At 34.9% G+C, this 72,089-nt stretch overlaps 1 protein-coding gene across 4 annotated transcripts; it reads right to left on the bottom strand.

Moving 5' to 3' along the window:
- Positions 1-11,581: 11,581 nt before the first annotated feature.
- CLXN (calaxin) lies at positions 11,582-70,147 on the bottom strand. 4 transcript variants are annotated; one of them, XM_066266109.1, is made up of 7 exons: positions 69,997-70,147; positions 65,418-65,576; positions 60,738-60,842; positions 59,908-60,059; positions 59,532-59,636; positions 56,401-56,486; positions 11,582-11,638 (listed from the first exon to the last, which is right to left on the bottom strand). In XM_066266109.1, the coding sequence occupies exons 1-6, from the start codon at positions 70,052-70,054 to the stop codon at positions 56,427-56,429; spliced, it is 639 nt and encodes a 212-aa protein (XP_066122206.1). In that variant the 5' UTR covers positions 70,055-70,147; the 3' UTR covers positions 11,582-11,638; positions 56,401-56,426. The 4 variants fall into 4 exon arrangements, with proteins under 4 accessions (XP_066122206.1, XP_066122207.1, XP_066122208.1 ...); XM_066266110.1 differs by lacking the exon at positions 11,582-11,638 and adding an exon at positions 51,933-51,985; XM_066266111.1 differs by lacking the exon at positions 11,582-11,638 and adding an exon at positions 52,484-54,939.
- Between the last annotated feature and the right edge of the window lie 1,942 nt (positions 70,148-72,089).

Genomic DNA, 72,089 nt, shown 5'->3' with positions numbered 1-72,089 from the left:
CTTCAAAATTTACTAAAGCTACAATAATCAAACCAGTGAGGTATCAGTGAAATAATATGCAAATAAAACACTAGAATGAAGTAGAGAACACAAAAATAAACCCACATAAATAATCTGATTTTTGACAAAAAAGCAATGATAATACAATAGAATAAAGACTGTCTTTTCAACAAATGGTCCTAGAAAAACTAGATATTCACATGCAAAAAACATTATCTATACAGAGATTGTACATGATTCAAAAAAATTAACTCTTAATGAATCTCAGACCTATATGTAAAAATACAAACTATAAAATTCAAAAGACAAAATTAGAGAAAAATTAGAAGAACTTAGTTATGCAATGGATTTTTTTTCTTTTCTCTTTCTTTTTTTCTTTTTTCTTTTTTTAAGCTTGAAATATCTGCCTGCTGAAAGGACTAAAGGTGGGAAGGGTTGAGAAAAAGGGTGGAAGATAATATACACTTCCTGTTGACTCCAGAGAGAAGAGAGGCCCAAACTGTCTGTGTTTTCATCTGCTGGAGATCCAGAGAAGGGGGAAACCCAGAGTGACCAAGTCTCCTTCTGACGAGAGGAGCAGGGAGGTTGAGGTGCAGAGGGAGAGATACTGAATCAAAGCAGCGGTAGTACATGCGGTCATGACCAATGTGCCTGCAGTCTGCCTGCAGCCATACTTGGTGCAGAGACAGAGAAAGCCAAATTGCACCAGCCAGTCTCCTAGATCCCTCCTCCCTCACTTCATGAAGTATAGAGAGTGGCAGAAACAGAAATTACAGCTAACTATCTAGAGCAGTGAACCCCAACCCCCGAACCGATGCCGGTCTGTGGGCCATTTGGTACCAGTCCGCAGAGAAAGAATAAATAACTTACATTATTTCTGTTTTATTTATATTTAAGTCTGAATGATGATTTATTTTTTAAAAATGACCAGATTCCCTCTGTTACATCCGCCTAAGACTCACTCTTAATGCTTGTCTCAGTCACGTGATACATTTATCCATCTCACCTAAAGGCGGGTCCGTGAAAACATTTTCTGACATTAAACCAGTCCGTGGCCCAAAAAAGGTTGGGGACTACTGATCTAGAGTTCTTTCTCCCCTGAAAAACAGAAGTGCTTCATGTCTGGTTCCCAGGTCTGTTGAGAAGTAGGGAAGAGTACCTGGAGGACTGAGTTCACCGTTAAAAAAGACATAAAACCCTCACAACATGCCACACCAACCAAAGCAACAGTCTCGCTTCATTCATTGCAACAGCAACATCCTAAAGAGGTCAGCCCAGAAATAATACAGTGCCAAATCTGGAAGAAAACAGAAAAAACTCTCAAAACAAAAATCTTTCATTTTTCTTTTACTTCTCTTTTTAGCTTCTTTTAAATTTTATTTTAATTAACTTTTATATTTCTTATTATTTTTTGTGAGAGTTTTCTTTGTTTTTTGCTCTTTGTTTTGGGGATTTTTCTTTTTTATTTGTCATTATTTCTAAAATTTTTATATTTTTAATTGTATTTTTAATTTCTATATTTCATTTTTTAAAATGTTTTTATTAGAGTTTTTAACAATACCACTTTCAAATGCCATCAAGGAAGATAAAATTGAATACCATTGCTACAAAAGAAAGACATAGTTCAGAAAGAAAATAAAAAATCTCCATAAGTCAACTTAATCACATGGAAACCTTGGAGTTAATTGATAGAGAATTCATAACTGAAGTTATGAAAATACTCAAAGACATGCAAGAAAAAATAATGATAGATATTTTAATGAGCTCATAAAACAACATGATCCTGTATATAGAGAACCCCAAAGATTCCACAAAAAACTATTAGAATCAATAAACCAATACTGTAGACTCACAGAATGCAAAAATTAATATACAAAAGTCTATTGCTTTCCTATATGCCAACAAGAAAACTTCATAAAATGAACTAAAAAAAATCCCTTTTACAATTGCAACAACAAAAACAATGTAAAAATAAACAAAAAAAGATATATAAGACCTATATACTAAAAACTACAAAGCATTATTGAAAGAAATTGAAAAAGACAAAATGAAATGAAAAAATATTTTATGAATTGGAAGAATCAACATAGTGAAAATGACCATATTACCTAAGGCAATATACAGATTTAATGTAATCCCATCAAAATCCAATGTCATTTTTAAAAGAAATAGAACAAAAAATCGCCAGGTTTGTATGGCACCATAAAATATCCCCAAAAGCCAAAGGAATGCTGAGGAAAAAGAATGAAGCCAGAGATATCACTCTATCTGACTTCAAATTATACTATAGAGACACAATAATGAAAACAGCACAGTATTGACTAAAATACAGATATATAAACCAATGGAACAGAATCGAGAGGCCAGAAATAAACCAAACATATATGGACAAAAAATCTTCAACAAAGGAACAAAAAAGTAAAGAATAGAGAAAAGAAAGCCTCTTTGATAAATGGTGCTGGGAAAATTGAAAAGCCACATGCAAAAGAATGAAACTTAACTACAGTTTGTCTCCCTGTACAAAACTAATTTGAACTGGATCAAAGACCTAAGTATAAGATCTGAAATAATAAATTACATAGAAAAAACATAGTACTCAACTCATGGACCGTGGATGTAGAAAACAATTTATAAATTTCACCCCAAAGGCAAGGGAAGTAAAGACAAAATAAATGAATGGGACTATATCAAACTAAAAAGTTTCTGCACAGCAAAAGAAATCAACAACAGAACAAATGGCTAACTAAATGGGATATGATATTTGCAAACAACATCTCCAATAAGGGACAATATCCAAAATGTATAAAGAACTCACAAAACTCAGCAACAAATAAGCAAACAATTGAATTTAAAAAATGGGGAGAGGACTGAACAGACACTACTCCCAAAGAGGACATACAAATGGCCATCAGATACATGAAAAGATGCTCATCTTCACTATCTATGGAAATAATTTTAATCAAAACTACATTGTGATACCACATCTCACCTGTTAGATTGCTTATTATCAACAAGAATAGTAATAACAAGTGTTGGAGAGGCTGTGGAGAAAAAGGAACCCTTATTCACTGCTGGTGGAAATGCAAATTAGTACTGTACAACCATTATGAAAGAAAGTATGATGGTTCCTCAAAAAATTAAGAATAGAAAGAAGTACCATATGACCCAGCAATCCCTCTACTAAGTATCATCTACCCAAAAAGACTCGAAAAAATTGATATGTAAAGATAAATGCACACCCATGTTTACTGCAGCATTTTTCACAGTGGCCAAGACATGGAAACAACCAAAGTGTTCCTCGATAGAGGATGAGATAAAGAAGATGTGGTACATATGTACAGTGGAATACTATTCAGCCATAAGAAATGATGATATATTTCCAGTTACAACACCATGGATAAACCTTGAGAACATTACAGGTAAAATAAGTAAATCAGAAAAAGCTAAGAACTTTATGATTTCACACATAAGTGGGATATAAAACCGAGACTCATAGACCTAGATAAAAGTGAAGTGGTTACCAGGGAGAAGGGAATGTGGGTGATGGGGAGGGAAAAAGGGAGTAAAGCGTGACAAATATACTGTGACTAGAAAATGATTTTGCTTTGGGTGATGGGTATACCACATAATCAACAGTTCAAATGCTATAATAACGGTTACCTGAAACTTATAGACTCTTATTGATCAAAGTCATCTGTTAAATTTAATTTTCTAAATAAAATTTAAAAAGAAAAAAAAAAAAAGATGGCCTAAGATAGACACAGTCTGCCAGGAGCTCTCAGGGAGACTATTTAACAACAAGGTCAACAATCCTCCCTACTAGGTCCCTGGGTTCATGTCCAGCACTCCCCTTTAAGTCTGAATGGTTGCTGCTATTTCTGAGGTCCCTTGACTCTAGATCCTGCTATTCACATAGGTCCAAATCTTCCTTCAAAAACTGACCTCTTTCCGCTGGGCCCGGAGTATCCCTCAGACCCCTACAAGAGTGGCACCTGAAGTTACAATCTTTAGAATCTTAGTTCTGTCCCATTCTGTGTGACAAGTCTGAGTTTTTACATTCATTCATTCATTCATTCATTCATTCATTCATTCATTTACTTATTAAGAGGCAGGGAGGCAGAGAGACAGACTCCCACATGTGCCCTGACCAGAATCCACCAGGCAAGCCCCCTACCAAGTAATGCTATGCCTATGTGGGGTCATTGCTCTGTTGCTTGGCAACCAAGCTATTTTTGTGCCTGAGGAGAGACCATGAGTCATCCTAAGTGGCTGGAGCCAACTTGCTCAAACCAATTGAGCCACGGCTGTGGTGGAGGAAGAGAGAGAGAAAGAGAAAAAGAGAGAAGGGGGAAGAAGAGGGATGTAGAAGCAGATGGTCATTTCTCCTGTGTGCCCTGGACAGAAATTGAACCTGGGACTTCTACACACAGGGCCGAGACTCTACCACTGAGCCAATAGGCCAGGGCTTTGAGTTTTCACATCTGTAAAACTGGAATAAATTGTATGTAGAAGAAGAAAACATGGATTGATGGCAAATATTTATATCTCCCTTCACTAAATCCCACCCCAACCTCATTTTTCCCTGCTCACCTCTTTCAGTTTGCTCATGGTCCTTTCTATCATTTCTCTCTGACAGTGTATAAGTCCATGATGCTGAAACAAAGCCAGGAGGGGCTGGGAAAACTCCCGGGATCCACTGCTCTAAAGTAGACAGGAAACTGGAAGCAGAAGAAAGAGCACCAGACCTGGAATTGGAGACTGATATGAAGCACATCCTTCACACTCCTGACATTGACATCAGGCATTTGTCATCCCTAAACTGAAATTCTGCATCTATAAAGTGCCTCTTATAATACCAGACCTTTCTCTGTCCCTAAGTTAGTATAAAGATGGAATAAGAACATGAATGAGGAAGCACACTACAAATTATGAGCATGATAACTGTGCTGGAATTAGTTTTTAAACCCACTCTTCTTCATAGTAACACATGAATTTGATTTTGGAAACAAAAATTGAGTGAAGTAGGGAGCACAGGCCAAGGCTGTGTGGCTCCAAAGTCTGTTCCTCAACTTTAACTGAACCAGTGCTTACTGAAGACAGAGTCTCATTTGTTTCAGGAGGTGATTTACTTTTTCAGACTGATGACCCCTTTGGACCCTACAATCATGGGAATCAGTATTGTCCCAGGTACAGATTTTGGAACTTGACTTGGGGGACAGGTGAATCACCTACTCCAGCAGTATGTCACTGCAGAGCTTGATTACTGGAAGGTCTTCTGGCTCCCACCCAGTTCTTTCCACCTGACCTAATAGTGTTTATCTCTCTACCACCACCATTTAATTAAATGCTAAATGAAACATTTCTTTCTATTCGTTTTATCATCTACAACACTGTTTTACTATAATTCTTTAGAATGATCTGGTCCTCTTCAGTTCCCTTTGGCGCTTCAAAAATTACACAAAGAGAAAGAAGTTCTACTCTGTTCATTTAAAAATGAATATTGTTCCAGTCATCCCAAGCCGTTTCCTTTAAAAACAGATCAATAACCTGAATTAACAAGTTGTACTTTGGCTCCTCTGATTTTTACATACTAGGAACAGCACCTGCAGTCAGAGGGGATCAAAAGATTCCAGTCTGCCTATCCCACAGGCCCAGCCTCTTGCTGGTGCCCTGCGCACCTGCCCATGCCCATATTTCTCCTTCATCTGTTGTGCCACCTGCTGTGAGTATGTGACCCTTTCCTGTCAGCCAGCCCACCTGTTGGTTCCTGACTGTTCCTTCTGTTCTCTCCAGTCTCACTAGGTCATGACCAGGATTGTTTTCGGGACTGATTCATCTGCTTTTTTTTTTCTGGCAGTCATTGCCCTGGCTGGGCTCCACTGACACTTTCATCCACGGACTCTATACTGGCTGCACTCCAGTTCCTCACCCCTGCCACTGCTCTCACTGTGCACCCTGACCCGGGGATTTGGTGCTGTTTGGAGGATCCTGCCACCTGCTTTAGTCTTGAACTTCCCAGTCAGCTGTTTGCTCCATCTGCTTAGAAATCATGAGTCTGTCTCGAACAAAATTTTCTGCCCATTATCACAGTGTGTAATCTCTTATGTCAAGGCTGTGGCTCACACTTAAATCCAAAGCCAGGTGATGTTTAGTATTCTGTGAAAATAAGATAAAGTGTAGAACACTTAGAGTTTTATGACATAATTTCCCTTTGCACACCTCAATCCTCAGAGCTTCCAAAGCAGAGTCTGGGCTGTCTTCTGTTCACTTAGAAGGTGCCTGTAAAAAATCCCAGTCTCTTGGTTGATGGAAGGAGAGCCTAGTTTGGTGTCCTGTAGAGAAAGGAAAGGGAAAGGCTATAAGAAAGAAGCTATGATGTATGGTGATGTACAAAGCAATAGTGAGAAGGAAGAGATATGGCTAAATAAAAGGGATTACATAGGGGGATAAGGTTATTTTAAAGTAAAATTAATACATTTCAAAAGATTTCCCATTTCCAATGTGATTTAAATCATAAAATGTGAGAAAACTTTGAATAAGCTGATATACGCTAAATGATATGTCTATATTGTAGTTAAAAAATATAATTAGTAAGTCTTTGTTTTGTTTTGTTTTTGAGAGAGGCAGGGAGAGAGAGAGAGAGACAGGAATATCGAGCTGCTCCCCTATGTGACCTGACCAGGGAATCAAACCAGCAACCTCCATGCCCCAAGATGACACTCCAGCTAACCAAGCTATCTGGCCAGGGATTAGTCTTTGGTATCTTTTAATATAGAGTAAACATGTGATTTTATGTTAACTCTGTGCACATGTGGATGAGTAAAGGTCTTGCAGTGTTTGCCCTTATGGATGTTTAGACACTCCTGGTTGCTCCATTCTTTGTTACTGTGGCCCAGGACAGAAGCATCTTAACAGAGACACAACTTTGAGAAAAACCACAAAGTTGTTCTTTATACACTAAATGAGCAGAATGTTTCTAAGGGGTGAGAGTGTCTGCCAATACTTGTTCACATTAGCACTGAACTCAGAGTCACCATACTGCCTAGCTTTTTCAAGGCTCACAAAAGCAGAATTTAATCAATCACAAGAACGAAGAGAATGTAATTGGTTTTTCTCAGTCCCATGCAGTGAGTCTTGACACTCACTCAGCATGTGCATGCATCACCCTGCCTAAGCTACACACAGAATCAACCAACTACTGGCTTTATCATCACTGTTGTGTGTGAATAGCAGGCTTTTAGCTGGATGAAAGAATGCTCCAGAATGTATACAAGAGAACAGCAGCTGCAGAAGTCATTGAAATATAATATGAATCCCAAAATAGTCATAATTTATTTTTGAGACTTATAAATGGTTAAAGAAATAAAATCCACCTTTGAAAAATAATGATTCTTTATGTCTCATCATATCTCATTTTTCCCCAAAGATGAAAATAAATGGCACTGTGATGGTAAATCATATTTTTCAGTTCTGAGCAGCCTGGAGCTCTCCTTTCAAAGCTCTTGAGGTAGACTAGCTGCCCTCATCTTGTGACAGGGCTTTTACTCCTTTTCTAAAAGGAACCTGGAGGGAAGTAGGGGGCCTAGTCAGGAAGCAGTGACAGCACAGAACTAAGACATGGCTATCTCATAAATGGAAGATCTGCATTGATGAGCCTCTTGTGCTCGGTACCTATCCTGTTCTTGCCTGTTGGCCAGAGTCCCACTGTCTGGACACGCCCAGGCTGCGGGCCTCTTGGTGAGGTCAGCTGTCCATTGTTGGTGGCAGACTAAGAATTCCACAGTTTTAATAAATCATCGGTACTTCCTGCCCTTAGATCTGTCTAAGAGTCCTCTGCTTTTAAGAAATATATAACTGAGTTTATTAAAAATAAATTAATCCACTCTTTTTTGTGTATTCATTTAACAAGCATTTATTGAATTTCTGTCACTTGCCATGCACTTTGCCAGGTTCTGGAATAAGCACATGAACTTAGTCTCTTGCAATCAAGCAGGTGGAAAACATAGCTTCTTCATAACCCAAATAATCATTTTCTTACAATTTTGATGAATAGTTTAGAGAAAATAAAGGCTGTTGTGAGAGCATAAACCAGAGGGTTCACACTTGGCATTGATAGGTCTGTGAAAGGCTTCCCTGGTTGGTGACATTGAAACTAAGAGTCAGAATGAGGAATCAGCCAGCCAGGCAATTTGAGGTGCTAGAATCAGGTGGGAAAGAAGAAAACTTTCCAAAAATACAGAGAGACACTATAAAGACACAGAGATGGAAAGGAAACAAGCACAGAACAAAAGCCAGCAGGAATGACAAGTGTCACCAGACACCATCAGTCAGGGGCTTTGTACTACCTGCGTTGTCTACATTGGGAATGGCACCCTGAGCAGCAGATTAGAGTGCAGTTAGAAAGGAGTGAAAAAGAACGCAAGAGCCAGGTTATGCAAGATCTCTGAAAGAAAAATATCATAAGATCTTACATATATGTGGAATCTAATGAACAAAGTGAACTGAAGAACAGAATAAAGTCACAGACAGGGTCACAGGGACCAGAAGGACAGCAGTCAGAGGGAAGGTGGATGAAGAGATGGGATCAGAGAGGGTCAAGAGATCAATGAAACTATATATTTATATATATATATATATAACACAGAGATATAGATAACAGGACAGCAAATCCTAGAGGGAAGGGGGGAGGGAGTTAGGAGGAGGGGGACATAGGAAATATAAAAAGCAGCCCAGGAGTGGGGGTGAGGGAGTTATATTCAGTGGGACACTTGAATCCATGTAAACACAATAAATTAAAAATTAATAAAAATTAAAAAAATATCATGGAGGGGGGGAAGATCTCTGTGTCCCTTAAAAATGGTTTAGTTGCTCCTGACCTGTGGTGTGCAGTGGATCAAGCATTGACCTGGAACACTGAGGTCGCTGGTTCAAAATCCTGGGCTCGCCTGATCAAGGCACATACGGGAGTTGATGCTTCCTGCTTCTCCTTCCTTCTCTCTCTATATCTCTCTCTTCGTCTCTCTTCTCTAAAATGAATAAATAAATAAAAATAATTTTTTAAAAATGGTTTAGTTGCAAGGAAGAGAATATCAAGAAAAGGTGACCTATACAAATATGAATTTGTTTGTCACATAAAAATGGTTGGGGTTAAGCTATTCTGGACTGGCTCAACAATGCCATCACTCCCTGCTTTCTCCATTCTACTGTCAGAGGCAGACTGAACTTTTCTCTGTGGTATCAAGTTGGCTTCTGTACCTTCAGGCATCACTCCTTTGTTTCAGACAAGTAAAAAGTGTAACACAGGAGATAGAATTGTGGCCACCCAGCCCATTCTGCACTTTTTTTCTTCAGGAGTCACGTGTTTACCTTAAACCTTTACTCAGGGAAGACATATAAGGAGAAGGGTATTTTCATACCTTCGCCAATCAGCAATGTTTGGCGAAGCTGACTTCGCCAATCAGCAATGTTTACCATAGCCTCATTTGTCTAGGCTAAGGATTTAAGGTTTTAAAATGTGAAGATCTCAAACCATTGATCAGTAATTATACTCTCAAACTAATCACATTAGTATCATATTTCTAATAAATGGATGTTTCTTGGAAAGGATTATTGTGGCACTGGTCCCTAGATTCTAATTTTATTTCAATTATGTTTCTTGAGGAAATATAGGAAGAAAACAAATCTCCTGCATTTTTTCAATCCAGTATTTAACATTATACCCAGTGTTTACACCCAATAAATATATATGAATCCACAGAATAAATATATGTTTTCTACCAATGTGTGTCACATATGATTCTAGAAATATGAATTTCATTTACATAGATTCATTTAGGAGCTGTTTCAGACAAGCACGCACTGTCCATAATAGTTCTGCTTACTCAACCCTTTCAAACTGGCAGCTGGCTAGTTAAAATTTTTTCTTGCACATTTCTATAGAGATGGTACTAGAGAAGGAAGAAAATTCTTATTATAATCTTGAATGATTGTGAATAAAGAACACACTACATTCTTTATTTTTTCTTTAGAATATAGTTAAAGGGGAAAATAAACCATACTCCAGGTAAAGCCGGGAATCTCAGTTTTGTCTGGAAAACACAAAAACATTATGCGCTTGCCGTGATTATTTTTCCTCTTTTTCACAAATAGCAAAATTTAAATTCATCCCAGGATGGATTGTTATACTTCATGTGAAATTATATTTTGTTATAAGAATAGAGGATTTCAGACCCTCATCTTTCCCACTTGCTTATCACCCCTTTGATAGGCCTGATAAATTTTCCATGAATAGCAACAAATCTCAATTTACACATGTGAAACTTCACAGAGAAATGACAGACAGCTCTATGTGGCCATAAACCATAAGTTTGCACAAATGAATACCTGAAATTTTCTGAGTTGGAAGCACATTTTTTAACAGTCTATAAAATGAAAGTATTATGTGTCTTAAGAAAATATGAAATTATATGAACAAAGTAGAAATTCAGTCTCTTCACTGTTTGACTTTTCATTCCCTAGCTAATTTTTTTTGTTTCCAATAAGATAGAAATTAAATGCAAGGCTAAGCTTAAAAGGTCAAGAATATGCAATCAGTACACAAAATAAAAATGACAAATCTACGGAACTATGGAATATAATCAGATATAACTGACCATGAATTAGGTAAAAATGCTGAAACACCAAGATCAGTAACATCACTGGGAAAATAAAACATAAAGTGAGATTTTTTTGCTTTGGTACAGAGGTAAGAGACAAACCAGTTTTTGCACATCTCAAAGTGATAATAGCAGTAACGACAGCCATGGTTGCTACATATCTTTTAGTCCTTGTCACAATCCTATCGCACTTTCTAGTTGCTATTATTTGAAACTTCTAGAGTCAGGTAACTTACCCAAGGTAATCCAGTTAATAAAAGGGAAAAGAAATTCTTGAACATAGTTCTTTCAATTCCAACATTAGTGTTACACTACAATTTAATATCATCTTCTCAAAATATAAAAGAAGAAATATTCTTTCCACTTTTATTTCTCCTTTATTGACTTTTTAATATTTTAATTTTTAAATTACTTTATTCAAAGTTTATATTTAATATTATTTTCTATTAGTTTCAGGTAGACATAATAATTAGCCATTCATATATTTTATAAAGTGTTTTTTTTCCTGATATTTTTAGTACTCAACTGGCACCATATAGTTATTACAATATTATTGGTTATGTTTTCTATGCTGTTGTTTACATCCCCAAGACTATTTTGGAACTACTGATGTGTACTCCTCAATCCTTTTACACACACTACCCCAACCTCTTGTCCTTCTGGCATCCTTATGTCTGTTCTCTGTATCTATGAGTCTGTTTCTGTTTTGTTTGTTCACTTATATTGTTCTTTAAATTGTCTTTCTCTGGCTGACTTATTTCACATAGTATATGCTAGGTCCATTTATGCTGTCACATTTTGTTACTTCTTATGGTTGAGTAACATTCCATTGTATATATGTACCATGACTATTTTATCCACTTGTCTATTGATGGGCACTTGGGTTGCTTCTATGGCTTGGCTATGGTAAGTAATGTTGCAATGAATATAGGGATGCATTTTTTCTTTTGAATTATTTTTTTCTGGTTTCTTCAGATAAATTCCTAGACAAGAAAAAAGAACACTGTGTGATTATTAGCAATATGGTAGTGAAACTGAAAACAAATTTTTTTTTATTTTTTATTTTTATTTTATTTTATTTTTTATTCATTTTAGAGAGGAGGGGAAGAGAGAGAGAAAGAGAGAGAGAGAAGAGACAGAGAGAGAGAGAAGAGACAGAGAGAGAGAGAAGAGACAGAGAGAGAGAAGGGGGGAGGAGCTGGAAGCATCAAATCCCATATGTGCCCTGACCAGGCAAGCCCAGGGTTTCGAACCAGTGACCTCAGCATTTCCAGGTCAATGCTTTATCCACTGCGCCACCACAGGTCAGGCCTGAAAACAAATTTCAAAATGTATTTTACTACTGCTCATTATTGTTGTGGCACTTTTTAGTTGTTCATTTATTGCTTTCTCATTTGTGCCTTGACCGTGGGGCTACAGCAGACCGAGTAACCCCTTGCTCAAGCCAGTGACCTTGGGTCCAAGCTAGTGAGCTTTGCTCAAACCAGATGAACCTGTGCTCAAGCTGGCAACCTCAGGGTCTTGAACCTGGGATCTCCGCATCTCAGTCCGACGCTCTATCCACTGTGCCACCACCTGGTCAGGCTCATTTTTGTCTATATCAAATGATATAAACAATAATGTAAATTGCTGAACAATTTACAAAGCATTTTAAATATATTTTTTTCATTTAGTAACACCCAAACAACTCAAAACTTGTGAGGTTAGCAGAAAAGTCCTCATCATCTTCTTTTCAGAGTTGAGACCCCAAGGTTCAAGGAAGTGAACTGATTTGCCCCAAACCCTGCAAGCTGCACAAACCCAGTGCTGCTTCCACTGTACCACACTCTTAAAAATAGAAATATATTATTCTGTGAAATTTAAGGGCCCCAACACTTCTATTTTCTGTTTCAATATAGTAAATATGAGACGTTATTACATCTGCTGCTATTAAAGACAATAAAAGAGTTTAAATAATGTGGCTGAGTTAAACCTCAGACATTTGCCACAAGGAATTCATGATTTAAAAGATTTTTTTAACAAACAAGAACAAGAAATATTAAGATGTTTAAATCAGAGACAGATTCATTTATTGACCAAAAAGCTTGAGACCACCAAATTGATTCTACTCCACAGTTCATTTTCATTTTATTTGCAATCAACAAATGCCTTTTGCTTAAATTTTGTTTATATAGCCAAATTTGAAACTCAAATTTTGATTTTTCATTTCTCCAACTTTATCTGATATCTGAGTTTTGCCCCAAATTGTATGAATTCTAAGATTTTGCAAAAACATTTGTCTACCATTTCCATCCACTTTGCCTTTTTTTTGTCCTCCTCTTTTTCCTTTATTCTTCTTACTTTTATATATACCACATTATTTTCAGGCCAATAAAATGTTTAAAACCCAGGTTCCATGGGAATACCTTGTAGAATGTGTTTCAGCCCACTAACATGAAAATGTGTTCACCTACCTTGTTAATTCACAAAACCCTGAAGCACTGAATGAATTCTTTAAGGCATAGATACATTCATGACCTGAAACATTTTCCCTTTCAAAAAAAAAAAAAAGAAAAAATACCAAAGTCATAAACTTTTCAATTCTATTGATAAATGACTTAAATAGAAAAATTTACTGAAGTACAACATAACAACCTTTGGAAAATATCAACTTAGAGAATTTAATAAAAAGTGATGATGTTAACAAATCTCTCTCACTAGGCACTCTATTAAGCATTTATTTAATTTTCACAACAGCCTCATGAGAACAGTACCAACATATCCATATCGGCCAGAAGGAAACTTAAGCTCTGAAAAATAAGTGACTTGCCCATGCTTCTCCAGTTAAGTGGTGATGCTGTGATTCATGTTTAATATAGATAGAAGAATATTTAGAAAAAAGAGAACAATTAAGAGCTAAGAAAGAAAATCCACACAACCCCTAGTAGAGGAAAGGTGGTTGTTAGTCATCACAATTCAAAGATCATGAATTCAAGCCCTTGTTAAGCAAAATAACAGCAAATCCTCTAACCACTATCATTTATTATTATTCCTTATCATTAAAATAAATAGATAATATTGCCTAGAGTGCACTGGTCTTTAGTTTTCTGTTTTGTACTACCTTTGTTGTGGTATTAAGGTAACATTGACTTGATAAGATAAGTTGGAAAGTTTTCATCATTCTATTTTCAAGTAAGAGAATGTATAAAATAGGTGTTAATTATAACCTTGGTAGAATTCTCAGGTGAAACCATCTGGTCCAGAGATCTATGTTGGGGAGAGATTTTTAATTAAATTAAATGTTATAATGCCTGACCTGTGGTGGCGCAGTGGATAAAGCATCAACCTGGAAACGCTGAGGTTGCTGGTTCAAAACCCTGGGCTTGTCTGGTCAAGGCACATATGGGAGTTGATGCTTCCTGCTCCTCCCCCCTTCTCTCTCTCTCTCTCTCTCTTTCCCCTCTGTATAATGAATAAATAAAATATTTAAAAAAAATTTTTTAAAGTTTAAAAGGTAAGAAGGATATTATATATTAATAAAAGGTTAAATACACAAAAAGATGTAATAAGAAACCCATATACACCTAATGATAGACCATCAAAATATATAAATCCAAAACTGACAGACTTGAAGGGAGAAACAGGTCTGCAATAATAATTGGAGATCTCAATACCCAACTCCTAATAATGAATAAAGTAAACAGACAGAAGCTGATTAATGAAATAGAGGACTTCAATCATCTATAGTAGATATATACAAAACATTACACCAGATAGCAACAAAATACCCATTCTTTTCAAGTGCATGAGACATTTTCCAATATAGAGCACATATTAGGCCAAAAATTGTGTGGTAATAGATTTTAAAAGATAGATACTAAAGCACCTTTACTGATTAGGACAGAATAAAGTGAGAAACAAATAACAAAAGAAAAACCATTAAATTCACAAAATTGTGAGAATTAAACTACATATGGTACTTAAAAAATTTTTAATGTTTATTAACAATTGACAAAATTGATATTTTTTAACTAAATGGACTACAGAAAAAGAAAGACTCAAACGAATAAAATCAGTGATAGTACTACAGATTTTACAGAAATAAAAAGGATATAAAAGGGTATTGTGAACAATTGTATGCCCAAAAATTAAATAACTTAGATGTGATAGACAATTTCTTAAAAATATAAACCTACCAAGACTAAATTACAAAGAAGTAGAAAATCCAAATAGATTTATAAATAGGAGGGAAATTGAATCAGTAAAAAAAAAAAAAAAAAAAAAACCTCCCAACAAAGTTTGATGGTTTCACTAATCAATTCTGTCAAACATTTAAAAAAGAACTAATACAAATCCTTCTCAATATTTTTAAAGAAATGGAAAAGAAGGAAAACAACTTCTAATTCATTCTACAAAACCAGATTACTGTGATACTAAAGTCAGATAAAGAAAATATAAGAAAATAAAATTACAGACCATTGGTAGTCAACCTCGTCCCTACCACCCGCTTGTGGGCGTTCCAGCTTTTATGGTGGGCGATAGCGGAGCAACCAAAGTATAAATAAAAAGATAGATTAACTATAGTAAGTTGTTTTATAAAGATTTATTCTGCCAAACTTAGTGAATATACAACATAAAGTACTTGATAAGTAATTATTATTATATCCTTTAACTTGCTATAACTCTGCTTTATAAATTTTATAAAGTAAAGTTACTTCCCTACTTTATAAATCACCATTACTGTGGAACTAGTGGGTGGTTAGAAAATTTTACTACTAACAGAGATACAAAAGTGGATGATAGATATAAAAAGGTTGACTACCCCTACTACAGATCAATGTTTATTATAAACATTGAATAAAAAATTATGAACAAAAATACTAGCAAACATAATTTAACATCATGTTAAAATGATTATATACCATAACCAGTTAGTCTTTATTTCTGGATTGCAAGTATTGTTCAACATACAAAAACTTATTTATACAATATGCCACATCAATGGAATGAAGAACAAAAATAATTATATTGATTGATGCAAAAAAGGCATCTGACAAAAGTTCATATTCTTTCATGATAAAAACACTCAACAAATAAGAGTAGAAGGAAACTACCTGACCATAATAAAAACCATATATTGAAAACTCATAATGACCACCATATACAATGTTGAAAATGAAAGCAAGGATGCTCGCTTTCACCACTTCTATTAAACAGAGTACTGGAAGTTCTAGACAGAGCAATTAGGCAAGAAAAAGAAATAAAACACATTAGACTTGGGAAAGGGCAAATGATCTCTGCATATGTGATCTTTTATGCAGAAAACCATACAGATTTCACAATATACTATTAAAACTAATGAATAAACCCAATAAAGTAGCAGAATTTTAAGTCAACATACAAAAATCATTTGCATTTCTATACATGAACAATGACAATCTGAATAGAAAATTACAAAAACAATTCTGTTTACAATAGTACAAAATTTTATTGCTGAAAGAAATTAAAGAAGACATAAGTAAATGGAAACACATCTGTGTTTAAGAATTGAAAGACTTACTGTTATTAAAATGACAATGTTATCCAAAGCTCTCTATAGATTTAATGCAATCCTTACCAAAAAGTGATTTTTTTTTTGCAGAAATTGAATTTTTTATTTTAAAATTTCTATGGAATCCCAAAATACCCTAGTCATAACAATCTTTAAAAAGTAGAAATACAGACATATAAATAGAATAGACTAAAAAGAAAATTAAGTAGAGAGCCCAGAAATCAATCTTTACATATAAGGTCAAATGATTCTTGCAAGAGTAACAATACTGGACCTGGCTGGCTAGCTCAGTGGTAGAGCATCTGCCTGGCGTGTGTAAGTCCTGGGTTCGATTCCCAGCCAGGGCACACAGGAGAAGTGCTCATCTGCTTCATCACCCTTCCCTCAGCCAAGGCTCCATTGGAGCAAAGTTGCCCCGGGCACTGAGGATGGCTCCATAGCCTTCTGTTCAGGCACTAGAATGGCTCTGGTTGCAACAATGACACCCCAGATAGGCAGAGCATCGCCCCTGGTGGGCATGCCAGGTGGATCCTGGTTGGGTGCATGCAGGAGTCTGTCTCTCTGCCTCCCGGTTTCTCACTTTAGAAAATACAACAACAAAGTACCAACACTATTCAATGGGAAAAAGATTTTTTTTCCAAGAAATAATGTTGGAGAAACTGAATAGCCACATAACTGTAGCTGGACCCTTGCCTAATATCATAAAAAATTAAACTCAAAGTGGGTCAAGGACCTAAAGCAATAAAACTCTTAGAAAAACCATACGATTAAAGCTTCATGATGTTGGGTTTGGCAATGCTTCCTTTTATATAAAACCAGAGACACAGGTTAAAAAAATATTTTTTAATTGGACTTTAAAAAATTCCAAAGTTTGGTGAATTTATAAATACTATCAATTGAATAAAAAGCCAATCCACAGAATGAGGAAACATATTATTTAGATCATATATCTGATAGATATTAATATCAAGAAAATATAGAAAATTCTTAAACTCAACAACATAAAAAAACTAGATTCAAAAAATAGACAAAAGACAGATATTTCTTCAAAGAAGATATATAAATGGCCAATAAACACACAAAAAGACACTTAATATCACTAATCATTAGGGAATTAAAAATAAAAACTAGAATGAGATACCACCTCACACTCATTAGGTAACTACTATCAAAATAAAGGAAAAAAGCATTTATGAGGATGTGGAGAAATTGAAACCTTTTTTCAGTATTGGTGGGAATGTAAAATAGCACAACTGCTGTGGGAAGAAATATGGAAGTTTATCAAAATTAAAAATAAAATTATCATATGATCCTGCAATTCCACTTTTGTGTATGCTCAGAGAAATTTAAAATATGGTCTTGAAAAGATATTTGTGCAACCAACATTAAAATGTAGAAGCAACCCAAGTTAACATCAAAGGATGAATGAATAGAAAAATTGTGTTATATAGATACAATGAAATATTATTCAGCTTCAAAACGGAGAGAAGTTCTGCAATATGTTGTAATATGTTGAATCTGAAAGATACTATGCTACTGAACTAACCCAGTCACAAAAATATGCACAAATACTGATGATTACACTTAGATGAGGTACTTAGAACAATAAAATAATAAAACCAGAAATATAATGGTTGCCTGGCCAGTTGGCTCAATGATAGAGCACTGGCCCAGAGTCTGGATGTCCCAGTTCAATTCCAGTCAGAGTACACTAGAGAAGCGACCATCTGCTTATTCACCTCTCCCCCACACCTTCTCTCTCTCTCTCTCTCTCTCTCTCTCTCTCCCTCCCTTCCTTTCCCACAGCCATGGCTCAATTGCTTCCAGTGAGTTTGCCCCTGGGGCTGAGGATGGCTCCCTGACATCCTCTCAGGGGCTAAAAGTAGCTCGGTTGCTGAGCAATGGAGCAACACCCCAGATAGGCTGAGTACTACCTCATAGGGGGCTTGCCCAGGTGAGTCCCAGTAGGGGTCATGCAGGAGTCTATCTCTCTGCTTCCCTTCCTCTCAGTTAATGAGAGAAAGAAAAGAAGGAAAAAAAAGAAAAAAAAGAAAGAAAGAAGAAAGAGAGAGAGAGAAAGAAAGAAAGAAAAAGAAAGAAAGAAAGAAGGAAAGAAAGAAAGAAAAAAAGAAAGAAAGAAAGAAGAGAGAGAGAGAAAGAAAGAAAGAAGAGAGAGAGAAAGAAAGAAAGAAAAAGAAAGAAAGAAAGAAAGAAAGAAGGAAAGAAAGAAAGAAAGAAAGAAAGAAGAAAGAGAGAGAGAAAGAAAGAAAGAAAAAGAAAGAAAGAAAGAAAGAAAGAAAGAAAGAAAGAAAGAAGGAAAGAAAGAAAAAGAAAGAAAGAAAGAAAGAAGGAAAGAAAGAAAAAGAAAGAAAGAAAGAAAGAAAGAAAGAGAAAGAAAGAAAGAAAGAAAGAAAGAAAGAAAGAAAGAAAGAAAGAAAGAAAGAAAGAATATATAATGGTGGTTATAGAGGTTGGAGAGAGAGGGAAATGTGAAGTTACTATTTAATAAATATAGAGTTTAGTTTACAAGATATAAAGAGTTACAGGGATAGATGGTGGTGATGATCACACAAAAATGTAAAAGTCGTGTACATTGAACGGTACATTTAAAATGGTTAAGATGGTAAATATTGTTATGTGCATTATACCATAATTTTAAAATATGAGGTATCAGAAATATAATGGGCAATGTATGGAACAAACAAGTCATGAAAAAGATGCAGATGGCCAATGAACATATGAAAAGATGTTCCACCTCTTATGTCATTATAAAATTGAAAATTCAAAATACTTCCAACAGCAAATGCTAATGGGGAAGTACTTCCAACAGCAAATGCTAATGGGGAAGTAAAACAACAAAAACTCACTTTCACTTCTGATGAAAACATAACATTGTTGAGCCACTTTGGAATACAGTTTGAAGGTTTCTTATAAAATTAAACATAGTCTTGCCATACAATTCAGCAGTGGCATTTTGTGATATATACCTGAGTGAATTGAAAATGCGTGCCCACATAAAATCTGCATGCAGATATTTATAGTTGGCTTTCTTATAACTGCCAAGACCTGAAATTAACAAAGATGGTTTTTATAGATGAATGAATAAACCATGTACGTTTAGACAATGGACTATTATTTAGCACTAAGAAGAAAGAAACTGTGAAGCCATGCAAAATTACATACTATATGATTCCAACCATATGACATTCTAGAAGTCAAAACTATACAGACAGTAAAAATATCAATGATTTTGGGGGTTGGAGGGAAAGAGGAATAAATATGTGGAGCACAGATTTTTTTGCCTTGAAGCCATTCTATATGATTCTACAATGGTAGTATATATTATACATTTGCACAAACCTTAATGTAAACTATAGACTGGTTGATAGTGCTGTGTCAATGTATCTTCATTTTAACAAATGTACCACTTCAATGGGGAATATTGATAATGAATTAGGTTGTGTGTATGCAGAGATAAGAGATACTGGTATATGAGAACTCTCTTCACTTTCTGCTGATTTTGCTGTAAATATAAAAATGCTTTAAAAAGTAAAGTTTATTAATGAAAAAATAATTTACTAATCACTCTGGCCTTTATGGTTCTAATGAGATATCTGCTGTCATCTGAATTGTTTTCTTCCTGTATGTCATGTGTCATTTATCTTAAGAATTTTGAAAATTGTTTTGTCTATCTTTTTAGAAGTTTAATTTTAAGATATCTTAGTATGGAATGGCCTGCATTTATTCTCTTTTGGGTATGTTCATCTTCTTGAATTGGTAGATTAATATTTTTCCCAAATATGAGAAGTTTCCCGATATTATTTCTTTGTGTGTTTTATAGACCCATACTTTTTCTCCTCTCCTTCTAAGACTGACAACATAAATATCATATCTTTTATTATACTCCTACAGCAGAGGTGGATTAAGGTCAGTTGAGGCCCTGGATGCAGAAGAAAATATTTGGCCCCTTAAAAAAATGAGACAGGGAAAATAAAAATACATGCTAACCATATTTTGAAAAAAATTAAATATTATGTACTATTAATGTTAAAATTGTACATATGAAAGCAAACTTGGTGTCAAGAGAAAAATGTATAAATTTGGGGGTTTACAGGCCCTTCAGAAGTTGGGGTCCAGGGCGCGTGCCTGATGCACCTGCCATTAAATCCACTTCTGTCCTACAGGTCTCTTAGATTATATTTACTTTTTATCAGTTTATTATCTATATTTTGTCTAAATCAGGTAATCTCTGTCGTTTTATCTTCAAGTTTCATGATGCTTTTCTCTGTCTCCTTTTCGCTGCTCTTGACCACATCCATTTCAGACATTGAAATTTTAAGATATAAAATTAGTATTTTGAATATTATTTATATCTTCTTTGCTAGACTTTCTACTTTTTCTAAAATTTCCTACCTTGTCATTGTTTTTAAACATTTTTGCAATTGTTCCTTGAAGAATTTTTATCATAATATACTTAAAATATTCTTCAGATAATTTTTTTATTTTATTTAGAAAATTAATTTTAACAGGGTGACATTAATTATTAAGAGTACACAGGTTTCAGGTGAACATTTCTATAACACTGAAACTGTTATGCTGCATACCTATCATCCAGAGTCAAATCATTTTTCATCACCTTATATTTGTACCTCTTTGCATTATTCTCTTCCCTTGCCTTCCCATTCACTCAATTCCCCTTCCCCCTTCCCTACCTTCCTCTCCCCCAGTAACCAATTTATTTTTATCTACGTCCATGAGTCTCAGTTTTACATATCCCATCTATGTGTGAAATCATACAATTCTTACCTTTTTCTGATTTACTTGTTTCACTCAGTATAATGTTCTCAAGTTCCATCCATATTTGTCATAAATGTCATTATGTCATCATTTCTTATGGCTGAGTAGCATTCCATTGTATATATGTACCACAACTTTTTTATACAGTCCTCTATGGAGGGACACTTTTGTTGTTTCCCCGTCTTGGCCATTGTGAATAATGCTGCAATGAACATGAGGGTGTATGTGTCTTTATGTACCAATTATTTTGAGTTTTGGGGGTAGTATCCAGTAGAGGGATTGCTGGGTCACATGGTAATTCATTCTTAACTTTTTAAGAACCACCATACTTTCTTCCATAATAGTTATACTAATTTGCATTCCCACCAGCAGTGAATGAGCGTTTCTTTCCATCCAGCCTCTTCAACACTTCTTATACATTGATTGTAGCCACTGTAACTGGTGTGAGGTGGTATCTTTTATAGTTTTAATTTGCATTTCTCAAATACCTAGTGAAGATGAGCGTCTTTTCATATACTTGTTAGCCATTTGCATGTACTCTTAAGAGATGTGTCTGTTCAAGTCCTCTTCCCATTTTTTACTGGATTGTTTGCTTGTTCATTGCTGAGTTTTGTGAGTTCTTCATATGTTTTGGATATTGACCCCATATTGGAGCTGTTGTTTGCAAATATTATCTCTTATTTAGTTGGCCACCTATTTGTTTTATTCTCAGTTTCTTTTATTCTGCAGAAGCTGTTTAGTTTGATATAATCCCATTCATTTATTTTTGCCTCTACTTCCCTTTCCTTTGGGATCAAATCCATAAATTGTTCTCCATAGCCAAGGTCCATGAGCTTAGCACTTAATGTTTTCTTCTGTGTCATTTATAGTTTCAGGTCTTATATTTAGGCTTTTGATTCATTTTAAATTAATTTTTGTGCAGGGGAACAAACTGGAGTCAACTCTCATTTTTTTTTGCATGTGGCTTTCCAATTTTCTCGGCACTATTTATTGAAGAGGCTTTCTTTTCTCCATTGTATGTTTTTAGCTTCTTATTCAAAGATAATTTGTCCATATATATGTGGTTTTATTTCTGGGCTCTCAGTTCTGTTTAATTTGTCTCTATGTCTGTTTTTCTGCCAATATTATGATGTTTTGATTATTGTGGCTCTATAGTATAATTAGAAGTTAGATAGTGTGATACCTCCATCCTTATTTATTTTCCTCAGAATTGCTTTGGCTATTCAGGTTTTTTATGGTTCCATACAAACCTGGTAATTTTTTGTTCTATTTCTTTAAAAACTGACTTTGGGATTTTGATGGAGATTGCATTAAATTTGTTCTTTGCTTTGGGTAAAATGGCCATTTTAAATATGTTGATTCTTCCTTTCCATAAACATGGAATTTTTAAAATTTCATTATGTCTCTTTTAATTTCCTTCAATAATGTTTTGTAGTTTTCAGTATATCGGTCCTTCACATACTTTGTTAAGTTTATTTCTAGATACTTTTTTTGGTCATAATTGTAAAAGGAATTGTTTTGTGTGGGGTTTTTTTTAGTTCATTTTCCAAAGTTTCACTGCTGGCATATAGAAAAGTGGTAGATTTGTATATATTGATTTTTTATCCTGAAACTTCACTTTATTGGTTTATTTTTTCTAATCGGTTGTTTTTGTGTGTGGAGTCTTTGGGCGTTTCTATATACATGATTTTGAACATCTGCATAAAGTGATACCTTTTTTTCTTTCTCAATATGGATGTCTTTTATTTCTTTCTCTTGCCTGATTACTCTGGCTAAACCTTCCAGAATTATGTTAAGAATGGAGAGAGTGAGAGTGGGCAGCCTTGTTTTGTTCCTGATTTTAGAGGAAATGCCTTTATTTTTCCACCATTTAGTATGATATTAACTGATGGTTTGTCATAAATGGACTTTATTATGTTCAGGTAATTTCCTTCCATTCCAATTTTATTGTTTTCAAAATTTTAACCAAATGTAAAATACTATATTAATTTGTGTTAAAGTTTAATTATTAAATTATTCTGGATATTTAAGTTCTTTGATATCCTTATATTGCTATCCTTAGGGTTCAGTATCCAACCAGCTTCTCATAGCTCAGTAATTTGATACATTTTTTCTTGAGATAAAAGGGGTACTGGGCCCAGATAAGGATAGGCCTAAGTTTATATTTGAAACTGCTCTCTAAATTGATCTTTACCTCATTCACCATTCTTTGGGACCCATATTCTTCAGCTCATATCTCACCATTTTTCCAATTGTTTCTTAACTGAGTCCCTCCCCCACACTACCCACAGCTGCTGTTTTATGTGGGCTGAGCACTCCCCTCCATATGGCATTTGTCTGGGGAAACACATTAGCCACATTTTGCTGAGTCCTTGAGGCCCCTCCCTGCTAAGCTTACACTTAGTAGAAGAATCTGCTAGCTACAGCCTGCCTGGGCCTGTATTGCAACTTTTCTTGAAAAATTTTTGAAAATTCTGGGCAAGCTCAGTATGTGCCAGAGATACACAGGAAGAGACGGCGTTGTGTGACTTTAGGACTAGAGCCATTTTTCCCCGCATACTGACAGACACCAGGGTTCATGTACAAAGCTTTTTCTCCACAGTAGCCAAATCCTAATCTGTTTTAGCCTAATGAACAATAATAGTATCACTATGACTCCTTGAGACTCTGCACTATTTAAATGGTGATGAAATCTTTTAACTTTTTCTTGTCTGGGAAGCTCTTTATTTTCTCTTTAATTTTAAATGCTAGCCTTGCTGTGTGGAGCAGTTTTGATTGTTGGTTCTTGTTTTATGTGACTTTGAATATTTCCTGCCAATACCTTCTGGTACCTGAAAAATTTATCTTTTTTTTTATTTAGAAATTAAAATTAAACATTTTAAAGTTAAAGAGATTCATCATCATCAAGATATTATTACAAGAAATGTCAAAGGGACTTCTTTAGAAAAAGAAAAGAAAAAAGAAACAAATATAAATAAAAAATTGGCAATGAATATCTACATATCAAAAATAATTTTAAAAGTAAATTGATTAAGTGTTCTAATCCAAAGGATAACCACATTCGGATAAGAAAACAAGACCTACATATATTTTTTCTACAAAAGACCCATTTCAGATTGAAAAATATATACAGACTAAAAGTTAAGAAATGAAAAAATATATTTTATGCAAATGGAATGAAAAATAATGAGTCTACCTATGTCAGATAAAATAATCTTTAAACAAAGCTATAATAAGAAACAAAGAATGACATTATATAATGATAAAAGGATCAATCCAAAAGAGGATATAACCCTTGTAAAAATCTGTACACTTAACATAGAAACACTTAAATATATAAAGAAAGTATTGATGGACATAAAAAAAGAAGTAAGTTGTAATAGAGTAATAGTAGGAGACTTTAACACCCCCTTTGACATCAATGTACAGATATTATGGTCTAAAATTTAAGGAAACAGTACAGTGTCCTTAAATGACATATTAGACCAGATGGAAATTATATTTTCAGAATATTTTACCTAAAGAAACAGCAGAATATACATTCTTTTCAAGTGCACAAGGAACAATTTTTAGGATAGAACACATATTAAGTTATAAAACAAATCTCAATAAATTTCAGATTGAAATCATTTCAAGCATCTTCTCTGGCCACAATAGTAATAACTAGAAATCAATTATAAGGGAAATACTAAAAAATGTACAAACAAGTCCTAGCCAGATAGCTCAGTTTGTTACAAAGTCATCTTAACATACCATGGTTGTGGGTTTAGTTCTTGGTCTGGGCACTTATAAGAAATAACCAATGAGTGCAAAAATAAGTGGAACAGCAAATTTATGTCTCTCTCTCTCTTTCTATTCTCTCTTTAAAACCAATTAAGAAATAAAATAAAAATAAAGACACATGAACACATGGGAGCTAAGAAGTTAAGAAGAAAATCAAAATATTTTGAGACAAATGAAAATACAAAAAACAATCCTAATAGAGAAATTCATACCAGGGCAAATGTACCTCAAGAAACAAGAAAAATCTTAAATAAATAGTTTAACCTTACACATGGAACAAAAGGGGAGAGGACAATAAAAGGCCAAAGTGAGTAGAAGGGAGAAAATAATTAAGCTCAGAACAGAAATGAACAAAAATAGAGTCTAAAACTAACAATACAAAAAAATCAATTAAACCAAGAGCTAGTACTTTGAAAATAAAAACAAGATTGACAAGCCTTTAACTACACTCACCAAGAAAAAGAGAGGATTCAAACAAGTAAAATCATAAATGATAGAGGAGAAATAAAAACTATCACCATGAAAATACAAGTAATTTGTTAACAAATTGGGTAATCAAAAAAGTAGTTAAATTTCTAGAAATATACATCTTCCAAGACTGAATCAAGAAGAAAGAAAGTATCTAAACAGCCTAATTATAACAATTAAATTTAAGCAGTTATCCAAAACTCTCCACAAACAAAAGTTCTTGACTGTATGGCTTTACAGGTGAAATTTACCAAATATTAAAAGTATAACTAACACTTATTCTTCTCAAAGTATTTTAGAAAACCTCAAGAATAAGGAAGACTCCCAAGCTCCTTTTATTTGGTCAGCATTATCCTGATTCCAAAACCAGGTAAAGACACTACAAAAAAAAATTATATCTCAATATCCTTGATGAACATAGATACAAAAATCTTCAACAAAATATTAGCAAAATTAATTCATCAAAACACTAATAAGATTATACACCATGGTTAAGTGGGATTTATTTCTGAAGTACAAAGAAGGTGCTATATCCACAAATTAATTAATGTGGTGGACTACATAAACAAAATTTAAAAAATGAAAATTACATGATGATATCAATAGATGCAAAGCATATGACAAAATCTAGCACCTATTTATGATTTAAAAACTCTCAGCAAAATGGAAAATGGGGGAATGTAGTTCAACACAATTAAGGTCATGTATCACAAAACCATAACTATTATTATACTCAATGGAGAAAAATTAAAGGTGTTTCCCTGAAGATCAAGAAAAATAGAGGAATGTTCACTTTTAACACTCATACTCAACATAGTACTAGAAGTCCTAGACACAGCAATCAGACAGAAAAAAGATATCCAAATTGGAAAGGAAGAAGGAAAACTGTCATTATAGATGACATGATACTATACAGAGAACTCTAAAAATTCCACCAAAAAACTACTAAGACTGATAAATGAATTCAATAAAGTAGCAGAATACCAAATAAGCAGTCAGGAATCAGTTGCATATTATATACCAATACTTAAATGTCAAAAAAAGAAACTAAAAAAAAAATTCATTTACTCTTGCATCAAAAAATGCATATAGATAAATTTAACTAAGAAAGTAAAAGACTTGTACACAGAAAATTATAAGACATCAAAAAAAGAAATTGAAAAAGAGATGCAAGTAAATGGAAGCATATACCATGCTCATAAATAGAATTAACATTTTTTAAATGTCCATACTATACATAGAAATTTAGGGTCAGTGCAATTCTTATCAAAATATTAATGGCATTTTTTATACAGCTAGAACAAATAATGCTTAAAGTTTATATGTAACCACAAAAGCCCAAATAGCCACAACAATCTTGAAAAAAAGACCAAACTTGAACTATTATGCTACATGATACCAAGAAGGAAGGGAAGGGAAGGGAAGGGAAGGGAAGGGAAGGGAAGGGAAGGGAAGGGAAGGGAAGGGAAGGGAAGGGAAGGGAGGAAGGAAGGAAGGAAGGAAGGAAGGAAGGAAGGAAGGAAGGAAGGAAGGAAGGAAGGAAGGAAGGAAGGAAGGAAGGAAGGAAAAAAGAAGGAAGACTAAAACAAACACAGAGATCAATGAAACAGAATAGAAGGCCTAGGAATATACCCACATTTTTGGTCAATTTACATATGACAAAAATGCAAAAAGGTGCAGTGAAGTAAAGACAGTCTATTCAATAAGTGTTGTTAGAAAAACTGAACAGATACATGCAAAAAATAAAAATAAAACTAGCCTACCTTCTTATACCATATATAAGAATAAACTAAAAAAATAAATTGAAGACCTACATGTAAGAGTCAAACTATAAAACTTCTTGAAGCAGTCAAATCATAGGCAGTTAAATCTTTGACATTACTCTAAGCAATAGTTTCTTGACATATCCTCTCTGGCTAGGGAAGTAAAAGAAAAAAAATGAGCTTACTAAAATGTTTTTACACAGCAAACCATCAACAAAACAAAAAGAAAAGCCACTGAATGGGAGAAACTATCCATAAATGATACATATGATAAGGGATTAATATCTAAAATTTATAAAGAGCTTGTACAATTTAACACCAAATAAAAATAATCCAATCACAAAGTGGGCAGAGGACCTGAATAGACACTTCTCCAAAGAGAACCTAAAGATGGTCAATAGACATGAAAAAATGTCAATGTCACTATTCATCAGCAAAATACAAATTAAAGCCACAAAAGATATCACCTCATAACTTGTGAGATTAGATATCATCAATCAATAAGTCAAGAAGTGTGAATTCCAGATGTGGAGAAAAGGGAAACTAAATGTATTTTTGGGAATGCAGATTGGTACAGCCACATGGAAAACAGTGTGGAGGTTCTTCAAAAAAGTTAAAAAATGGAACTGCCTTGCAACCCAGCAGTTCCACATCTGGGTATGTATTAGAAGAAATACAAAGCGCTAATTCAAAAGAATAAGTACACACCTATGATCATTACAGTGTTATTTTCAACAGCCGAGATATAGAAACAACACAAGTGCCCATCCGTGCACTAGTGGATAAAGAAAAGGCGATAAATATAATCAACAAAATATTACTCAACCCTAGAAAATGAAATCTTATCACTTGCAATGGTATGGATGGAGCTAGAGGGTATTATGTTAAGTGATATGAGTCAGACAGAGAAAGACAAATTTCATATCATTTAACTTTACGAAATAGATATTTCTGAAAGCCACAATTAAGCAACATTCAAAAAATATTAAATGCTCTCTGGGATGATGTGTTCATTTTTAACTAACCATTTTTAGTTTATACACGCACAAGATGAGCAAGCATAGACAAGCAAATGAACTGAGAGGTAAGCTAACTGCCATTGCTTGAAGTAGAGAACTAAAGTGCAGGAGTAGCTTACTGGAATTTCTATAAATACACATTCAAAAACTGACATTTAGTTAATGTTGGGAGACACAAGCCATTCAGATTACCTCTCAAGTTATTTAAATTGGCCTTAAAGAGCATTTTTGGGCCCAGACTCATCTATTTTTGAAGGAATTTAAAGAAACATTTTAATTGATATTCTAAGTCCTTTGTGAATAAAGTAAGAAAAAAATTCATGCATAAAATTTCTTTGCTAACACTGAGGCTTGGTCCCATGTACAAACAAGTTCTAATTGTTTAATTGATGGATTTTACTTTTCAAAATTGGCTGCTTGATTTAAACTTATTTTTATTTATTTTTTAAGAGTTTATTTATTGATTTTAGAGAGAGAGATACACAGGGGGAGCAGGAAGCATCAACTTACAGTAGTTGCTTCTACTATGTGCCTTGACTGGGCAAGCCTGGGGTTTTGAACCAGTGGCCTGAGGATTCCAGGTCAATGCTTTATCCACTGTGTCACCATAGGGCAAACAATTTAAATTTCTTTTTAAAAAAAGATTAAGAAAATCAATTGTATAGTCAATTATGTCAAAATGATTGAATTTGATCATAGGTTTTCAGAGAAAATGAAAACAGTTATATATTAATTAGAAGATATTGCTGGCTTTGCTAAAGGCAAGGATCTCTTGCAAAATAGAATGCATAGCTCTTGTTTAAGGAAAATAACTAGAGTTGACTAGAACTCCTAACTTGACATTTTCCAAAGAAAATAATATTATAATCTCATTTTAATTTTTTCTTTTTTTTTAGGGAAATCCATTTGAAAACCTTGTAAAGTGTTGTGATTCACCCAACCACAGAAAGGAAATACAATTGCAATGACAAGTAGCTCTTGGACTTGAAACAAAGTCCCATTTTTCTTTTTCATTTTATTTTATTTCATGATCATGTAATCTAGGAAGATTTGACACAAATCAAGATGCTGAACATTAAAGATCTTTTCTTGATGTTTCCTGATTTACTGTACTTGCCTTTGATCATTTAGAATTTTGGATAGAAGACAAACTCCAGAATTGGATTTAACTTATGAAAGTTGACATCTTCTTGGGGTAGAGAGGTGAAGCACGTACGAATTTTAGAGATTTACAAACTATCTGCTGCTCTTTCACACTGATTAAGAAATTTAGGACTTGTACATGAATAATATCCATAGCAAACATTTGTTCTAAACTTCATGCCATTAAAGTTTTAGGACATAAAGTTGTCATCCAGAAAAGAAATGGTTTGTTTTCCTTGATTTCTTTGCTTGCTTATGTAACTATGATTTGGACCCAAGACTCCACTATGGTTCTATGCAGTCATTAATGGGTTGTCTCAAAAATAGACATTTTATCTTTGCTACTGCAAACTACCCATTTAAGTGAATTCAACATACAGCAATTTTGGTTTTCTACAAAGGAGATAATGTGATCAAACAATATATTATAGGTTTCTTGTAAGTGTTAATATCCTTACTATATTTATATTACACTTAAAATGTAATTTGAATAATACAATTCCATTTATAGCCAATTCATGAATGCAGTGAGTAGAAGAGGAGCTCTCATTTTTTTTTATTGTCCACCCCTTGGCTTTCTCACTTTGCATCAGAAGGTTGGTGTGGGAGGAAATGGTAATACACTTAATGACTGTGTATATTGCTGAGATTCTATCATCATAAATTTAGTAACTAAGGTTGCAGGAATCATATTCCTACAAGGCTTTTCTGAAAATGGCTTTCTTTGTAGCATGATGACAAGTATGTACTCACTGAAAGCCAGAATCTGTCAGGTCAATTCTAGCTCTTTAGGCTCATGTTCTCCCTGTTACCACATGGGCAGTGTGTGGTGGTTTTTGTCTTTCCTCTTGTCTTTTTATAATGTACAAGATATGGGTCAATGATAATAATGGAAAGGCATAGTGAAAAGAAGAAAAATAATTGTCCTTGTTGGCAGGACAGAGTAAGCAGGGTTATTATGACCAGTGTGTATGGGAGGGAAGAGCACCATATCCTTGATGTGACTTTAAAAAATCTAAAAACACAAGTGACACATTTCTGTAAATGAACTCAAGACCGTGTAGAGTAAATTTATTTTTTAATCTTGGCTAATGTCTGGAATTCTTGAACATGACCATTCAGTTAAAATCTGACAATCCCCAGAACAAAACCCAACTAATTTCTTAATAAATCCCTGTTAAGGGTCAGGATAGGTTTGTTATGTAAGTTGGTGTGGTTATATAATGCATCACAGACCCATAGATTTTCTTTCCAGAGTGACAGCTATAACTTTGACTTAATTGAGATCTCTTGCCATATCAATAGAAGCCTAAATATTGACATGCAGATTGTATTAAACCTCAAAGAAGTAGCAGGTATAATTCCTTTCCTGAAATAAGAAAAGCCCTGGAGTATGATGGTACAGCCATTATGCAAGAAAGTATGATGGGTTCTCAAAAAAACAAAAATAGAACTGCCATGTGACCCAGCAATCCCTGTACTGGGTATCTACCACCAAAATTCAAAAACACTGGTATGTAAAGACACATGCACCTCCATGTTTATTGCAGCATTATTCACAGTGGCCATGGCATGGTAACAACAAAAGCGTCCTTTGACAGTGGATAGGACAATGAAGATGTCATACATATATACAATGGGATAATAGTCATAATAAATGAAGACATATAGCCATTTATGACAACTTGAATGGACCTTGAAAACAATATACTGAATGAAATAAGTAAATTAGAAAGAGCCAAGAATGTATGATTCCACACATAGGTGAGATATAAAACAGAGATTCATGAACATAGATAAAAGTGAAATGGTTATATGGAGGAAGGAGTTAGGGAGAGGTGAGTAACAAGTGACAAAGATATGGTGACAAAAAATAATTTGACTTTGGGTGATGGGCGCACAGGCAATCAACAATTCAAATGGTATAGAAATGTTCACCAGAAACCTATGTACTATCATTGATCAATGTCACCTCATTAAATTTAATTTCACAATAAAAAATTAAAACTAAAAAGAGCCTCAATAAATAAATTAATAAAACACCTAGAGACATAATTAGAAAATTTGAACTCTGATTTCAATAATTATTCAGTATTATTGACATTGAGCTCTCTCAAAGATAATGGTAGAGCATTAAACCTTTTGTTTGACACAGGCATGACTTCCTTAATATGCAATATCAAATTTTCTGTGCTTGTGAGACAGGCAAGAAGTAACAAGCTCAGCAACCCTGCCCCTCATGATCTTTCCAGGCACAGCTAGCAGCATCAAGATTAGTTCCATCATCGAGGGTGAACACGGCTTCAATAAATGGAGAAACTTCCATTCCATGTCATGAAGAGAAGAGTAAAAAGATTAGTGTTCCTTTAGAAACCTTTAGTTTCCAGGTATAAAAGGTACTCTCAGGCTTCCTCTGCCTGAAAGTCTCAACACAGTACCACATAGAGAAAAATTTTTGCCACATAAATATTCAAAGCATTAACATGATAACCGAGCCTCACTTAGAGGCTCTAACTTTTGTAGGACTTTGCTTCAGTGTCTAGGCCTTTTTCTCTTTTTTCTGCACCTGCATACATATTGAATCAGCATATGCTGCCATCACATGATCCAGGTACAGATGCATCAGATTGAGTAGATTGTATCTCTTCATCTGGCTTGGCATTTGTGTATTATGCTGTGGGCAGAATATGATACTCAGTTGAAAAAATACAGCCCTCACATATGCCAGGAGGTTTTTTGTTCTACCAGATGCCCCAGTTCTTTGGAGTTCTCCAAAAGTTCAGTGATTCAGGCCTCATTCTCATTGCCCCCTCCAAAACAAATGGCAGATCTCAGGTCATACAGAGCAGGTGCTGTTCAGTTCAACATTTGTGCCTTCCCTTATAAACACAATTCTGCCTGCCTGTATGCTTAGCTTTGATATACATTTTGTTTTTATTGTGAGCTTTATCATGAGGGTTCTTAGCAACCTGGTTGAAGTGGCAATTAATAGTCAGAATCAAGGGCTCAAAGAATTCTGCAAGGATTCACACATACAAGGTGTCTGCTTTGATATCTGGCCTCATGATGTAGGAGAGATAGAATAAGGATTCCATAGTCCAAAAGTTAATCACAACAATCTCCTTTATTTCTCACTAAGGAATTATAAATAGTAGTCAGGTCTCCTAAAACAAAAATATTTGAAAATTGTCTTACTTAAATTTTCTGAAAACTCAATATACAGTATATACTCAATGAATATATTTATATCAAAGGGTAATATTACATTTTTAAAAAAGACATTATCATTATGATTTCCTGATGAATTGGTTATATTTGAGTACTAGGTCAGTTTTTAATGCCAATAAACAAATAACACTAGGATGTGCTGACTTCACCCTCTCATTGTAAAGATCTTTCTTCATTGATCCTCCTCTGTGTGAAAAGCACCTCAGTCAACCACAGGATCATCAAGAAGTAATTCTTTAAATTCTATATGCTCTTGCATTGACATAAACTACTATGTATGCTTAACCATATGTTAAACTTCCAGTACTCTGATTGGAAAATTTTAACCCAAGGTTATTGATGAGAAAATTGAAGATCCCAAAAATTTTTTGGAACGGCAACATAAATTAAGGTTGCTTTACATTTTTAGTCATTTTTGAGTCTTGATGCATGGTTTCTAGCATTTTAGCCATTTCTTAAGAACAAATATACTGACTGGTGCAGGGATGTTTTTAGAGTGCCTTTACCAAGTTGTATGACTATTTTCATGCCTCTCATAGGATTTCACATGTGAAAGTTCCCTTCACATTCTCTGTAAGGCCCTAGTGCATGAGGGCTGCTGAGGGGCAAGGGATATAATCTTGTTACCTCCTATGTATATAGGCCCCTCTTTGGAAGACACTTGACTGCAAAGATTACAGGACGGACCCCAGAAGAATGAATGGGATGAATTGGTTAGAAAATAAAAAAGATAAAATTCATAGCCTTCTACAACTCTTAAAATTCTGCTATTCTAAAACTAAGTAAATGTTGAATTAGTAAAGTGTCATCCCTCGGTCCATATATGAGATCACTAGCAGGTTTTCTCTAATGCTCATGGACTGAAAACTATCTGAATAATGACTACTTCTTCATTTTTTACAAAGCAGCTCAAGACAGTCATGTATGGACTCATCTCTGAGTTCTTTTTTCCACAGAAACCAAGCTCTCCACCTCTGGCCAAGAGGAAGATGTAATGTTATCAAATGCCACCTTGGACCTTTCTATTAGTACCATAAAGTCTATTTTACCTCTGGGTTTCTGTTCAATGATTAAAAACCTGGTTATTTATAGATGTAGCTGTCAAATTATTCCAACACCATTTATTGAAGAAACTGTCTTTATTGCATTGTATGCTTTTGCCTCTTTTGTCAAATATTAAAACACCACAAATGTGGGTTTATCTCTGGATTCTCTGTCCCATTCCATTGATCTATATACCAGTTCTTATGCCAGTATCAGGTTGTTTTGAATACAATAGACTTGTAGAATAGTTTCATATCAAGTAATGTGATATTCCCCATGTTGTTCTTCATTCTCAAGATTGCTGAAGCTCTTTGGATTCTTTTTTGATTCGATATAAATTTTTAGAATATTTATTTTAGATTTGTGAAGTATGTCATTGATATTTTAATAGGAATTGCATTAAATCTATAAATTTCTTTGGGTAGTTTCAATATTTTAATGATGTAAATTCTTCCAATCCATGAATACAGTATATGCTTCCACTTATTTGTACCTTTCTCAATTTCTTTTTCCAATGTTCTGTAATTTTCCAAGTACAAGTCCTTTAACTCCTTGGTTAAATTTATGGCTAGATATTTTATATTTTTGTTGTTCCAATAGTAAATTGGATTGTTTCCTTAATATCTCTTTCTGATAGATCATTATTGGTATATAAAATTTCCACTAATTTCTGAATATTAATTTTGTATCTTGCTGGTTTATTGAATTCATTCATGAGTTCTAGTAGTTATTGGTAAAATCTTTAGGGTTCTCTATATAGTATCAGGTCATTTGCAAATAATAGTTCTATTTTCTCCTTTCCAATTTGAATGCTTTTTATTTTTTATTCTTGTCTGATTGCTGTGGTGAGACTTTTCAGTACTGTGTCAAATAGGAGTGGTATAAGTGAACATCTCTGTCTTGTTCCTAACCTAAAAGAAAATGTTTTTAGTTTTTTCCCATTGAGTATGATGTTGGTTGCAGGCTTGTCATATATGACCTTTATTATGTTGAGGTATGTTCCCTCTATTTTCACTTTGCTGGTGGTTTTTATCATAAAGCGGTGCTGGATTTTTATCAAATGCTTTTCTTGCATCTACTGATATAATCATGTGATTTTTAGCTGTTATTTTGTTTATGTGATGAATCACATTTATTGATTTGTGTATATTGTACCAGCCTTGCATTCCCAGAATAAATTCCCCTTGATCATGATGTATAATCTTTTTTTTTTTGTGTGTGTGTTTTTCTAAGGCTGGAAATGGGGAGGCAGTCAGACAGACTCCCACATGCCCCTGACTGGGATCCACCCGGCATGCTCACCAGGGGGCAATACTCTGCCCATCAGGGGCGTCACTCTGTTGTGACCAGAGCCACTCTAGCGCCTGAGGCAGAGGTCTTGGAGCCATCCCCAGTGCCCGGGCCATCTTTTGCTCCAATGGAACCTCGGCTGCAGGAGGGGAAGAAAGAGACAGAGAGGAAGGAGAGGGGGAGGGGTGGAGAAGCAGATAGGCACCTCTCTTGTGTGTCCTGGCCGGGAATCGAACCCGAGACTTCCGCATGCCAGGCCGATGCTCTACCACTGAGCCAACCAGCCAGGGCCAAATCTTTTTAATGTATTGCTGGATCCAATTTGCTAATATTTTATTGATGGTTTTAGCATCTATGTTCATCAAGAATATTGGCCTATAATTTTCTTTCTTTGTAGTGTCTTTACCTGGTTTTGAAATTAGGATAATGATTGTCTCGTAAAATGAGTATAGACATCTTGCTCTTGAATTTTTGGAATAGTTTGAGGAGTATAGGTGTTAATTCTTCTTTGAATGTTTGATAAAACTTGCCTGTAAAGCCATCTGGTCCAGAACTTTGTTTGCTAGGAGTGCTTTTTTTTTGTTTATTTGTTTGTTGTTTTAATGATATATGATTTCGTTGGTTGTATTTGGTCTGTTTGTTCTGGTTTTCTGACTCTACGGGATTCAGTTTTGAAAGATTGCATGGTTTTAGGAATTTATCTATTTCACCCAAATTGTCCAATTTGTTGGCATATAGTTCTTCATAGTATTTTCTTTCAATCCTTGGTATTTCTATGATGTCAGTTTTTACTTTTCTTTCATTTCTAATTTTATTTATTTGTATCCTCTCTCTTTTCTTCTGAGTGAATCTGATTAAAGGTTCATCAGTTTTGTTTATCTTTTCAAAGAACCAGCTTGGATTCATTAATCTTTTGTATTGTTTTTTCCTAGACTCTATGTTATTTATATCCACTCTGATCTTTATTATTTCCTTCCTTCTACTTACTTAAGACTTTTTTTGTTTGTTGTTTTTTTAGTCTTTTAGTTTCAGGGATAGATTAATTAAGATTTTTCTTGCTTCTTGAGATAAGCTTGTCATGCTATGAATGTCTCTCTCAAGACTGCCTTTGCTGTATCCCATAGATTTAAGATTGTTGTATGTTTACTTTCATTTGTTTCAAGATAACTTTTGATTTCTTCCTTGATCTCATTGTTAACCCATTTGTTGTTTAATAATATGCTTTTTAACTGCCATGTGTTTGAATATTTTTTTTTACTGTAGTTGATTTCCAATTTCATATCACTGTGGTCAGAGAGGATGTTTGATAATTTCAGTCTTCTTAAATTTATTGAGACTTGTTTTATGTTCTAATATGTGGTCTTCCCTAGTAATTATTCTATGTACACTTGAAAAAAGTATGTTCTGCTATTTGGGGGTGAAATGCTCTGATGATATCAATAAAATCAAGTGATTTAAGGCTGTCATTTTATTGTTAAATTTCTGTCTAAAAGATATATTCATTAATGTCAATGGTGTGTTAAAATCCCCTACTATGACTGTATTGCTATTGATCTCTCCATTTATATTCATTAATATCTGCTTTAAGTATTTAGGTGTTCTACATTGGGTACATAAATGTTTACAATGGTTATATTCTCCTGTTGGATTGTTCTCTTAAGAATATATGTACCCCTATGTTCACAGCAGCATTATTTACAATAGCCAAGATCTAGAAATAGCCCAAATGTCCATCAGTGTGTGAGTGATTAAAAAGCTGTGCTACATTTTCATAGTGGAATATTACATGGCTGTAAAAAAAAAAAAAGAAGGAAATCTTACTTTTTGTGACAGCATGGATGGACTTGAAGATTATTATGTTAAGTGAAATAAGCCAGTCAGAGAAAGAAAAATACCATATGCTTCCATTTATATGTGGAATCTAATGAGCACGATAAACTGCTAAACAAAATATAAACAGAAGCATCGACTCATGAAATAGATGAAAAGCTGTTGTGTGGGAGGGCTGAGACAGGATTGGATTAAATAAAGTAAAAGGGTTAGCCAAAAGGTAAGAGGATGAAGGCAAAGGAGGGGAAAAGAGGACATAAAGGAACTTTGTTGGGATGAAGAGCACATGATGTGGAATGTAGATTATATTATATTGGGTTGTACACTTGTAACCTGTATGGTTTGGCAAAGCATGTCATCCCAATAAATTTAAAAAGATAAAAAATAATTAAAAATTTGCTCACTTCTTAGATTAATATTGGGGAATATTGCAACCTGAACCAACATTCTGATGCTCATTTATTGAGTTCTGTTAATGTTCCGGACATTATTCAAAGGTGACTACTCAGGGCCTTAACTCAAATAACTGACTGTGGTACACGTGTTAGGTATTGTAAGCATGAGAAAACAGGAAAATAAGTAAATATGAGATTTATACTGACTTAAGTGACTGGGGACAGTTGTGTTAAGTATATGGTCTTTGAAAAATTATTAAAATTTCAAAAAACTGCTAAAAGGAAAGAAAAAAATAGAAATAACCAGAAAGACAATCGTAGGCTAAAAGAATAAATTCAGCAAAGGAGAAGTGAGGCTGTGCAGGTTATGTTCTGGATATAACAAAGAGTAAGGTTGAGCCCAGATACATTAAGAGACAAGAATAGAGTGAATTATAGTTTGTAAAAGCAGAAGAAAGGTGGATTGTGGACACCTCAACCACCAAGCTAATGAGTTTGGACTTTGTTTTTCCAGCAATGGAAAGTGACTGAAAATGTCTGAGCAAGAGAGTGAGATGCTCAAGGTAATTCTGGACACTGTGTGGAAAGAAGATTTGGCAGCATGGGTGAGTGAACAAGAGTCTCTGAGGTCCCAAGTGTTTTGCTACTGGGCTTTTCCATGTCAATTTTCAGTTCATTTGCTCCCTTATTCCTCCATTTGCTATAACCCTCCTCACTCTAATGCAAACAACCCTTCCTGAAGTAGTGTATTAATCTATTTTAAAGATACTTTAAATCGCAGACTCCTAAAAACTAAAATATCCTAAGACCTAAAAGAACACTGGTGCAGTGGAAGGAATGATGGGTGGAGTATTGAAGACCATGTTATCTGTGGCCCCTGCCCAGTCCTTCAGTATGTCACAGAGAGAAACTGCACAAGAGGGCTGCCTCCCTCCAGATGCAGATGTAGTGACTTGAAGGAGAAAGTGAAGGAGAATGGGAACAAGAAAAATGCTTCCCTTTTAGCAGTGACTCAAAAGGCACTTAAACTAGCCTGAAAACAAGTTACAGGCACCAGCTTTTAAATCCAATTAATCATATATTTTTCTCAGGATTGAGGTTGCAGCTTTTCTGCTTCTAGCAAGGCTCAGTTTTGGAAGTTCTTGTAAGAGTGGAGCTGCAAAAGCCTATTCTGATCTAGGAGCTCTGCAGGCCTCAAAGGAGGAGGAATGAGTAAGGACCATCTGCCTTCACTTCCTTACACCACCCTCAGGTGTTGTTTTCAGGTCTGTTGTGGTGTTTCCAGGTCTGTTGCTCATGCTCTTTCTTCAATTCCCTTGCAGAAATAGTGATTTAATTTTTGACCATTGTCTGTAAGTAAAAAATTGAAAGAAAGAGAGAAAAAAGAAGAAGGAAGCTGGAAACAACAAAACTCAATGCCAAATTCTGGGTAAGTACATGCTTTACAAAAACTGTGAGAAAGATGAAAAGCCTTTCAGAAGTTCTTATAGTCAAACCCAGTGACCAGTGACTTTAGGTGTATCTTCTTTTTCTGACGATAGAGCACAAACCCAAGGACCCAGTGACACTAAAATTTCTCCTTTCATGAAACCTCAAAAGACAAGCTTCTGACTTTTTTTTTTCCCAAACAGAAAAGGAAAGTGCATTCCTCTGTTAGCAAATGGACTTGCTGGGCCTCTCACTTACCATGCACTACCTCCAGGCCCCAGGCCCTGGAAGGATTTCAATTGACCACCCCTGAGCCTAAATGGAGTCCTATTACACAGAGACAGGGAATTCTCCTGCAGATCCTTGCTCACTGAGGCAGAGACTGCATATTATAAAGCTCCTTTGCTGGAATTCATTCTCCACAGAGAAATTGTCTTTCTCTCACTTGGGCCACAGGAAAGCAAGGCTGAAGTTTCATTGAGAGGTAAAATATGACTCAAAAAGGAAATTGCCTGGTGCGCTGGGATGACACAGTTCATTGTAACCTGCTGTGATCAGACCTGTCTGTCATGCATCTGCCCACCTTTTTGTCTTGGAAGTCACTCAAGTGAACACTCCAGGCACACTCCGGGGTTTTTCCAACACGCAGTGACTAAGAGACTTTTCCTGGCTGAGCCTCTCACTTCTTACCAGTCCCAGCTTCCATGCTGTGATGATCAGTTTGACTCAAGGAAATAATTTAGAAATAAAAGAGTTTAGATATAAAAATAGGACTGCTAGAGTGCCTGGAAGGAAAGCAAGAAAAGGGGAAGGACATCTACAAGCACTCAGAAAATTTTAAGTATGTGTTTTAATTCATACATCATAAAAGTTACACATATAAGCATGTGTTTCATGCTTATAACTCTCTCTTAATCACATGTAATAAAACTCACTTTTTGTTTTTATGATTTACCTCTTTCTCCATTCTTTTTTTATTTCTGTTGTTTTCTTTCTTTTAAGATGAAGAAAGTCATATACTCCTTAAATCTTAAAACAGATTAGTACTCCCAAAGGTACATATTTGGTAAGTAAAAAATGAGCAAATATCCTCATTTTATGTGGTCCAATCTAATAGGCTACATGTGTCACCAAATCTTCTTGAAAAATTCCATTGTTTTTACAAAAGTTTTCATTGGCATCTCACAAGATGTTAGCTTAGCTTGCTACCAAATGCTTGCTAACTTCTTTCTTACCTAGTCAATCCTAACTAACTGTAAGGCCAGGGGCCGCCGCCATTGTGGCCATCCACATGCAGGTTCTCATTGAATTCAGGCAGACGGTAACAGTGGAGCTGAAAACTGGTGGGCTATCTCTTTTTTCTAGCCTCACAACTAGCAGGTGAGTAAAAACACAAACACAGAGGGCACCAAAACCCACTCACACATTCTCCGGTTCCACAACCAGGAGAATCTTTTCCACTTTTTCTTAGAATCAAAGGCCTCCATCAGCTCAGTCACCTCTGGTTCCCTATCTGCCAAAATGGTTTTTTGTTTGTTTGTTTGTTTGTTTTTGTTTTTTGTTTTTTTTTACAGAGACAGAGAGAGTCAGAGAGAGGGATAGATAGGGACAGACAGGAACAGAGAGAGATGAGAAGCATCAATCATCAGTTTTTCGTTGCGACACCTTAGTTGTTCATTGATTGCTTTCTCGTATGTGCCTTGACCACGAGCCTTCAGCAGACCGAGTAACCCCTTGCTGGAGCCAGCAACCCTGGGTCCAAGCTGGTGAGCTTTGCTCAAAGCTGATGAGCCCATGCTCAAGCTGGTGATCTCAGGGTTTCGAACCTGGGTCTTCCGCATCTCAGTCTGACACTCTATCCACTGCACCACCACCTGGTCAGGCCAAAATGGTTTTTTACTCTGCACAAACTGGCTTCTTTCTCCTTCCCCTCCATCTTGACTGCCTTCTCTGTAAAAAAATGGCCTCCTTCTTTTTCTCCTTTCTTAAAAATTGTGGTGAGAAACCCCTCCACTAGGACATTAGCATAACAAAGCGCCTTCCCAAGCAGGAAGGTAATTAGCAGTTTCACCTGGCAGCACAATTTACATGGGAAGCGGCCATTTTTAACAATAAAAGTGAGAAAACCCAGAAAATATAGCTTTCGTTTAATTTGTGGCTGTGTTTGCGTGTTTCTAATGGTCTCTTTTAACTTTGATAAAAGCTAATTTATTTTTTTACTTTATTTAGTGCCTTTCTGTCTTCCCTAAAAACATTTGTGGACTTCAAAGTTACAAAGATATTTTTCATTGTTATCTTTATAAGTTGTAGGTTCTTAGATTTTATAATTAAAACTACATGTCTCAAATTAATTTTGAGTGTTTATGAATGATAAAAGTTGAGTCATTTTTTCCATATATTTATATAGCTTAAAAGATGTTTTGCATATTTTGATGACAAGATTTTTATTTCCACCACTGAATAGCCTTAAAACTTCTGTCAAAAAAATTAAAAATAAAATTACCATAAGTTCCGGCAAGTCTACTTCTGGAAATATATCCAAAGGAAATGAAAACACTATGGTGAAAAGATATCTGTGCCCCAAGTTAATAACAGTATTGTTTACAATAGCCAAGATATGAAAACAACCTAAGTGTTCATCAATGGATGAGTGGATAAAGAAGATGTGTGATATTATTCAGTCATTAAAAAACAAAAAAAATCCTGACATTTACAATAGCATTGATGAATCTTGAAGGCATTACACTAAGTGAAATAAGTCACACAGAGAAAGAAAATACTGTGATTTAATTTATATGTGTGATCTTAAAAAAGAAATTTTTAAAAACCTAAATTTACAGAAAAGCAATAAGATTTGTGATTACCAGAAATGAAAAGTTGGTGGAGGGGAAATTAGATGGAGGTAGTCAAAAAGTACAAACTTCCAGTTTTAAACTATTTAAGTATAAGGGGTATAATATACAACATGATGACTATGATTAACACTATTGCACGGCATATTTGAAATGTTTTAGGAGGGCAGATCCTGAGTTCTCATCACAAGGAAAAAAAACCTTATTTTTCTTTGTATGTATTCAGGATGATACATGTTAATTAAACACATTGTGGTAATCATTTCACAATAAACGTCAGATCATTAAGCTATATGTCAACTATATTGCAATAAAACTTGAAAATTAACAAAAAATAAAAATGAGACAGCATTAAAAAAGAGAATAAATAAAAAGTTAGAGGAAGGATTCTTGCTGCGATTTCCATTTACCCAATTGTTTAGACGACATGTATAAAGAGAAATTTTAAAATAAAAAAATTAATATTTAAAAAATAAAAAATAAATTAACAACACATGGGTTTGTAGTCTATTTCTAAACTTGCTATACTTTTCCACTGATCTAGATGTATGTTCTAAAACCAATACCACACTATTATGACTAATGCAGATCTATGAAAAAATTAGTATCAAACAGGGAATATAAAATAAATATCCATGGGTGCACATTTATATAAATAAAGAACCTACTTAATAAATAAAATAAATAGGAGGAACAAGGTGAGGAGGGGGATAGACAAATCTCCAATGCACAATAATTCCTAAAAATTTATGCTGACAAGCCCAGTCAAGAAAGGGAAGCATAACTCCTCACTCCTTAAGTGTGGGCTGTGCATAGTAATTTTTTCCACAGAGAATACAGTTTGCAAAGGAAGAAAAAGTGAAACTTTGTAGTGTAAAAAAATAACAAACACTACCTTAGCTGTGGAATGAAGGTTAACATTAGCAATAATGTCATGTTGGTAGTATGCACCTTTAATATTATCTAATGAAAATGGAACTGCTGTGGCTTTTGTATTTAATATCAAAATCCTAATGTAATCATGAGAAAAAGATCAAACATCTCTAAAGAGAAACATCATTAAAAAATTTTGACAAACACTTCATGAAACTGTCAAAAAATATATCATATTTTAAGCCTTCCTACATTTTTTAGCATTGTATTGTTTTGTCTTTATGCTTTGCTTCCCCAAACATATTTTAAAATTTGCTGTCTTATTTCTTTTAAAAATTGTGCACTGGAATTTTTATTAAAATTACATTAAATCAATAAATCAATTAAGAAAATTCAACACATTGGCAATAGTGTGTCCTCTAATTCTTGAGCATGGTTATTACTCTCCACTTATTTAGAGCTTCTGAAATCTCATCTATATTTTATAGTTTTCAGAGCAGTAGGCTTGCATACCATTTTCGAAACTTAAGTATTTTATTTTGTGTTTGTGATAAAATATTTTTTTCTAATTATTTCCTACTAGTATATAGATATAACCATGTATCCTGTGGCCTTGCTGAATTTACTACAAGTTCAAACAATTGCTTTGGAAATGTCTTAACATATTTATATAAATCCTCACACTATCTACAAATATTATAATTTTACTTTTTTTCTAATCACTATGGCTTTTATGTATATCTGTTACCTTATTTCACTGGCTAAAACCTCCAGTTATATATTGAGCAAATGTAATAAGAGTGAATATCATGTTGGTCTTGGTCTTTGAAGAAAGATGTTTATTATTTCACCATTAAGTATTGTATTAGCTGTACTTTTTTGTAGTCCATATTTTTTAAAGATTAAAGAAGTTTCTATTCTTAGTATACAGTATATTTTATTATGAATTATTATACATTTTAATGAATAATTTTTCTATATGTACAGGTCTGAACATATAATTTTTTTCATTTAATCTGTTAGTATGATACATTATACTGATTAATATTTAAATATAAACCAACTCTGCATTTTTGGAGTAAACCCAGCTTAGTCATATAATGTACTATCCTGTTGTTATATTGCTAGTCTCATTTTCTTATTTTTGTTTAGAATTATTGCATCTATGTTCCAGAGAGACATCAGTCTGTAATATTCTCCAACAGTAGCAGAAATAGAACTCTCAACTCTAGACTACCTCATGAAGTTTCATTAAAATTAGCACCTGTGAAATTTTAGCAAAAAATCACTCTAATTTAATGACTTAGAAATTCAGTGTGTTAACATCATTATCTTCTCTGATGAAAGATAAACATTATATTCCCCAATTCTTAGAATCTTAAAAAGCTAGAACATCAGATTACCTTTTATAAAGTAAATAAATTTTTTTTCTATCATTTTGGGTCATCAGAACAAGAGATAGACTATAAGCATTTATTTTCACAGTCTTTAAAAGTGAAGTAATTTCAGGTCACTTTGTTAGCTACTAAGAAATGTCTATTTGTCCTTTAGATTGAATAAACCAACCTTGTAAATAAGTTTATGTGGCCTTTTCCACCCAAAACAATGTCATGCTGTCCTTTCATATCAATAGCTCTTCTGCTACAGAATGGTGGAGATGAGCCAAGATGGAAAGAACTACTCAAAAATACCCTTTTCCAAAGTCTCTGGGTTTTCTCCTCAGATCTGCCCTGGTATGATCTGGTTTCTGGGACTAGATAATAAGACAGTGACAGCTATCGTCAGGTAGCATACTTGTACTGGCTTTGGAGGAAGGTACCAAATTTTAAAAGCAGACTATATTTTTAACATTTTATATGGTATTGATCTGATATTGTCTATACCTAGCCCAAGTATCTTTAATAGCCTGACATATAGAGGCATACAATTAAGGATTCTTAGAAAGTAGTTTTCTTTTCATACAATAAATTGGTTTCTTAATTTTACTAAAGAAATAAAGAATGGTATTTAAAATGGACATGGAGATATAATAAAAAAGAAAGGCATAAAGCTCAAGGAAATTTTGGAGAAGATGCTGCATAAATTTTCCAAAAATATCAATTAAGGAAAAGAAGGCTGCTCACTGATTATCGTGGGACATTGAGGGCCTGCCATGTGCCATATTCTTTCCCTGTGCAACAGGACTGAATCCTCACAATAACTAAGGATGACGGTTATTAACTGTTTCACTAGCAGAAATAGTTCTAACTTTAATATCTCCTCTCTACTGCACTGCATTTACAAAAAAACAAACAAAAAAAACAGGAACAAGATAGAAATATGTCACAATTCATAGACAGTGAAATGACATTAATATTGTTCACCAGATAGTAAATAGGGAAATATGCAAAGCTTCTTCAGCCAATGCTTGGCTTCAACTATTTCACTTAGTACTTGGAGAATGTGGAGACAGAGTTAACAATCAAAAAATGTGATGGAATTTTGCGTATCTTACTGGAGTTACAGTGTACTTCAGCTGAGCCTACATCAAAATTCAGTGTGGCATTATCATTTATGTGATGGTTTAAAAAACTAAAATGAATGAGAAGCAAGTTCTCTGGGGTCAGTTTATAAACATGGACATGAATGTGGCGTTGTTTTTGTTGTTGTTGTTGTTGTTATAGTAGAAGGAGGACATTTTTCTACTATTATTTTTTCCTAATAAAAAAATAAAAGGGAGTGTGATAACAGCTGTGAGATTGGGTTTACATCTAATCAGCAAAGAAATTGTCTGAAAGAAGATTTATTTCTGGGCAAAAGCAGATTCAGTGTATGCAGAGTGGGGAGAGGGACTCCTTCATTAGTACAGTATCTACCTGCAGTTGAAGAATATCGGGAAGTACTGTCCTTAACATCAGGCTTGCTTTTCACCATGAGTCCTACAAAACAGTGAAAGGCTAAAGTGCCCTCCTGCAGCTATGATGGGAAGACAAAGTGTAGCAAATATGTGTGGGTGCAGGGTTTTCTGTGCTGACTAGAGAGGGCTGAGACCCACCAGAGGCAGTCCTTTGAGCTTAGGCATCTCTAGAAGTGGCCTGAGGAAGTAAGAGCCAAGGGCCACCCTAGTTTGACCATTGATGTTGCAATGATTTTATTCATTCACCCATTTTAAACTAGGTACTTAACATAATCTAAATGTTTTACCATAATCTCATGTGCTAGAGATATAATAATGAGCAAATCAAATTTGCCCTTGTTAACCTAAAAAATTAAAGGCCTTTCAAAGTGAGAGGCAACAAATATTTATTGAGATCAATAAGAATAGCTATTTGAGAATAATTAATGCAAACAGAAACCCAAATAATGTTTGAATTTGGAGAGAAAGGCAATGGGTTTTATGGAAGGGGAACAATTACATTAAAAGAAGGAAGGTATTTATTTCTATTGGTGTAGATAACATAATTCTGTTTTTCAGTTTTGAGTCCTGTAGTCATCAGTCCACTAATCATAACAGCTTTCTTGTTATCCAGTTCTTTGGGGCACAATGCTGCTTTACGCCCAGTTCAAAGGTCATTCTATCCTGTTTAACATTCCAAAGGTTTGAGGCATAAGACATGTAAGGCAGTTCTTCTCTGACATGTTAGCTCCAGCTCCATTTTAAAGTGGCTCCACTATTATTTTTTTTGACACTTTCATGGAACTTATACTCTAGTAAAATGTCATTATTCAAATAATCTAAAAACCAGTATATTTTTATAAAATGTGATCTGTGCTATGAAGCTTCGAGAGCTAAGAAGAAAAAGCAAAGTGTTTAGGAGCTCCTGAAATTGGTTAAGTGATCTGAGGAGAGGAAGATGCTGGAGAAATTTACAAAGTGGCATATTGGGTAGAGGGTGTAAGGATGCAGAAGGTGACAAAAATGACTGCTCGGTTTCAGAAGTATACTGTGGATGGATGGCATTAAGATGCAATGGCCTGACAATGTGGCCATTCGTTTATTCACTTGGAAAATATTTAATTAATGCTTGAAGGTACTAAGCATTTTGCCAGACGTGCTTCCAATGTCAAACCTTCTCTTTCACATTTTAAGCTCTTTTTTTTGCAAAAATTTTAGATTTCAATAAAAATAGTACATTTGTAAAAGTTATACCAAGAAGGCAATTAAATTGCCTCTAATTTTTGTCATTGGCAATCAAATCTCAGAGGAAGTACACTAAAATGGATACACAGAAATAGTTTCTTAAGTAATAGATCAGTTTTTAGTTCTCTCCTTGCCTTTCAATTTTTTTTTCTGAAGAGTGCTACTTTCTTTTGTTCTAAGATCAAAAATCAGCTGTTTAGAAAAAGTGTTTGGGTCTGCATTTTTCATCTATGTCACACTGTGAAATTCCAGATCCTTGAAAATCTTTTTAATAAGTAGAATGTTTTTCTTTCTGCAAATATATGCCTTAACTGTTTATTCTAGTATAAAAGCTTTCCTATGTTATCAAATAAATATCATGAAATAATTTCAATTGAGAAGAGAAATGCTAATAGTCACATCTCCACCAACGATTTTATGTATTCTTTCAATAAATACTTCTAAAGTGATCTCTACATCAGGAGCAAGATACTCTGATAACTTAGCTAGGTTATGTTCTTTTACTGACTTTAATTTGCAAATGTGATTAGAAAGTGTTTTTCTTTGAAATAATATGTCGACATGATAAGTACACATGCATATATACATATTTAAAACTATGTAGTTATAGATACATTAGTTGTAAACTCTTAAAATAATTATGGGCTATGTAAGCACTTTAACCAGAAAAGAATATATGATTTATTGGCATATTATATAATAAAATATATCATAAAAGTTTTACATATACTTCCCCTGAATTAAATACACAATGCTAAAAAACAAGAAAAACCTTCGTGGGGAAAAGCAAAATAAATGTTGATCACACTTTTCTCTCAGTCTTTGTTCAAAAATTCTTAAGATATAAAACGGTGACAGCTGAAAAATCAACTCTGACCCTGGCTGGTTATCTCAGTGGTAGAGCCTCTGCTGGCATGTGGAAGTGCCGGGTTTGATTCCGGTCATGGCACACAGGAGAGGCAACCATCGGCTTCTCCACCCCATCACTCCCCCTTCTCTCTCTTTCTCTGTCTCTCTCTCTTTTCTTGGTGCAGCCATGGCTTGAATGGTTTGAGCAAGTTGGCCCTAGGGCAATGAGGATGGTTCAATGGCCTTGCCTGATGTACTAAAATAGCGCAGTTGCCAAGCAATGGAGCAGCAGCCCTAGTTGGGCAGAGCATCCACTGGTAGGGGGTTTGCAGGGTAGATCCTGGTTGGGGTGCATGCTGGATTATGTCTCTCTGCTTCCCCACCTCTCACTTAATAAAAAATAAATAAAATTAAAAATAAATCAACTCAGAGTTCTGTTTCTGCTGTGGATGTTGATGGATGTCAAAGGAGGGTCTCAATTTTGTCATCATCACTGGTTTCATTATGTTTCTGTAATCATTGTGACTTCAGCCAAGAGTCCAGTCTTACAAGGACTAAAACATAAGGTTTAATGTAACTGGACATAAGCAGCCAACTTCTTAGACTCTCTGTACCTGCTTTGCCATATTGGTAAAGTCCTCCTCAGTACTTTTGTTATTCAATATGGGCTAACAAAAAATATATTATTAAACAAACATAATAGGGCACATGAATAGATGGATGAAAGGTACACAAAGCTGGCATACATTTCCTGCTGAATTTCACCATATAACCAGATTTATGCTGTCAATCTTTTATTGAGTCTTTCCAAATGAGAGTTCTTTCCAACCAGAGTCCTCTGTGTGAGTTTCCCTCCATAGCTATTAAAGAGATTTTTCTTGTCTATAATAATTATGAGGAATTTTGAACACAATTTGCCTTAGTGACTTAAATAAATGATTTTTGTAATGTTATAAAGAGCTTTGAGAGATTCTTCTTTGAAGTATTTTTACTAAAGACTCATACGTAAATGTTTAGCGTTAGGTTTCCTATTTTATACAGACCCATAGATTTTCAAGTTTTCTCTCCAGAGGAGATAGAGATGTTTCAATGGATAAGAGTTCTATTTAAAGTAGAAATATAACTGTGATATTAAATAAGTTTATATGCAAGCTGTTTTCTAAGAGTATTAATTTGAGAAATGCTAGAAATATCAGAGACACAACACAGTAAAATTGCAAAAGGTAAATAAAATTTTAATAAGAGAAAAATTATAATGTATTGCATTTGAAAGTGAATTATAATGTTCCACAAGGCTAAGAGCTGGAGAAGAGACTGCATGCAATGTAAGAAAATGCAAATATATTTGTATGGGTCACTCAGAAGTCTCCTTTGAAAGAAAAAAAATTCTGGCCTGTAGTGGAACAATGAATAAAGCATCAACCTGGAACACTGAGGTCGCCAGTTCGAAACCCTGGACTTGCCTGGTCAAGGCACATATGGGAGTTGATGCTTCCTACTCCTCCCCCTTTTCTCTCTCCCTCCCTCCCTCTCTCTCTGTCTCTCTTTCTCTCTCTCTCTCTCTCTCTCTCTCTCTCTCTCTCTCTCTCTTACACACACACACACACACACACACACACACACATTTTCTCTCCTGTTTCTCTAAAAATGAATAAAAATCTATAAAAAATCATTAAAAAGAAAAGACTCTGGAAGTGAGATAACATTGAAGAAGGGATATGATGTATTTGTTTTCTAACAATTCCATAAATCTTATAACTAGTTGAATTTTCATGTAATTAGTGGATTATTGTTAATAATTAGAAAAAAATGTTTTAATTGCTCAGGTGGTATAAAGGCCAAAAAATCTTTCAGTTTAATTTATTTTACCTCTGTTAATTGTACTGAATCCAACTTCTAAAAGTCTTATGTTAGCAGTGTTTTTCTTTGACAAGGAGAGAAGCCCTACTTTTTTTATTTGTAAATCTCCAAAAAAAAAAATGAAGATTTATTCTGTAGCTTCCACAGATTAAAAGAATGCATACATACTTGTCTCTTGAAAGACAGGATAATATATTGGCAATAGTAAATTTAGACATGCAGTTGTTGGCCCGTTAGACAAGAGTCTAAATTCAGATTAAATGTCTGCTGTTAGATTCAGAATATGCAATTTATATTTTAAATCTTGGAATCAAAGTCTTTGTCCATATTATGATTACAACACTGGATATTCTCAGCAACAGAGTATAATGTTTTTCTTAGAAAAATCCAAATCAGCTGCTTTGTCTTTTGCACATTTTCTTTGACTTCTAAGTTTTCAAATGCATTATTTCCAAAGTGGATGTTTCTTTAAAATTAGCAGCACAATTATGAAGCTGGATGGAAGTCAATAATAACACTGACTTAGAAAAGAGCTGTGGCATGAAAAGTAATACTGGTTTTACACAAGCTAAGATGCAAATATAGCTGCCAAGACATGAAATCGTTGAATACTGCTCAGCCCTATCTGGTGAATAAAACTTATTGACGTCTCTTGTATCTTCCTAAAGACCAATTGCCTCTGATTAGGACAGAAAAGACAGTATTTCAGAAATTATCTAGCTTTTTCAGCAAAATAATAGTCTTTATTATAAGTCGAAGTTTATCAAATGAAAAATCTAGAGTTTAATGAATGAGTTTCCATGTAATACTATGTGTAATTTCACTCCAAGCACTGATATGCTAGGAAAACATAACTATGACTAGATCTTATCATCATGGGGCAAGGAGAAGAGGTACTACAGTAAAATGAGGAATTAAGAGCATGAAATAAATTTGCTTCCTCACTGTAACAGAGCTCCACAGGCAAATCTTTGTGCATTTCTCATTTAGCTACAATATTTTCCCCCTAACATTGGCAAATCACTTAGATTCCACAATCTCTGTGAAGCAGTGTTACATTCTATTCATGCCATAGGTTCTCTTTGCTATTTAGCCTTTGAAAGACAAACATCATGGCTTAAAAAATGCTTAATGCAGTCCTCAAATGCAAACATTGAATTCTTACTATAGCTCATAAATTTTATCTGCTAGGTGGGTGGGGCTCTGGGGAGGTAGATACTGAGAACTGTCACCAGGAGGCCTAGAGAAACATCATGAAGTTATCCCATTTATGTTCAGAGCTATCTCCCTTGGTTGACTGCCCTCTCTTCTCATGCCTCAGGGTAGAGGCAGCTTTCTTCCACCCTCAGGCAGTTAGATCCCAGCCCTTAGGGCTGCCAGCACCTGGCACTGTCCTATCACAATCTGCCTAGATTGAACAACTCCTCTCTCCTCATCAAGCCACACTGAAAATCAAAACTCTATACTGAGAGTTTCTATCAACTTACTAGATCTTATTCCAGCAAAAATTCATGCAGTCTGAATATTCCAAATGAGTCTTTTTATTTTAAGAGATGAGTAAAATGAATATCCAGTAACTCTAACTGCTCAGATGCCTGCTCCCTGCATCTTTCAGGCAAGAGCTTTATGTAAGACCACACTCTAGTATGAAGACTTTGGCTTTAAATGAACCTTGCCAGCAGGCTGCTGCACAAATCATATCCAGGAGAGGCAGCCCAGCTAACAGTTTATTGTCAGGCCATTCAAGAAAGCTTGAGGCTGGGCGAGGCCGAAGAGTTTCCAAAGGGGAATACAGAGATGACAGTACTGGGTTTAGGGTGTGGAAAGCCTTTTTGATTTAGACTGAACAAGCAACTGTAACTACAGCATGTTCACAAAGCTCCTTGATTAAATTACAGGATTGAGGAAATGCTAACTCTTTCTTGGTGCACGAGAAATGCTAACTCTTTCTTGGTGCACGAGAAACTGTTCTGGGGGTGGGGGTGGAGGTTGCAAAGAACAGGGCTCTCCCTGCCTCCTGGCTACTACTTGGGTGCACAAAGGGTACACAAATGCATGAACAAATCAGTCAAAGTCTGAGTGAATTAGAACATTCCAAAGAATATGTGATTACTCACCAAAAGCCTTTCAGTATATGAAATTATCAGCTGGATAGGAAGCACAGCTCCTAAAGTGAAGACTTGGAGAAGTAAATACTAGACACATTTTACACAATGGTTAAAAATTATTGTTGAACTGATTGTATTACACAAAAATAAACACATCAACTTTATGTTGTTTTTTATTTTATGATTCCCTTACCAGAGACTGTATTCTGGACCCAACAAATAGAACATTATGAAATAGTGATCCAAAACCTTTATGGTTGAATAAGAGCAACTGTTATATATAATTTCCATTTTGTAGTCCCCCTTCAAATTAAATGTGAATTTTCAAGTATTTCTTCTGTTGCACAGTAGAAAATATATATTTGAGTGCACAGGCATTTAAACACCACCAAAGGATTCCATGCTTGGTAGCATTTACTGAGCTTTTACCAAAAGAACCTTACATAGTATTTAAAGTTAATCTATTACTATTTTCTTGAGCAATCTCCCATAATCACATAAGCCATCAAGGGGTCTAAATTTTAAAAACAATCTATTAATTAATTAAAATCTTATAAATTAAATAATATCAATTGACTGTATCACAAACTTTTACAGTAACAGCAGAGCATGTTATATTCTGAGGGTTTGTTTTTTAAGTAAATGATGTTTGTAAAATCTTTACATGCGCTCTTTCTTCTATTTTCTATATTCATATTACTGAGTCCAGGAGATAAAAGTCAGTAGAAAAATAAGTGTAGAAAGTAACAAATGGTGAAAACTTCTTGAATTAAAGAAGGAAGAACATAAGGTTAGAAGTACTTAACACAGAGCTTGAAAACAGAGAGAGGAAGAAGTGGCAAAGAAACAGGTTTTCCGTCAATGTTTGGACTGAGTGATGGGCTAAGAGAGGCCTTCTCTGGCAAGGGTTCCCGGTGCTTGTCTGTTTCCCAGTGCTTGCTACTTTGGCTCTGTCCACAGAAAACAAAACTTCAGAGGATTTTACAATTATGTTAGGATAAGTAAATGATATAGGCTAGGGTGCTATTTGACTTACACCAAAATTCACTCGTAGGAATGGAACTTTGTCATAACCCGAGTACCCTCTATGTGTACACATTGTGAGAGTATTCCCCCACTTTAACATATCCACCACATCACCTTTTTATACTTTTTATTTTATTTATTGATGAAAACATTAAAGTTCCACTCCATTAGTAAATTTCAATTATAAAATACAGTGATATCATGTTATACATTAGATCTTCAGACCCTCTTTGTCTTATAGCTAAATATATATTAATCCACAAATTATTTGCCTCAAAAGTATTTAAAAAGTTAAAAGATAGTTTTCCTACTGTTTTACTTCAAAATATCTGAGGCAGGGATCCTAGAACTTTTCTGCAAAATTTCATTGCACCAATTACTCTGAGAAATTTGGTATTTTTCTCCCATTTTTTGGATATGGATGTTTTTTGTTTTTGCCACTAACTTGACTAAAAAGTCACCATCCATTGTGTCTTTTCACAGATTGTCATTGTGGTCCATAGTAGTTAATGATTCAATTCAAGCAGTACATTTAACTTCAGGTTAAGTCAATCTATAGCATCAGATCCATTCTTACAATTTCTATTAAATACCTTTTGGTTAACTAGCAATTTTTTACTAGTTTAAAAAATAATTCAGAACCTCAAATTTACAGTAAATTTTATATATCCAGTATAGGCAAATGTAAAGCTTACATTAAACATTGAGTGCATTTCATTTAATTGTAATTTACTTTAGAATTGTGTGCCAACTGGTTATTAAGCAGAGCAATAGTAATTGAGAACATGCTGTGGACAGGATTTAGCACTAAAAAGCAGCAGTGGGGGGACACGGGCTCTTAATGGGTGGATGTTTTTCATGGTGGGCAAGAGGTGTCAAGAAGCTGAGGTGGGCAGATATTGAGTACAGACCAGGATCTCTAAGGCAATCTACCAGGAAACATTCACAATCTGAAACTGGTCATTTATTTTGAGTAGATCAATTTGTTACAATATGTTGACTGAGAAAGGCAATGGGTTGTATTGCAATAAAGACAGTAATAGATCTAGGTTCAAGTCCTGGCTCTATCTATATCTTTTAAATATAGTACAATGTAATGTTTATATTATTATAATGCAATTTTAGCTGGTGGATTATATTTACCAGCCCTTCCCAAATTTATGGGGTTTATAATAGCAAATGATGGCTGATAGTTTAAAAAATACATAAAGTTGGAGAGGTTTATTCTTAGTAAACAGAAATTTCTATTTTATTAACAATATAAAGTCTCTAAACATAACTGTTTCTTATACTTTGTCTGAAAACAACTATTCAATTTGTTTGCATCTCATGGATTATTTTCCTTCCATTTTAAGACTTTATCATAGAAAGTAAAAAAGTGATTGTAGAAAATGGGAAAGTAGGGGAAATAGGGAGCAGTTGCTTAAAGGGTATAAATATACTGCTTACAAAAATTAGGGGATATTTCAAAATGAATATGAGTCAGTAAAAAAGAAGTATTTGATTTTTTTATTAAACAAGAACATCATAAAAACAAATTACAAGTCAAAGAAAGTTGTTCTATTATGCAAATGAGATACAAGCTCAATTATTGTGATTGAGTAGCAAGTGACATTTCGGTGGGTGTGAACAGAAGCATGTCAAACTGGACGAGAGTGCCACACACTGACTGTTCAGTATGGTATATGCTCACCCAACACTGCCAAACCACACTGACAGAGATGGGGCATGGACAGGATCAAATTGTCCAGCAGCTCTTGTGGGATCCTCTGCCACACTTGCTCCAGGGCAACTTCCAGCTCAAGAAGTATTGTGGGAGGCATTGCATGGTTTGCTAGACATCTTCCCAGTGCATTCTAAGCATGTTTAATGGGATTCAGGTCTGGAGAACATGAAGGCCAGTCTATGTGTTCGATTCCTGCCTCCTGAAGCATATTGTTGATGAGATGCACATCTTGAGGCCTTGCATTATTGTCCATGAAAAGAAAGTTGTTTCCAACTGCTCCAGCATAGGGTACCACTATAGGGTGCAGGACCTCATCTCGATATCTGACAGCAGTCAGTGATCCGTTTCTGATGACGTGGAGGTATGTATAACCACCAATGCTGATTCCAGCCCACACCATGATTCCACCACCACCAAAGGAGTCCCTTTCTCACATGAAACATGGCTTCTCCCATGTTCCTTGTTCATGCCAGATCAGGACACGATGATTGTCAGGCTGCAGACTGAACTGTGACTCATCAGAGAAGAGGACAGTTGACCACTCATCATGGGTCCAGTGATGATGCTCATCAGCCCACCCTCTACAGGTTCTACAATGCTCAGCAGATAATGGAATGCATATCATAGGTTGCTGGGTGTGCAGTCCAACATGATGGAGCTAATTTTGTATGGTCTGGGTGATATTCGTCATCTAGTGGCAGCAAGAAACTGTCCCCACAGCTCTGTTGCTTTACTGTGCCTGTTCCTTCTTGCCAATAAGCTCAAGTAGCAGTCATTTCTTGCTGTTATGGCAGATGGGTGACCCTGACCTTGTCTTCTTCGTACTGTGCCAGTCTCTTGAAAGCAATTCTACAGTTTGCTAATCACACATTGGAATGTTCCAAGTGCTCTTGCCAGTCATCTGTGTTTGACCAGCTTCAAGACGTCCTATGGCTCTCCAGGCTTCACATGTGGGCAAATTGTGTTGCAGGGGCATTGCAAAGGCTGAAAAATTGCAGGATGTGCACTTTCAATATCAAGGAACATGCAGATACTCCAGTACTTTCAGCATTTTGTATAGTGCATTTTCACCAATGAAATACAAGTTGGCTTTGCATCTCATTTGCATGATTGAACAACTTTTTTTGACTTGTCGTTTGCTTTTCTGATGTTCTTGTTTGATAAAAAAGAATCAAATGCTTGTTTTTCTTATCACTTCATATTCATTTTGAAATATCCCTTAAATTTTGTGAGCAGTGTATATATAGTAAAAGGTATTTAATATCCAAGTAAGTTCTAAATATACATATTTGTATACTGACAGAAGAGATATCAGCTGCTTGCACATGCTTACTAAAGAGATAGACAGCAACTCATAAACGTAACAAGGCCCCATCTTTCTCATGCTTCCATCCAATGCTCACAAACACCTGCTGGATAGTGGGGGCAAAGGAGAAGTTAGGTCTCCTATAAGGGTGTACAGAAGGGGAATCCTAGGCAGTGGAGTGATGCCACTGGGGTACACACATTTATGGGGACAAAAAGTGGAGATGTGGCAGCAAAACAGAGTCAGAACAGTCTTTCCAGCTGAGTACAATGACAGGGGAGGGGGGCAACAGGGGTGATTCCAGAGGTAAATTAAAAGCTGTGCCTCTACATCATTTATTAAACTAAGAAACAACACTTTCCTCTTCCTCTGCTTGCCAAGAGTTTGGATTTACTTTGTTGTACTTTGTACTTTTCAATCAAGGGTATTTATTGAGAGCCCATTCTGTGCAAAGGATTGTATCAACTGTTGTGACAGATATATTATGACTCAAACAATAATATAGATCATATTAAAATAGGTTACATGTTTCTTTCATCTCTCTAAATCTCCCTCAGTGCCTAGCAGGAAGTATTTTAATGCTAAATACCAGTATCATTTGATGCCATCTTAATTATTTATTGCTCCAAAGGATATTCAGTATTTTCAAAGATTTTTAAATTTATTGTACCCAGAATTTTTCTGACATGAAGACTATTTGTCTTAATAATTCATGATTATATAATCTTGTTACTCATTTCTTTTTTTACTCTTTATTTAGAAAATTAAATTTAATAGGGTGACATTGATAATAAGGGTACATAGGTTTCAGGTGAACATATCTATAGCATTAGAATCATTGATTGTGTTGTGCTCCCATCACCCAAAGTCAAATAATTTTTTATCACCATATATTTGTCTAACTTTACTCTGCTTCCTCCTCCTCCAACCTCTCTCTCTGGTAACCATTTCACTTTCGTCTATGTCTATGAGTCTCATTTTTATATCCCACCTATGTGTGAAATCATATCATTCTTAGCTTTCACTAATTTCACTTCATTAATACAAATATTTTATGACAGTTTAGTGTTTCAACAGATGTCTAAATAGAAAATACCTCTAGCAATGTTAACTTGTTTTGCCAAACTCAGCAACATCTAATAAGAAAGACCTTGTTTTTCATCTATTTTTCTTGGTTCTTACACCAAAGTTGAATGACATATGAAGTGAATACTATCCACCACCTCAAACACACAATTCAACATTATCTTCTGAGCTAAGTAGAGAAAAAAATATGCAATACTTATACACCTCCTTTTTTTACTCACTTGAGATAGCACAGACATTTAGATATTCATATATCATTGAATTCATTTGGATCTTTGAAAGTGTGGGCTTCAAATTCCATCTGGCTCTATAAAATTAAAATGCTCAAATTAGTGCAGACTTCCAAAAAAAGATAAAACAAAGCAAAATATTCTGTATATATCCTTTGAAAAGATACAAAATAACATAGGGAATCAAGAATTTGTGATGCTCATGCATGTGTCTTTTCACTCACAGATGGCAACAATACAGAATATATTCCAAGAACAATAATTGGGATGGATCACAAAGATGAACTCTCCAGGAGCCTCTAGCCTACTCGCAGAGACTGGCCAGAAACAGATGAGCAGTAGACTCGGGGAGGCCAGGAGGACTAATTATGTCACAGCCAAGATGTAACACGTAACAAAGATGCTTCCTAAAGCTGGAGAAGGTGACCCAGTAGCTAGGGAATAGAGAAGGAATGTGATCCAGTAAGATAAGAACTCAAAAGCTGAAACTCAAAATTTATTAACAAGGAGGGTGTAGTGACCTTAGAAAGAGCAGTTTCAAGAGCAGACAGGAAGAAGTGATGGTAGTATAGGTTGCAACTATTTATAATTCTTTGAAGACACTTGATTGTAAAAAAGAAAGCCATTGTACAGGAAATGGACATCTGTGGAATTAAGGTGAGATCTCTCTTTTCTTTCTTTCCTTCCTTCCTTCTTTTTTTCCTTTCCTCCATCTTTCTCCTTCTCTTTTTTATTCTTTTGTCAGATGGCATTGGTTTATATCTGCTTAAGTCCTAATGAGAAGGTTTTAATAGTGAGAGAAAAGGTTGAAGATATAAGGTAAAAATAAAGGTTAATGATGAGTAATTTTTGAGATATAAGGGGATAGACCCAAAGCTTTCCATTATGTACTTCTGAGATCAATCCGTCCACCCATTCATCTATTCATCCATTCACTCAACATTGGCTGGGAATCTATCTTGTGCTATGCACAGTATATGGAGAATTATGGTGGAAAAAAGACCAAGTTCCCACCCTCAGAGAATTTATATTTATATGGTGAGAGAAACAATAAGTAAATGAGTAAATATGGTCTCTGTAGTGATGAAAACTATGAAGAAAAAAGAAGCAAGGTTACAGGATGAAGGGGTGTAGTAGTTAATATGGTCAATGACATTTGAGTAGAATGAGGACTAGAGATTGAATGAGATGAGAGATTTAGGCATGAGAAGGTCTGGGGAAAGGACATTCTAGACAGAGGCTATAGTAAGTGGTAATGGAACAACTAGGGAGAAACAGCAAGGTGGTTGGAGTAGCTCAGGCTTAAGATAAATTGGGATATACTATATTAGGAGGGGTGGTTGGAGAGAAGGAAAGGGGCCACTGTACAGACTTCAGAATCCACTGAGGGGTTTTGAGCCAGGGAGGGGTATGATAGCATTTATATTTTAAAATATACTGGATATTGTATATTTACAGGGACAATGATGGAAGCAAGAAAGCTAATGATCTCGAGTAGGTGACAAATGATAGCAGTTTGATTTAGTTTTGTGGTGAGTAGTCATGTGGAAAAAAGAGGTTATTTTAAAGGATATATTTCAAAGGAACAGCTAATGGTACTATAAAAGAAAAAGATGATTCCTAGGTTTTTGACTGAATAACTGAGTGTGGGCGTGTCATTTACTGAGATAGAGAAAACAGGAAGGCGGAAGAATTTGAGGGGAAAACCAAAAATTTATTGAGATTATCTACTGGATATGTTGGGTAGGCATCTAGAGATCCGGACTAGAATTGGGGGGTAGGTTTATAGTAATATTTATATATCAAATCATTCTACTTGCTTAAAATGAATCCTCATGACCTTCAAGACAAAATCCAAGCTTTAACCTCCCTTGGGCTTGGCACTTCTATGCATCTCTAGCCTCATCACTCATCATCAGTTTCATACCACACCAAATACTCTTTTTTTTTTTTTTTTTTTTTTGTATTTTTCTGAAGCTGGAAACGGGGAGGCAGTCAGACAGACTCCCGCATGTGCCTGACCAGGATCCACCCGGCACGCCCACCAGGGGGCGATGCTCTGCCCATCCGGGGCGTCGCCCTGTTGCAACCAGAGCCACTCTAGCACCTGGAGCAGAGAGCATGGAGCCATCCCCAGTGCCCGGGCCATCTTTTGCTCCACTGGAGCTTCGGCTGCGGGAGGGGAAGAATGAAACAGAGAGGAAGGAGAGGGGAAGGGGTGGAGAAGCAGATGGCGCCTCTCCAGTGTGCCCTGGCTGGGAATCGAAACCGGGACTTCTGCACACCAGGCCAATGCTCTACCACTGAGCCAACTGACCAGGGCCCCAAATACTCTTTAATAAAGATATTTCTCTCTCCCTCTTCTTCTCTCATTATGTCATTCCCTTTGCTTAGATTACCCTTTTTTTTTTCCATTTTGACATAGCTGACTGACTATTGGGTCCTTAAAGTCTAGTCTTTCTTGTCCTACCAGACATTAACCAGTCATTTAATATCGCTGGTTTTGATGCCCTCTTCATGACTACCAGAGTATTCTACACATATATCTATGGACTCGAGAACCAGACTACCCCAGGGTATTCCATAATTGTTGCATGAGCTTAAACAAGTTGCTTAAACTCTCCAAACCTCAGTTTCCTCATCTGTAAAATGATAATAATAATAATACCTACTTCATAGGATTGTTAGGGTAATTAAATGAGCTGATATGGGGCATAGTGCTAATAACAGTGTCTGGCATAGACAAAGCACTGAACAAGTCATTAACTATTATTATACTAATACTTATCAACCTCTTGAATAGTTTCATGTTGATTTTTCCTTAAAGAAAGCTTTGAGTGCTTTCATTAATCCTTTCATCTGTACTTCTGGCCCCCATTGAGCTTCAATAATTGCTTCTTACATAAGTGAATGAGTTAATGAGTGAAAAAAATAGCATTGGGCTAAAAGAGTACTATAAAAGGAACTATCAGGTTCTTCTTAGCAGACTTTCTCTTTGTGGAAGTTCTTCTCTGTGGGTGAAATTGATTCATCCAATCCATCACTCACTAAACCATGTCTTGGGTTGTTGATTCTACATTACATTTTGGTCACTGTTCAATGCAAATAATATCTTTCTTTACCTTTGGATCAGGTAGACATGGTCCAAAAGCTTCCAGTAGAAGCGTCTCTTCTCTCACAGATTTTTCATAATCTGAGAAGGACAGTTTCCCATCATGGTCATGATCCTAGGGTAGATCAGCTTTATATTAGTCAACATGTCAAATAATTATCACAAATACAACTGCCTTTTCATGGTCAAAAAAGGTGTTATAAAAATGAGACTAAGCAGTGTCATTGAAAAGAACTTTTAATACAGTATTATAATAGAAGAGCATCATCTGAGTGTTTGATTACACCAAGCAGGAAACTAATAGTTACTATAATTTAAATTATTATTTTCATATCACATCTAGCTTATAAATTTTAATATAAATTTCCTAAATTACACATATTTACCATTTTCTTAAGTGTTATTTCAACCAAATCTTTAATTCCTTCATCAGGATCTTCTTCAGATGGCTGTTTGAGAAGGCTGTTTTTCAACATGTGGAACATTTCCTCTTTAGAAATGAATCCATCACCATTCATATCAAACACTTCAAAGCAATCTTTTAAAAAAATAGTCAATTATGAATTTGATATTATCATTAAGGTAACATTTTTTTGATAAAAATTTCAAGGTCAATGTTTATATCATTGATGTTCTTATCAATGCTTCAGGCCTTAATACAATCTAATTCCCATAATACAATAAATGCTTAATATACACCTGTTGAATATATACAAAAATACTTAGAAAAAGTTTCATTACATTCAGCTATGGAAAAGCATGGCAAGAAACAATAAGTTAAACATTTTCAACTTGAAATTTTTAGAAAACTGATTAAAAAGTAATAAACAGAGTTCATAAAAATTGAGAATTAACTGAGAATCAGAACACTAGAATCAATATTCCCTAGTTATGGTTACAATTCAAGTAATTAAATGTGTAAAATACTTAATACCTCAATATGTAAATGCATATGTACATGATTAGCATGTGTAGTATATGCCTCTGCAGTCTTGCTTGACATTAATTACTCTTCAAAATATTTTGATTTTCCTTTTAATTAATTTTTTCAACCTTTAAAATTGACTTGAATTGCTCCATGAAAGAGGCTAATGGGCATTCAAAGCAAACAACCAATAGACAACTAACTTCACAGTTTGGGCTGGAGTATATCAATTTAAATTCCTTAGATATGTTAATATAATGTGCAAACCAGAAGGATAACCTGAAATCTTACATTTAATTTTTTCTTCCAAAGTTCCTCGAAGAAACAGTGATAATCCATAAACCCACTCTGATACGCTTACCCAACCATCGTTATCTTTATCAAAACCTCGGAATACTAAAAAAAGAAAGAAAGAAAGAAAAAGTGCAATATAATACTTTTGCTGCATTTTTAGTCTCAGTAATATAACTACACTGTTTCCACTTACTTTTATAATTTAACGAAACTTCAGAATATATGGTCCAATATTCTCTTTTGACAAAGGAAGAAATTAAGACATCATAACACTGGAAAAGTGTTTATTTACACTATCAAATTTTTACTTCAGATTTTCTGGGAACAAAGTAAATTCTGAATATCTAAACATATATATTAATCATTAATTATTAACATACAAATATGTTTCTATATTAAATATATTGATATATGAACATAAATATATAATTTTACACTTTTGTTACTCAACATGTAATGTGCTTACATGATTGACAAGATTATATCTTAATTCTTATTGAAATACTTCCAGTGATGGAAGGAAACATAAATTTCCTTTTTAAATTATTCTTTTATCCTGACCTGTGGTGGTGCAGTGGATAAAGCGTTGACCTGGAAATGCTGAGGTCACTGGTTCGAAACCCTGGGCTTGCCTGGTCAAGGCATATATGGGAGTTGATGCTTCCAGCTCCTCCCCCCTTCTCTCTCTCTGTCTCTCCTCTCTCTCTGTCTCTCTCTATTTCCCTCTCTCTCTCCTCTCTAAAATGAATAAATAAAAAAATAAAAATTGAAAAAAAATTAAAATTATTCTTTTAGATGATTGAAATCCTATCAAGCATCTTCTTGGACCATAATTGTGTGAAACTAGAAATCAATCTCAAGAAAAAAAAAAGACAACAAGGCTAAATAATATGTTACTAAACAATAAATGGGTTAACAATGAGATAAAGGAACAAATAAAAATATGCCTTGAAACTAATGAAAATGAGAACACAACAATCCAAAATCTATGGGGCAAGGCGAAAGCAATCCTAAGAGGTCTACCTCAAGAAATAATAAAAATTAATCTGAAGTGAACAATTTAACATTATACTTAAAGAAACTTGAAAAATAACAAATAAAACCCAAAGTAATAGAAGGGAAAAAAAATAAAGATCAGATCAGAAGTAAATAAAATAGACTTTAAAAATCAGTACAAAAGATCAATGAAATTAAGAGCTGGTTCTTTGAAAAGATAAACAAGATCGACAAACCTTTAACAAGACTGATCAAGAGAAAGAGGACCCAAATAAATAAAATTAGAAAGAAAAGAGAAGTGACAACAAACACCAAAAAAATACAAAGAATTCTAAGAAAATTATGAGCAACTATATGCCAACAAATTGGATACTCTGGACAAAATGGATAAATCCTGGAAATATATAATCTTCCAAAACTAAATTAGGAGGAATCAGAGAATTTGAATTAATAGATTACAGCCAGTAAAATTGAAGCAGTAATCAAAAAACTCCCAACAAACAAGAGTCCTGGAGCAAGTAACTTCACCAGTGAATTTTACCAACCAGTCAAAGAAGAATTAACAAGTATCCTTCTCAACTATTCTAAAATGTCTAGAGGAGGAAAGACTCCAAAGCTCATTTCACTCCAGCATTATCCTAATTTCAAAACCAGATAAAGACACAAGAAAAAATTTATAAGCCAATATCCCTGATGAACATAGATGCTAAAATCATCAAAAAAATATATTAGCAAACCACATTCATCAATACATTAAAAAGATCATACACCATGATCATGTGAAATTTATTTCAGGGATGCAAAGTTAGTACAACAGTCACAAATCAATAAGCATGATACATTACATAAACAAAATAAAGAATAAAACTCACAATCATATCAATAGGTGCAGATAAAGCATTTGATAAAATCCAGCACCCACTTATGTTAAAAACTCTCAGCAAAGCAGGAATGGAGGGAACATACCTCAATGTAATAAAGGTCCTTTATGATAAACCCATAGCCAACATCATACTAAATGGGCCAAAACTACAAGCACATCCCTTAAGATCAGGATGTCCGCTGTCACCACTCTTTTTCAATATAGTACTGGAAGTTCTAGCCACAGGAATCAGAAAAGAAGTAGAATTAAAAGGCATTCAAATTGGAAAGGAAGAAGTAAAGCTGCCATTATTTACACAGAACATAATACTGTATATAGAAAACCCTAAGGATTCCATCAATAAACTTCCAGAACTGGTAAATGAATTCAATAAAGTAGCAGGATGCAAAGTAAATATCCAGAAATAAGTTGCATATTTATACACCAATAATGATATACCAGAAAGGGAAACTACAACAAAATACCATTCACAATTGCTTCAAAAAGTGTAAAATATCTAGGAATAAATTTAATCAAAGATGTAAACAACAAGGAGGAAAGAAATTGAGAAGATACAAATAAGTGGAAGCATATAACATGTTCATGGAGAGGAAGAATTAAATCATTAAAATGTCCACATTACCCAAAGCAATCTATAGATTCAAAACAATTCTTATCAAGATACCAATGGTGTATTTCATAGAACTAAAACAAATATTCCAAACAAATTAACTACATGGCCATTGTAATTAAAATAGCATGGTACTTGCATATAGATCTACCAAACAGAACAGAGAACTCAGAAATCAACCCATGCATACGTGATCAATTAATATTTGACAAGGGAGGCAGGAACATAAAAGGGAATAAAGATATTCAATCAATGGTGTTGGGAAAATTGGACAGATATGTGCAAAAAAATGAAACTAGACCACCTTGTCACACCATACACAAGAATGTAAAATGGATTAAAGACTTAAGTATTAGAACCAAAATCCTGAGAATCTTATAAAAAAACATAAATAGTAAAATCTCAGACATTTCTCATAAGCAGTATTTTTCCCCCTCTTATCGCCTTGGGTAAAGGAAAGAAAATAAAAGGTACTATATCAAACTGGTACTATATCAAACTAAAAAGTTTTTGCACAGCCAAAGAAACCAGCAACAAAATGAAAACATAATCCACTGAATGGTAGAACATGTTTGGTCATACATCTAATAAGGTATTAATATCTAAAATTTATTAAAAAAAACTTATAAAACTCAACATCAAAAAACAATTCAATTAAAAGATGGGCAAAGGACCTGGATAGACACTTTTATAAAGAGGACATGCAGATGGCCAACAGTCATATTAAAAGATACTGTAACTAATCATCAGAGAAATGCAAATTAAAACCGCAATGTGCTATCACCACACACCTGTTGGAATGTATATCATCAATATAATAAACAAAAAAACAAGCGTTGGCAATGGTGTGGAGAAAAGAAACCCTTGTTTATTGTTGGTGGGAATGTAGATTGGTACAGCCACTTTGAAAAGCAGTATGGAGTTACCTCATAAAATTAAAAATAGAAGTGCTTTTTGACCCAGCAATCCCACTTCTGAGAATATATATTAAGAATCTTGAGATATTAATTTGAAAGAATATATGCAACCTCTGCTCACTGCACTGACCAAGACCTGGAAACAGTCCAAGTGTCCATCAGTAGATGAGTGGATAAAAAAGCGGTGGTACATTTACATAATAGAATACTATACAGCAATATAAAAGAAGGAAATCTTACCTTTTGTGACAGCATAGATGGACATGGAGAGCATTATGCTAAGTAAAATAAACCAGTTAGAAAAAGATAAGAACCATATGATTTCACTCTTTTATGGAATATAATGAACAAAATGAACTATCAAGCAAAATACTATAGAGACAGATTCATACATAGAGTTTATAGTTGTCTGGTGGCAGAGGACTGGGTAAGGTGGGGTGGATGGATTGAGAAAAAAAAAGGACAAAAACAAAAGAAAATACTCATGGACACAGACAACAGTGTGGTGGAAGAGGGTATAAATGGTGATGGACAAAGATTTGACTTGAGGAGGAGAATACACAATACAGTGTAAAGAGATGTATCGTAGAATTGGGTACCTGAAACCTGTATAATTATGGTAACCAGTGTCAACCCAATAAATCTAATTTTAAAAGTTTAAAATTAAAAAATAAAACTTTTTATTATTATATTTACTAAGTAAAAATAGAAATATCTTAGGTTTTCTGATATAAAGTATGGTGACTTCTTGTGTGTGTGTGTGTTTTTGAGGGGGGTGGTGGAGGAGGGAAAGAGAGAGGGAGGAGAGAGATGAGAAGCATCAACTCGCAGTTGCAGTATTTTAGTTGTTCACTGATTGCTTCCCTTATGTGCCTTGACCGGGGGCTCAAGCTAAGCCAGTGACCCCTTGCTCAAGCCAGCGATCTTGGAATGATGTTGATGATCCCATGCTTGAGCCAGTGACCCTGAGCACAAGGTGATGAGCCACTGCTTAAGCTGGTGACCTTGGGATTTTGAACCTGGGACCTCAGCATCCCAGGTTGATGCTTTACCTACTGTGCCACCATCATTCTGATTTGTCCTCTTCTTAAATACACAAAGCAGAATGAATGCTATTTTTGTCCTTATTATCTTTTTCTTAAATATAAAAATTTAAATTTTATATTTTTGTGCAATTGAGAATACAAAATATTAAACTTTTTACCAATAGTTATCCAAACTACAAACACTTTTGTTTTTCCAGTTATGGCTGGCTTTGTATGTCTTCTTACCTCTGTCCATAATCATGTCATCTGTCATTCCAAATGTCACATGCAAGATGTTTCGAAATGCATTACGATCCAGTCCATTGACCACACCTTGCCGCTCTGTTACATCTCCCACCAAGTTGTAAAAAAGCTTTATAAGACATTTCACTTCAAATTTATTAACTGTGAAAGAATAAAATTAAGATTTAGCAAAATGTATTTTTATTTTTAATTCCTAACTTAAATTCTCACTAATGAATTTATAGACAAACACTATCAAAGACATCAAATATCTAGTTATCAATAGAAAACAATCCTGTTTTGGGATTCATGACCTTTAAGAGAGGATAGCTACTACAGGGGAGTTTCCACTAAAACGCAAGAAACAGCTTTCCCTCTAATACTAAACAGATGCAAGTTCCGTCACACTTAGGAAAAAAGATCATATTAGCCAAGTTAGCTGAATAATGATTATGGGGTCAGATCCTAAACTTTACAGGCAGTAGACATATGATTCAAAGTAAGTTTGGTAATGTTTAAGAATGGTAACTTTTCCTCCAGCATTTTAATTATAGGCAGTGAAGAGATTTGTAACTCAGCCTTTTCCTGAAAACAGATACCAGGTTCCTGAAAGTCAGGAAACAATTTTCATTTCATATTAGCCTTAGTAAATCCATAAGCCAGATTTTAAAAATTAAAATCACTTATTTTCCAATAAAATAAAGTGTTTAAGCATATTTTAGCATTCTTGTGGTTCTTGTTCTTTTTTTTTTTTTTTTTTTTTTTTTTTTTTTTTTTACAGAGACAGAGAGAGGGATAGATAGGGACAGACAGGAATGGAGAAAGATGAGAAGCATCAATCATCAATTTTTTGCTGTGGTGCTTTAGTTGTTCATTGATTGCTTTCTCATATGTGCCTTGACCGTTGGGCTACAGCAGACCGAGTAACCCCTTGCTCATGCCAGTGACCTCGGGTCCAAGCTGGTGAGCTTTGCTTAAACCAGATGAGCCCGCACTCAAGCTGGCGACCTCAGGGTCTCGAACCTGGGTCCTCTGCATCCCAGTCCGACGCTCTATCCACTGTGCCACTGCCTGGTTAGGCTTTTTTGGTTCTTGTTGCAGATGATATAACAATTAACATGAAACTATTCAACAGCACTTTGGATAAAAGCAATTTTTTATTGAAAAGATATGCAGACATATTCATATCTGTCCACACACATGACTGTATAAAGGGTGGTATTTATAAATACTGAGCTTATTATTATCAATATTATTTATTGATTTTAGAGAAAGAGGAAGTGAGAGAGTGAAACAGGAAGATTGATCTGCTCCAGTATGTTCCCTGACTGGGGATCAAAAGGGCAACCTCTGTGTTTCAGAGTGACACTCTAACCAACTAACTTATCCGGCCAGGGCAACACCGAGTTAATTGTTTGTGTTCTGATCTCCATTTTAGATATGTAAGTGGAAGGGTTATTATCTAGAATTAAGAAAATAAAAGGGAGTTTAAATACAAATTATAGGTGGAAGATGGGGATGACTTTATTTCAAAACATGACAGAGTATTTTTAAAAACAAGAATGAAACCTGTGTGCATGTAAAAAAGGACAGAACATAGAAATAGAGTAATCACATCTAATGTTATAGATCAGAACACGCTTCACATAACTTCTGGTTTGGGGTACCAGAATGTAAGAGGAATATTGAAAACAATGATTTAGTAAAAAAATAGTAGACAAGAATATAATGATTATAATTTTTCAAAGAGCTGTTAGTTGCTCTAGAAAAAGGTAATATCAGTTTGTAGAAAAAAAATAAATACAGAAATACTATGTAATCTAATGATGCCAATTTTGGCTGTATACTCAAAAGAATTGAAAGCAGGAACTCAGATTACTTGTACAAAAATGCTCATAGCAATATTATTCATAGTAGTCAAAAGTGGAAGCAAACAATTGTCCACTGATGGATGAATGAATGGATAAACAAAATACAGTATATGCATACTATGGAATATTATTTAGCTTTAAAAAGAAGTTTTGACACATGTTATAATATGGATGAACCCTGAAAACATTATGATGAGTAAAACAAGCCAAACAAAAAAGGACCAATATTGTATGATTTCACTTATATAATGTAACTAGAATGGTAAAATTCATAGAGACAGAAAGTAGAATTATAGTTGCCTTGGGTTTGGGGTGGGGAAAATGGGGAATTATTCTATAATGGGTATAGAGTTTCAGTTGATAAATACGAAAATGTTCTGGAGGTGAATGGTGGCAAGAGTTGTGCAACAATCTGAATAAACTTAGTTGGTTGGGAAGGAAAGTGTTCAAAAAGAATGACTACTGAACATTTCCTTTGTAGATTTTTATGTTTCATCTTTTCTATCTCGGCTGAAATAAAAATTAAAGAATATTAGCTTAATTTATTAACAACAGGATTCACGATTAACGATAAGAAAACTTGTCTTGGTAAATTTTTTCTTAAATTCTAGAATACAATACTAAAAAAAATAAGAAAAATTCAATGATGGCTTTTCATTTTTTTGGATTGGTTTGTTTGTTTTTCAGATCATATCTGTAGAATGGTGGATTAACTAGATAATCACTTAAGGTACTTTCCTCTTCTCTGATTCCACAATATTTATCCATTTCATTCTAGTGGGATTATTATCTGGCAACTAAAAGAAAACATGACTTTAGGGGAAAGGTTCTCTGCTTAAAGAAATTTTAAATTATTATAATGACCATGAATTGTAACTATTGCTGTAGAATTTAACTAGTAATAATCAAGGTTTTGAAGGCTCACTTTAGAATTTGTATGTAAGTACAAAAAGCAAAAGTTTCCTCTCCCATGTTTTCACTTATCTTTTAATACGTTCTCCTTTTGACTATTCACAGAATATATTTACAATACATTGTAAACTTATTGAGCAGAGAGTAAATTAAATTCAGCATTGTATATTGAAGTTATTGTATTTTTGTGTGTGTGTGTGCGTGATAGAGACTGAGAAAGAGAGAGACAGAAAGAGAGACAGAGACAGATAGACAGAAAGGGAGAGAGATGAGAGCATCACTTCATTGTGGCACCTTAGTTGTTCATTGACTGCTTTCTCATATGTGCCTGGACCAGGAGGCTAGAGCATAATGAGTGACCCCTTGGTCAAGCCAGCAACCTTGGGCTTCAAGTCAGTGACCTTTGGGCTCAAGCCAACGACCATGGGGTCATGTCTATGATCCTACACTCAAGCTGGTGAGCCTGTGCTCAAGCTGGATGAGCCCTGCTCAAGCCAGCGACCTTGGGGTTTCGAACCTGGGTCCTCTGTGACCTGTTTGATGCTCTATCTATCCACTGTGCTACTGCCTGGTCAGGCATGATGTTATTGTATTTTTATTCAATATGTTTACTAGATGGTTATTAGAAAATCTGATCTTTTTCCAGAATTTTAGGTATTAAAAAAATAAGCTCCTATTAGATTATAGAATAACCATAATAATGCCTTAAATTAGAGGATGACTTTATTTTCTAAGAAGTTTAAGATGCTTATACACACCCTAACTTTTATTCACAGCATCGCTTTATTAAGAGAGTCTTTCTTGTCACTTATTGCATTAGATACTAATATATTAAAAGGCAATAGATCCTATCATCTCTAGAAATACATTAAAACATGTTTGTTTTCTTTTTTGCATATCTGGGGAGGGGGTCTTGTGATTATAGCTTCTATTTCCTCAAGTGGCCAGTAGTTTTGCAATTTATAAGCTTGCTCATTTAACATTTTCACTTAAACCATAGTCTTAGCTTCCTGGTTCAGGTATAGTTTAATTCTTCAGTCTGAATACAATTCTAAAGTTACCAATGAAATGCTAGGACTACTTTGAGAATGTGCTATTGGAGTTGATACCATTAATAAGTGATCATCTTGTCACCTCCAAAGTCTCTTTTACCTTGCAAGACCACCAGCAACTGAAAAGTAGAAGTCTAGAACTGGGAACATTTTTTACCATATGTTCAGCTTTAGTGAGCTATTTGGTTTCACTTTCTTCCCTGCTCTGATACAGGTTGTTTTTCCTAAGAGTGTTCATTTGTTGATAACCATTTCCCCATATGGATCTTGTTAAGTTTCCAGAACTTGAACTTTACCAGTTAATTTGCTCTAGAAAGCTAGAATGCAGGTGTGTGTTGGTTGTGCTACTTTTCTTTGGTCCATGGTATTTAGTACTTATTTTACACCTATGTCTGAGGGTAAAACCACGTGTCTCATGGGTATATAAATTATATTTCTATAATGTAAAGATAAATTAAGAAAAGTGCTTGACAAGCAAATAAATATATTTGTGGGAATGCAGTACTAGATGTCTGGACACCTGGATACTGGTCCTTAAGATTACTGACAGGTGTGGATGCCTGCCCCCAAAAGCTAACACCCTGGTATTCCCTTCCAGACTTCTCTTTAGGGGTTGGGGTGGAGGGACCTCCAATAGCCCTAAGGCTCAAAGGTAGAAAGTGGGTTGAGAAGGGAATTTTAATACCGGGTAGGACACAAGACTTGGACCAGGTGCCACTGCTAGTCCAGCACTTGAGTCTTACTTACAATGCTTGGAGTTTTTAGTTAAGGTTTCCGTCAACTTCTGCAGCTTCTTGCGGTTCATGCCGGGCGCTGGGGGAATTGGACAGCGGTGGGTTTCTTGAGCGCGCGGCTGCCGGGACCCTAGCAAGCCCTGGGCTTGGGGAAAGCGGCCTAGTCTCCATCTCCCAGTGCGTGCTCCACCCTAATATACAAAGTGGCCATAGCAACGCCATGGCCGGCCGCTGATTGGTTCCCGGGCGCGCGGAGTGCGTGCGCTGTCCTAGCACACAACGTGACCATGGCAACAGCTCGGTCAGCCGCGGATTCGCTCCTGGGATCAGGCACACAGTCACGCTTGGAGGATACCGGAGAAGCACATTGAAAACTGTGTCTGGTTGACAACGGAATTCTAATTTTTCAGTTATTGCTGTCTTTTGGGTTCACAATAAATAAATAAATAAGCAAATAAATAAGCAAATAAATAAGCAAATAAGTAAATAAAGCCCCTTTTTTGATGGACTGCAATATGAAGCATCAAACTCTAAAATTATGTTGTGCACGCTATGTAAAGAGTGTACACTATGTGAAAAGTGTTTGGATTGCTGAATGTTGCACCCAGGGAAGTTTAAGATCTTCAGGGATACTTGGGGGAACTTGGAGGAGCTTCGACAGTTAGTAGGTGTGTTATCCAGACTATTGATTGTTTTATGAGGTACAGAAGGGAGAGAAGAACTCTTTCTACTCCCTTCAATTCATTCGTGGGCGTTGGAGTGGGATTGTCAGTAGAACCTGGGAAAAGCCACTGGTAATTTTTAAGCTAAAGAGGCAGCCTTCCTAATTAATACGCTAACAGCTGCCACTTGGCTGTAGGGTATAACTCAACCTTGCTTTCTGAAAAATATCTCTTTAAGTAAAAGTTATCCTTAACTTACTTGAAAGATAGATCCTGTGGTGATTGGAAACAAAGAATAGTTCTTACATCTTTAATGCGTGAAGATTTTTTTTTAACCACAAAAGGGACATCTTATTTGAATTAGGACAACAATAAAATGGGTTAGCTCAGCTGGGAGTACAAAACCTACAGTATTCTCTAATGTGTCTACTCATTTAACTTTAGAGGAGAAAATACCTTTGAATAAAATTATTTTATAGTATATACATTGTCGTTATTAGGCTGAAAAAAAAATTCTGCCAACCATGAGTAATAATCCAATAAAAAGAATAGTTTCAGTGTTGAGGTCTCTGATGTTCTTTGTTTCATTTGTTTGTTAAATAAAGAATTAGGATGCTGTTTGAAACCAGAGTCAGGGATGCTTGGTGAAAGCAGGGACTGTATTATCCACAAGAAAACTTTCTGAGAATAGTTAACCACTATAAAATGATAGTGTTTATGAGTTTCTGACAGTTTTCTTGTTAAATAGTATTCCTATATGTCCTCTTGTCTAGCAGCCGTGACATTTTTAATGCGAGTGTAGAGAACTAGTGGGAGGGACTGGACACAGTCTAATTATACTCTCCTGTGAAACCCCAGTGGCTTTTGTTAGATGACAAAATTTTAGCAAATATTTTGTTTATAGAAATTGTTTCAGTGCTCACTGAAATATGTGGTTGTCAGTAGTTAATAAGAGAAGTCATGGGCCCCACATGTGTCTGCTGGGAGGTCTATTAAGAACCTTCTCCTAGGCCTGCTGGCACATAGTGGGGAGCTGGACACCACTGGTGGGGACTTCCTTGATGGGCCTGTCTAGGCATCTTTGTAGATACACGGGTAGCTTGTTGAGGGAACACCTATGTATGAACTAAACAGTTCTTAATTCATAAGCTTCAGGCCTAGGACTCATCAACTATGTTATCTTAAAGTGGAAAAAATAAAGACAACACCACAAAAGGTTGAAATTAAGAGTCAAATCTGTTCTAACAGGCAAAAATTATTTAATCTGACAAGAAAATGTGAGTTACCCTCTTTTCATTCCTCCTCATTCACAGGTTTATTCTTCCATTCTATTCTTATTCTTTCAGCAGAAAATTTCCAAACACATTGTTGTATAAAACTCACTTCTTTGAGAGAGTGGCCTACAGAGTTAACCTTCCTTTAAGATCTTGAAAATCTTTCTCAG

Source organism: Saccopteryx bilineata, chromosome 3 (assembly GCF_036850765.1).
Source record: "Saccopteryx bilineata isolate mSacBil1 chromosome 3, mSacBil1_pri_phased_curated, whole genome shotgun sequence".
Lineage (NCBI taxonomy): Eukaryota > Metazoa > Chordata > Mammalia > Chiroptera > Emballonuridae > Saccopteryx > Saccopteryx bilineata.
Note: the sequence above shows the minus strand (reverse complement) of the source record. Positions and strands in the feature narration are given on the sequence as shown.

What these genes read in the sequence shown, in the direction of transcription:
- CLXN (XM_066266109.1), bottom strand. Translation starts at nt 70,054, where the DNA reads ATGAACCGCAAGAAGCTGCAGAAGTTGACGGAAACCTTAACTAAAAAC. An exon ending in AACTAAAAACTCCAAGCATT is followed by an intron (nt 65,577 to 69,996) that starts GTAAGTAAGACT and finishes ATTCTTTCACAG; the next exon opens with TTAATAAATTTGAAGTGAAA. An exon ending in AAATAACACTTAAGAAAATG is followed by an intron (nt 59,637 to 59,907) that starts GTAAATATGTGT and finishes GATCTACCCTAG; the next exon opens with GATCATGACCATGATGGGAA.